The following is a 72,089-nucleotide window of genomic DNA, read 5'->3' on the forward strand; positions in this document are numbered from 1 at the left end:
TTTCTTTTTATAGAGTTTCTCTAAAAGACTGTTTTATGCTATCTTATGAGCCTTTTCCCCTTTTTATGGTGACCTTTCTGTATGGCCAAATGAGTCCAGGGTATATGTCTTTTGGCCTGTGTGCAACCTTGCCCATTAGCTAGTCCCCAAACCTTAGATGTGAACCTTCAGCCCTACGATTTCTGTGGTTCATTCATTTTTGTGTTTCTCTAATGATCTCTGCCCTGGCTCTGAATCCTGCCTTTATTGTAGACAGAACTGACAACAGGCAGCCTTGTCTTTCATTTCCTTAATGTACTTTGTACTGTGGTATGGCTTTTGTTAGTATTGATGCAAACATTACCATAAACCACCACCTAGGGACTAGAAACAATTGACTGTTTTCAAATCCAATACACTTAAGTTGATCAAACACAAAGTTTAAGTACAGTTAGCTATAACAGCACCAATTCTGTGTGGTCTCAGTCTCTCTAGACTACAAAATAAAGGTCAGTGCTTATGTCAAGACAGTCTGCAATGAAATTTATTCAAGAGATGAATATTGGACCAAGAACTCATTCCTTCACTTCCTCAATGTAGAACTGCCAATTCTATTTCCTGGTTTATTTTAAATGATTTTCTCTTTATCTACTTAAAAGCTCATTCTTAATAAGAAAAATGATCTGGCATATAGAAGAAGCAACTTAGGAATGAGTTCAGACTTTGATAAGATGTGCATTTCAAGTTGACAAATGTTACAATTTTTCACTTAGATTCTAAATCGCAAGCTCACCATCATTGAACTTATTATAATAACTAAATATGCCATTGCATGCAGAAGAATTACAAAGTTAACTATATTGTAAATGCAAAACTGTGCCTGACCCTTATTGTGTAAGGAGCAGGGGCAGGGTCATTTTCTTTTAGAGACTTGTGAGACTTTAGATTCAGGCTTTGTAAAAATGACTATTCAGAGTCAGTTTCTCATATGATGCTTCAAAGATGTCAGCCCAATCTTTGAAGATTCTTCCTAAAATAATCAACTGAGAAGTATGGAATATAAAAACAAAAACATTAAGGAAATTAAGTCGATTTGAGGCATTTACTATTTCACAATCTATCTGTTAATCAAATTCCTGAATATATTATTAAATAGTCTAATGCTTTAAAAATTCCATAAATAAAAGGTGAATCAGGGTCTTTTAAAGAAAATATATATATATATATATATATATATATATATATATATATATATATATAGTAATATTTCTTTGAAAATTAATTTTTTGGGGGTGAGGTATAATATTATAGCACAAGAAGTTTTCATAAGGATATAGAGCAAGTAAGTTTCTATTTTGAATACAATTCCCTTATCTAAGTCATGCAGCTGTATGATGCACAAGCTCTGTGTTTTTTTTCCTATTGATATGTATAGTTTAATATCTTCTATTTTATTGTTTTCTAAACCACAATGTTTTCTAGGAATAGGAAGATAGTTATGCAACTAATATTAAAGGTAAGCTTTGAGTCATAAAATGAGATTTTTATAGTGGATAATGATACCATGTCTGACATTAATATTGTTTGTAACAAAGGGTTTTATATGCTTCATATGCATCTACAATTTGTATTCTATATATTTCAGTAACAGTTTAATTGTTCTGTGCATTTGATTTTAGCAAAATCCAGAATTTGTTTCATTTTTTCCAGGGTATTTTTTTTTTTACATTAGAGAATATGTGACATGGAACTACTAATTCATAGAATAGTATTTACATTATAACTAAATTTGTTGAGGCTTACTAAGTCATTCTTCAGTAGACAGATTCACCAAGTTCAATTCACATCACACAGATACAAGAGAGCCAAAATGATTTAAGCCATGAGTTCACTATGTCATACCCTTCTTGACATCATTTTATTTTTTAACCATCTTCCAATGGACCATGTAAGATGTATAGCAGTTGATGGTTTAGGTGACTGAATTTATGTAGAGAATCTCTTGGTGAATTGCTAAATAATTGTATTCTAAAATAGATTTGGTATGTTAAGTGTGATTGTTAACCAACCGAAAATGTTTACTTAAGAGTCACATAATATATGCAAATTCTTGAAATGATTATTACTTGTGGTTAATAATCTGATAAGGCTAAGCTATAATTAAAGGCCTTAACAATATACAGCTGTATTAAATGCTTTATAGTTAAATAAAGCATCATCATTCTAAGATCTATTGTTTTCCCTGGTGATATAGTGGCAGTGATAACATTTTAGACTAATTTCACAAATGGATTAAAGTAAAAATATTTTAGTTCAATTATGCATTTATTCTGTTTAATATGTGTTTTTTAAGTGATTACTTGAGTATGATGATTCACTTACAAAATACTCAGAAAATTAAGAGTGCTATATACTTGGTCTTTAGAATTCTTTTTGTAGTATTTGGGGCTCATGAAAGAAGCACAATCTGCACTTTTGTTTTTTTCAGAAACATAACTTATTAAATGTCCAGACAAGTTTATGCTACAGAAAACATGACATTTTTTCTAATTTTGCTAAATCATGTGAGCCTACAGAATAGCAATAGTATAATAACTCCTGCAGATATCTTCCAAGAAAATTATGCAGTACATTTAAAATCATTTCTTTATATGGAAGAGATATTTCCTCAACACTAGCTTATATATTCAATAATTTGTATGAGGTTTTAAACTTACCTTTAAAGTCCTAATGATTAAACTGGAGGAAGAATGAAAGCACCATTTTTTTCCTGTTACTCGTGTCCTCTGTTTCCACAGGATTCTTACTCATTTTTAATAATTAGTCTCTTTAAAAATGAGATGAAGTTGGTTATGGGATATTCAAAACATTTTCAGGGAGCTATGCTGATTTTTATTTCAGCAGATGCACCATAGATTGCCTCATCAGAATTCAGAGCCACAATCACTGAAGAAAGTAGTGGAGACAAGTTAAAAGAAGTAAATGGAAGGGACAAGATGCACTTAGAGATGAAGTGGATGCATACACTTTTATTCAAACCACCTGGCATTGAGTAACTGCCATGGGTCAATTTCACATCTATGGAGAACTGGAGAACTGGGAGGAAGATGAGCAGAAACAGGGATGTCTTTCCTATTGAACAAACAAGATAGAAGTAAACAGATAGCATCATTTTGTACAGTGAGGACGTGGTTGCTTATTCCAAAAATAAAAGGTAAAGTCTGTCTTTAGAAATATGAAATATGACTAATATTTCAAATAAGCTCATTCTTCTTCAAGCTTGATTAAATTCTTTGGGAATTTTCAACTACTGTATTTCCTACTAAGAAACCAAACTCTACCTGTTGTAAGGACATATTTAAACAATAATTTTGACCTTAATAGCAATGAATCATTTATAAATAAAAAGTGAATGGCAAACTAGACAGATCCAGAAGACAATTTGTCACTCAGAGTTTCCAGTTGAGCCTGGTAGACTATTTTCCCTCTATTATTCCCTCTGTCCTACCTATCATGTAGTTATAATAAAATTGAATTTCATCTCCTTTCTCCGATGGGTATGTAGCATCAATTCTTATAGCAAATGATAATATTGGTGAAAATTTGTAGATTTTCAATTATAATTCTCCTAAATTAAAGCAGAAGTCTCCTTTTGTTGAAATCAAAGCTCAGACTGGGATAGAAAAAAAATTAACCTACAAATATTATATTTTCCTAGTATAACAAAAAAAAATAAAGAAAATATATATGTTTTCTATTTCAGTCTATAAATCAGTTATAATTTCAATTTTATGGATGGGACAATTCAGAATAGTTGCCCATGACACACAGTGGCACCAGGTACCCAACCTAGGACTTCTGTCCATGGCACAAATTTTTATGCATAAGCATATAAAATAAAGAGAATAGAGAAATAAATTTTAGAGACACATATGGTAAATTGTTTCTAAATTATTACATTGTGCTCTTATGGAGGGTTAAACACAATACTTTATACAAAGTTGGTAGTAATTTTAAAGGCAAGAACAATCATAGCTAATGTAAATGACTAAGTGATATTTCACACCATAATCAGAACATAATTCTAATCATATTTTTATGTATGAATTGTTTTTAATCTTATTTCCATGGTAATAACCTCTACCTTTTTTCATTTGAAATATTTATAGAGAAGAGGTTTTAAAACGTTTTACATTACACTCAGTGATAACATTTCTCGGCGTAGCCTTGGAAAGACATCTGCATTGGAGTATTCCAGAAAATATTTATATTGAATATATGACAGTATTAAAGTTCATCACAGCACTTTGACAGCTGCTCCAGATGCTACCCAATCTGGGGTTTTAAGATTTCAAATAAGAGCTTATGGGCAGTTGTCAAGGTAATTTCTCTTCCAAGAATTTATTTGGGCAATTTCATTACTCCAGTCACTACAGCTAAGGTCTCTTTCTTAGACTGAGCATAATTTCTTTCAAATTTAGTCAGTGTGTGACACAAACCAAGTAGTGCTTTCACTGACATCTTAAAATCTATGTGATATCAAAGATGTAGCTTGAGGAGAATTTCACAAGTCAGGATTAAAAGTAAATTGTCAGATATACTCACAGTTTTACTCACACCAATTTTTCTTGTTGGGTTCTATTTATTTTGTTAAACTTATTACTAGAGATGTAGTCTACCTTTTTATTTTTTCCTGGTGTGTTTTGTCCTACCAGTTTGCATAATGGCCTTCATAAAGTCTCTGTAGAAAACCCTTAGATGATGATATGTATTTGTATGCATAATTATTCTTGTGCATACGTGGCTGAATATTTCAGTGCTTTAAAAAATGTTCACTATTCCTTTTCCAATTAAACATTGCATATACGTGTCTTAATGCTTCTTGATATTTTCCCATTAGATTGCTCTATTGCATTAAAGCATTTTAGGATTTTATTTTACTTAAATTATTTATCCTCCTGTATTTATGGAGGGGGGGGAAGCTATTGATATCAACAGCTTTTCATTGAAGTTTAAAGCCATGCTTAGACATACTAATCATAAATTTTATCAACATTATCATCTTAGAAAATGAAGGATAGGCACCAGCAGGCTTCAGCTTAGAGACAGTACCTATAAAACTGAGAAACCACAATTTGACAAAGCCATCTCAATTACTGGGTCACTGTGTCTAAAGGGCCAAACTGAAGTGGAAAGCTGTGCAATTGCTCCAGTAATTAAGTCCCCAAGAGCTGAAAACACATTTTGCCTAGATAATCCAAGTAATTCTGACTCAAGTGTCCAAGTGCCTCACTTTAAGATTACCCAGTGTACTAGAAATCCAAACTTATGGAAGAGCTAAATCAGAGAAAGATTCTCCTGTCACAAAAGGATTTAGCCAAGTGACTCTTTCATTGTCAAGGAGGAAAGAGCTCTCCAGGAATGAGAAAAATTCTTTGCTTATTAACAACCTGAATTACATGTCCAAGTTGACCAACCTTGTAGAAACAAAGAGTTAATGGAACAACAGACCTAATTTCTGATGCTCTTGTTTGTCGGTCCAGGGCAATGCCTGGGAAGCCAAATGGACATGGCTCAGTTTATAGGTTCTTAATAGCTGTCTAATCTTGGGAAATTTGTGTAGTCTCTGTAAGCTTTTATTGAGAGGATAATATAAAATAACTGAAGTGAAACAATTAGTCTAGAACCAGAAAAACAGCTCTCAGCATCCACTGCTGATTGCTGGACTTTGGCTGATGTGTGCCTCCCAGATGAGGCCAGCCTAAATTAGAAGTGACTTTCCAATAGATCAGTGGTCAGTGAAGACACTATGCAAGTACTAGTTTTTGTCCATTTTCACTCATTAATTTGAAAATTATTTAGTAAGTATTTGCTCTGTGCTAGTGACTAAAATATGGGCCAAATTCTTGAGTATATAGTCTTTCAGGGAAGACAGATATTTTATTTTTAAAATATTAATGAGCATTAATTTTTGAAGAACATTTCTACTATCAGATAATTTCTTTCTGGAAAGTTCTTAGTAATTCTGAATGTGTATGTGTATACAAATTGTGGTATTTCTACCTGAATTTTTTGACAATAAAAATATACAAAAATGGCATAGTAAAAATGATTTAGGAGTAAAGACTGTTGTCTGTAACAGAAATTACCTAATCCAATGTGAAGTCTAGTTAACTACTGACTGAAATGCCACAATTGGTCATATTATTGGGGAGAATGACTCTCCTCTTACTTCACTCCTGGTGTGTTTACCCACTTCTGAACATAAAAATGGAAAAGGAACTGAGATTAAATCATAAGAAAAAAAAAAACATGTATCTCATCAGAGATGCTACTGACAAACAAATTAAAACCACAAAACAAAAAAAAATGGGTTTGGCTTTTCCTTTCTGTTGCTGTGACAAAAGGGGAAAAAAAGAAAGAAAAAGAAAAAGAAAAAGAACCATAATAATTCTGGCCTAGATTGTTCATGTTTCACACCAGATGGTGAGAAACCAGTCTTCCAGTGACTGTATTTCAGAAAACTACAAGGAATAAAGCAAACAGCTACCTCTCTAGAGGAATTAGGGGATATCTATATCTATATGTTGATAGATAAACAGATACAAGTAGACATATAATAGATGTACACAAACATACAAAAATAACATTTTTGTATCCTAGAGTTCTTATTTGTGACAGTTGTCACCTTTGACATGAATAAACACTAATCCTATAATAGATTCATTCTTGGGGCTGGGGTTGTGGCTCAGTGGTAGAGTGCTTGCCTGGCAAGTGTAAAGCTCTGGGTTTGATCCTCAGTACCACATATAAAGTAAATAAATAAAATAAAGGTATTGTGTCCATCTACAAAAAAAAAAATTAAAAAAAAATAGATTCATTCTTTTTTCTTTAAAACCAGAAATTGGGAGACATAATTAGTCTAATATGTCATCTAATAACTGAAATACTTATATAACAGGCATATGTCCAAATACATTGCATGTGTTAATTCATTCAATGTTGTCATTGATCCTTTGACAACATATTAGTAAGGAGAAAATCATATTAGTAAGGAGAAAATATCTCCAAACCCAAAATGACTCTGACTTGACTTACTATTTATTTCTAACTCATGTCATGATCTATTAAAGTACATATGGATTGTCTCCATGTAGCAACACAGGGACTCAGGCTTCTTCCACCTTAGAATATTGCTACCTTTAATTATGAGGCTTTAAGTCACTGGAGAATGGAAAAGAACATCAAAGGGAGATGAGCTAGAGATGGAAATGATATCTACCACTTTTACCCATAGTTTGTTGCCCAGAGCTGAGTCAAGTGGCTAAAAAAAATGAATTTGCATAGTAAAAATCATAAAAATGCAAATATGATAAGTATAGTTTCAAACTTTACATGTGACCTTCTGAGCAAGCACATATCCAGTTTCTCTGTTTCCCACTGAGGTAGACAAGGTCTCATCCAGCAACTGCTTCCAACTCAGTGTCTATTATCTTTAAGTAATATTCAACCCCTCTCTAGATGTGGCTCTCAGTCTAGCAACTCTAACTAAAGAAGCAAAACATTCTATCCATCACCTTGGTACCCAACACATACCTACCCAGTATTTGATGTAGCTGCAATGGCTACAACAATAAATGCCATCATGAAAAGAGAATGGAATGCTCTCAGTAGATGCTAGTCTAAGGTAATTTTGAAATTTTGCTGGAGAAGACATTGTGAAGGCTTCCAAACCTATTGGTGAGTAAAGTTCCTTGATTTGAAACTAGTTGTTCTCTTGGAACTGTTCTCTCTTGTTTTGTACATGGCTCCAGATTTTGCCCTCTAAGAGGCACTTCAAGCCTGTTGTGCTTCAGTGAAAAGACACGCTTATTCTGCTCTTTGCTGCAAACTTGAGAATTAAAGAATTTTAATTCTCATATTTCTCATAACTTCCAGGTCCTATAATTCAAGATTTTCTTTCATTTTTCCTATTAAACCAGAACGTTTTTACCCGACACCATTTTGGTTTTGGAAAAAGTGTTTCATAGCCAAATGCAGAAAATTACATAAGAAAATTTTGACTCATTCCAATCACTTCCTATAATGCTGTCTTCTAATTATGATAGGTAGCATTTTCTCAACATTTTTATCACTGCATATCATACAATACCATATTTCTAGCCTCCAATATCAATTTATCCTCTAAGTACTATACCACGGCTCGTATTTTCAGTGCTTGATAAGGCAGCTCCTGTAACAAAGCATTCATTACTAATTACAAAGTGTCAATTTCTGTTTTAGGCTGATAAATAAAGCTAGTAATTGGAATTAAAAAGGACCCAATTTTCCAATATAGAATAATCCATAAAATAGATTTCATGTTCTTATCACAGTTAATCATACCATGGTGATTTCTTGAACTGAATCTCTTTCTCTCTTAGAGTAGTTAGATCTTCAACATGTGGCCTTTAAAGAATTTGTGGAATGGTATGAGACAACAAAGATTTAGATATGCAAGATTTCTGTGGGCCAGATATGGGAAAAGACCACATTATTTATTATTTCTCCTAACAGTCTACTTGAGAAATCAGTCAAGGGCAATTAGCAAGTCTCTATTTCCAGAACTCATATCTCTAACATCTTGTCAATCTCTGATACATCTGCTTGAAAATGGAAGCTTTAATCTAAATAAAAAATCTAATTTGAGAAATGTATTTTTTCTAGCACAATTCATTTATTTATTTATTTATTTATTTTTTAAATAGATTATACTTATTTAAAAAATTTAACTGATAAGGATTCCAACATGGCGGCGGGTGCGGAGAGATCAAGTCTCTGACCTCTTCAGCTGCGCGGGCATAGGGAGTCGTAAACAGCCTAAATCTGTTTGCTCAGGATCACTAGGCAATGCTGAGCTGACGTGGATCTGGGGCGAACAGTCTGGGCCTCTCAGAACACACACTGAGCCTGGATCGGCTGAATTTAAGCTCCTGTTCGCCTGCTTCCCGCAGACAAACAGCTGTGACCCAGCACTAATCCATCCGGCTGAAACAACTGATCAGCCCTTCTGATCCTACAGAGGTAATGCCACCCGAGCCTTCATAGGTAGTGGCCACAGGTTTGAATCGGGGCTTGGGAGAGACAGTAAGGACCCACCCGTTGCATTGGTCACCTGGCAAAGGGAAACGAACTGTCGCCATTTGCAAGAGTTACCACCGTGGCAGAGAACTGACGTCATCAGACTGTGGCGGAGGAGATAACTTCATTGAAACCTGCGGCTACAGCATCAAAGAAATTTATAGGAGTAAACAGTAACTCAGCAGTCAAACAGAACAAGAAGTAACATGAGCAGCTTCAAAAAGCAAGGAAGAAAAGGAGTACAAACAATGCAGGACAGCCTAAATATTCAGGAGGACCTAGAGTCATCAGAAAAATGGTCATATAAAGAACTCAAGGAACACCTTAGACAGATGGAATGGAACCTTAAAGAGGATAAAAGACAGCAAATTCAAGCAGTGAAAGAACACATTGAGAATGAATTACATTAACAGATAAAAGAAGAAGTTAAGCATCTTTATCAGGAGATAGAGATTATAAAAAATAATCAAACAATAATTCTAGAAATCAAGGAAACGATAAACCAAATTAAAAACTCAATTGAGAGTATCACTAACAGAGTGGAGCAAGTAGAAGCCAGAACGTCAGATAATGAAGACAAAATATATCATCTTGAAAAGAGTCTAGCCAACTCAGAAAGGCTGGTAAAAAATCAAGAGAAAAACATCCAAGAGTTATGGGATAACATAAAAAAACCAAACTTACTAGTCATCGGGATAGAAGAAGGTACAGAGATTCAAACCAAGGGAATGAGTAACCTGCTGAATGAAATAATTACAGAAAACTTTCCAGAAATATAAAAGGAAACAGATATACAACTAGACTTAACTGACATATATAGAATATATCAACCATCATCAAATGGATATACTTTTTTCTCAGCAGCACATGGATCCTTCTCAAAAATAGACCATATATTATGCCATAGGGCAACCCTCAGTAAATATAAAGGGGTGGAGATAATACCATGCATTTTATCTGATCATAATGGAATGGAAATGAGGAAAAACACTCCATTCACAATATCCTCAAAAAATATAAAATACTTGGGAATCAACCTAACAAAAGAGGTGAAAGATTTATACAATGAAAACTACAGAACCCTAAAGAGAGAAGCAGAAGAAGATCTTAGGAGATGGAAAAATATACCCTGTTCATGGATAGGCAGAACTAACATTATCAAAATGGCGACATTACCAAAAGTTCTCTATAGGTTTAATGCAATGCCAATCAAAATCCCAAAGGCATTTCTTGTAGAAATAGATAAAGCAATCATGAAATTCATATGGAAAAATAAAAGACCCAGAATAGCAAAAGCAATTCTAAGCAGGAAGTGTGAATCAGGCGGTATAGCGATACCAGATTTCAAACTATATTACAGAGCAATAGTGACAAAAACAGCATGGTACTGGTACCAAAACAGGCGGGTGGACCAATGCTATAGAATAGAGGACACAGAGACTAATCCACAAAGTTACAACTATCTTATATTTGATAAAGGGGCTAAAAGCATGCAATGGAGGAAGGATAGCATCTTCAACAAATGGTGTTGGGAAAACTGGAAATCCATATGCAACAAAATGAAACTGAATCCCTTTCTCTCACCATGCACAAAAGTTAACTCAAAATGGATCAAGGAGCTTGATATCAAATCAGAGACTCTACGTCTGATAGAAGAAAAAGTTGGCTCCGATCTACATATTGTGGGGTCGGGCTCCAAATTCCTTAATAGGACACCCATAGCACAAGAGTTAATAACAAGAATCAACAAATGGGACTTACTTAAACTAAAAAGTTTTTTCTCAGCAAGAGAAACAATAAGAGAGGTAAATAGGGAGCCTACATCCTGGGAACAAATTTTTACTCCTCACACTTCAGATAGAGCCCTAATATCCAGAGTATACAAAGAACTCAAAAAATTAGACAATAAGATAACAAATAACCCAATCAACAAATGGGCCAAGGACCTGAACAGACACTTCTCAGAGGAGGACATACAATCAATTAACAAGTACATGAAAAAATGCTCACCATCTCTAGCAGTCAGAGAAATGCAAATCAAAACCACCCTAAGATACCATCTCACTCCAGTAAGATTGGCAGCCACTATGAAGTCAAACAACAACAAGTGCTGGCGAGGATATGGAGAAAAGGGTACTCTTGTACATTGCTGGTGGGACTGCAAATTGGTGCGGCCAATTTGGAAAGCAGTTTGGAGATTCCTGGGAAAGCTGGGAATGGAACCACCATTTGACACTGCTATTGCCCTTCTTGGACTATTCCCTGAAGACCTTAAAAGAGCATGCTACAGGGATACTGCCACATCGATGTTCATAGCAGCACAATTCACAATAGTGAGACTGTGGAACCAACCCAGATGCCCTTCAATAGATGAATGGATAAAAAAAAATGTGGCATCTATACACAATGGAGTACTATGCAGCAATAAAAAATGACAAAATCATAGAATTTGCAGGGAAATGGATGGCACTAGAGCAGATTATGCTTAGTGAAGCTAGTCAATCCCTAAAAAACAAATACCAAATGTCTTCTTTGATATAATGAGAGCAACTATGAACAGAGCAGGGAGGAAGAGCAGGAAGAAAAGATTAACATTAAACAGAGACATGAGATGGGAGGGAAAGGGAGAGAAAAGGGAAATTGCAAGGAAATGAATATATATATATATATATATATATATATATATATAAATGAATATATATATTATATTATATTATATTTTAAAAATGGTACATTTCTGCTTATTTGTAAAAATGTCCATTAAAATGAACTAAATAAAGTAGGGCTAAAAATTGTGATTCAGGAACAATCTACCACAGAGTTATGGCTAATAGAAGAGGACTTCATATGAAGTCTAAAAATATATGAATAAATTATGCATCTCAAATGCATGTTGCTAAACAGAGGTTCCTTTCAAAACATGATTTAGGCAAGAGTATATTATCTGTTTTATCAGTGTTCTAATACTTATGTACAATTACCACTATATCAGCTTCCTAGTAGTCATTTGACTTAAAAAAAAAGTCCTCAAATTCACATAAATGTTGGAAAGCTCCACATTGATGATTCTATTATAGTCTTGAATGTCCTCTATTATACTACAGACAAAGGATGTTTTTCAGTTCCCATGTCCCTTCATGTGTCAGCTGTATTTAACATTGTTAGCTATCTCACTGAAAAACTCTCTTTCCTTGGCATTTGACCTCCAATTCTCCAGTATCTCTTCCTACCAGGCTGGTTTTGTGCCTTCATTATAATCTCATCTCCTTCTGCTTTGCCTTTCTTTTATGTGTTCTTCATCTTTGGTTCTACAACTGTTCTTTTATCAAAATTGGCTCTTCCCTTAGAAAAGGTTACCTGTACTTAGGACTGCAATTATCCTCTCTGCCCTTGATCTCTCTTCAGAGTTCTCAGAGGTATAATCACCTATATAATAATAACATCATTTGTAAATTCCAAAACAGTCTCAAAAAAACATGTCCAAAATTAAACACATCATATTTCACATTAACATTGTTTTTTGCTCCAGTGGTTTTTATCTCAGTAAAAGGTTCTCCCATCTATGTGGCTGCATAAGTCAAAAACCTGGGAATCATTCTTAGTAACTCTGCCCTGTGATAAGAGATTTATTAGTAATGCCTTATAAGATCCCTCCCTCAAAGCATGAAATTAAAAATAGTTACAGTAAAAGTAAACAAATATGTGAGTAAAAACTTAAAGTATTGCTGGAGAAATGGTTACATACTAAGAGTCATTGAGAACCTTATCCAAGACCTTTCTTGATTATCACTCCATTGTATCATAACCTTTGTAAGAAAAAATGTTGGACTCAAATATGTGGCACTCTGAAAGTGAAATATTTCCCCAACTACACAGGGTTTCTATGGAGCAGTGGCTCAGTATGTACTGGGAGGAGCCTTTAAAAAGAGACATTGTTTCTCTCAATGCCAATGGATAGGTCTGCTTTGAATCATCACTTATTATCAAAAATGCATTTGGACATTAGCGTTCAGAATGCCATTCCAACTTCAGCCCTGTCCCCAAACAGGGTGGGTGTACCAGCTCTGGGAACAAATTAAAAGGTTTTAACTTGTTTGTGTTCTTTTCCAGAGAATAGGCTTCTGAAAAAGATACATTTTCCATTCTTTGCAAACTACAAGATAATGCATCTACAGTAACTGTCCTGGTACTTTTAGAATAAGCTGGGCAAGCCTTGTTGCTGCCTTAAGAGATTTTTAATTATATAGTTTATTTCAGTAATTGCTTTATTTTATAGTGCACTTACTTCCTGTAAGTGCACTTTGTGTATGTGGCAACTGTTGTTCCTTTAATTATAAGGTTAAGTATCACATAATTACAGGGTAAATACACAGTTATTTTTGTCTTGTGTCGAGGTAACTTAGTATTTGTACAAAGGAACCAAATGGTGCTTAGGAGTGTGTCTTTTGATTTCCATATAAATAGGTTTCAACACAAAATAAGATCATATATCGTATTATTTTTTTCTTTTAAATCATTTGCAAGTGCCAGACCAAAGTACACCTTTATGAAATAAGTTATATTAACAATGAGGCTTTCATTTTCTTATACTGTTGGGAAAACTTTCATAGTTTTTAAGAAAAACATTTGTTTTGGTTTGCTACTTAGTAATTTCAAGCTTTATCTTTTACTCTTGTTCTCAATTCTTAGCTTAAATCTAATACATTTATTTGAAAATATAAAAAAAAAGCCTTCACAATTTAGAGTATACTTAAGTACCAATTAGTTCACAAACTAAAGGAATAAAAATGAAAAATATTAATATTCATTTCAGTTTCTTTAACTGTTAAATTACTATTAAAGATTTGTTTTGTTAATTTTTGTACATGGAAATTCAACATTGCATCTACTTTTACAATGATTCTAGAATTTAAAAGATTTTTTAAGCAAAGTGTTTTATATGTCTTATCTACTCATTAATCATGCATAATAACCAAATAGATGTCATTCATTAATTATTCTATTCTACAGATATATTATGTCTGTAGAATAATTCTTACTTTTTTCTAAAAATGAAATACCCTTTGTCCAATATGCTCATTATCTAGTATGACAGATAAACAGATAAACCAAAAATTCCAAATTATGCTGAAAGTTCCCCAATATTACTACATTGAAGACCCTAATACAGCAAAAAGTGATTCATCTGTTAAAATGAGGGCAGATGAAGATGGGACCAAGGAAGGAAATGAATTATATGTTATAGATGAAAAAGTACCAGATGTTCAGGCAAGATGGATTTTCAAACATAATAGATATTTGCCTATGGTTTCAAAAATTGCAACAATGACTACTGGCTATTTAAGCTAGATAAAAATATACATATTAACAGTTTGATTTTTAACAGGTCAAATATCTGCAGGATTTTCTTAAAGACTCTGAGAGTTTAGAGTCTACCAATAATAAGATTGCTTAAAGGCAAAAAGAACTATAGGTTTTTCCCACTGATCAAAGTTTATAAACCTGGTAGAAGTACAATAAGTTATTTATACCTGGTAACTAGAGGACATGAACAAGTGTAAATACTGATGCCACAAGGTGGGTACCCAGAAGACTGACTTTAACACATTAGATTCCTTAGAATGTATGCGAATCTATGACTGTGAAATGAAGGGGAAGGAGCCATCTCAGTGGGGTTGAGAGATTCCTCATGTTGATGTCAGATGAAGAGTTGAATGATGTTATTAAAGAGTTAAAGCAAGTGTTCTATGGTTTAATGCATGCCTGATATCTAATGTGAATTGGGATAGAAAAATATCCTCCACCTATGATGTGTCAGCAGTTAAGTTTCCAAGATGATCATAAAAGACAACAATTAAAAACAAAATAGAATGTGCACAGTTCCCCTTGCAATGTTTCCTCCTTTTCCTTGGACTGACTCCTGCCTTTACATACGGACAGTGAATTTGAGCCTCAAATGCCAAATGATGATTATGAAATTTGCTTTTTTTTTGTCAACTCCTTTGTATTCCCTATGGGCCTTTCCTTTAAGTCATAGCAGGATCCTCCAATACAAATGAGTACTGGACTAAGCTCTTGAAACAGGTTTCTCAGAAACAAAGCTTCTGTGAAGTCACATCCCAATGTGTGGAAGAGATGAAGGGTTACTGGGAAACAAGTACCCTGGAAAATCTCTCCCGATGGTAAGTGTATCTTGAGATGAGACTGCACATGAAACCCAATACACAGAAGGTCACCTCAGCTACACACTAGAGGGACTTTGTGTTTGTATAACTTCAAGAATATGCTTTTAATTTTTCAGATAGCGCTATTTCAGTTAAAATTAAACATATATAGTCATCTCATGTCTTAATATTATGAATTTCATTTATTTCTTTACTTTTACTTTTTATTTATTTTTTTATATTGTGCTAAAAAGATTGATTTCAGTGCCTCACACATGCTAGGCAAATGCTCTGCTACTGGGCTATAGGCTTAGCCCTAAATCTCATTTATTTCTAAAATAATAATAATAATAATAATAATAATAATAATATTTTGATTAAATCACAAAGAATTCTTTTTATATAATCCACAAAATCACATTATAAAATGAACTGTGAAATGGTTCAGAATAAAAGGTAATTAACTCATAAGTAGAAACTCAGATATGTCTTCTTTTTTACTTATCAACATTTCAAAACTAAGGAACATGCCTCCTCATCTAACACAATACCAACTGAAGATGCACTTTATGCTCAGTTTATTGGGTAAAGGAAATATTATAAAAAGAAGAGAAAGGGATCAGAAAAGAATAGATACCTCAGTAATTTTTTACTTGACTTCCTGTGTAACAGGACTACATACTGAAAGGTATAGTATACGCTATACTGGACTATTTCAAGCTATTTTACAGTTTATTTTCTATGAAATCTAAGCAACTAAACAAGATTGAGGTTATGATTTTAATCTGACAAGTTTGACTAAAATTACTACCTACTCTTTAAACTTGTTTTCAATTATAAAATTTTATAATTCTTAAGATTTATAAGAAAGACTACAAGAATGCAAACATAATGAGATGCTATATAAGAAAGCAGCATTTTTCTTATGAGATACTTTTTAGTAGCATTTTATTAATTTAATTGATACTTAATTTGATTGATTAATTATTTTAAAGTCATATAGTATGGATGATATTTTGAAACCAATGCATGAATAAATATACATGCACACACATACACTACTGAAAAATATTGTCTAAAAATAATTAATCATGACTCACAAATCTTGGAAGGCTCTTTCCATTTGTCTAAATGACCCATCTGAATAGCACAATCACCACAGCCTACATTTCATCATTGACAAAAAATAATGTTTGGCTCTACATGGCCCTCAGGCAGAACTAAAATAATTTCCATTATGCTTTTCTAACTATTAGTTATATATTCCCACATTGCTGCTTTTCCAACTTGTGCTGGTTACTATGGTATTTAATTTTAAGAGCAATTGGCAACCACATGTTTTGCATGATTGAGGGAATCTAAACATCTGAAACAATGTTTCCTCAATATGTTCTGTGCATATGTATTCTGTGTCCTTCAATATGATGCTTAGTTTCTGACACAGAGGAATCTGAAGATCAGAGTTTTCTCTGGGCAACTGTCAGCACAGTCTGGATGTTTTTTCATATGTTTGCAGTGCTTACCAACTTTAAGTCCTCCTAATGTACAGAGTAGTCCCAAAAGATATACTTAAATCATGTTTATTTGCATGTTCACATTTTTTCCCATCAAATTTCATTACAATTAATCTTTGTATTACATAAACATGTAAATATTTTTTTTCTTGGTGGATAAAATTTATAGATACCTGAAATAGGGAAAAAAATTGTATGTTTTTTTTCCTCCTAAACCAAAGTAACTTACAACAATCCTAAAGTCTCTTTTCGCTTCTCCCAAATGTTTTATATCTAATTATATCTGGGAGGAGATCCATATTAGGAATTGGTGTGTCTTGCACACCTTTCTTTAATTTGCTAAACTCTCAGTTTGGCAGAGCATGTGTTCCCAGCCAAGGGCCATTTAGATAACTCTACCAGTTTAGAGAATGCAGCAAATGGGACTGAAGCAACCCAGAAGTGCATCAATCATCATTCTAACACATGTCATTTTGATAATAAATACCAAAAAAAAAAAAAAACTGGGAATACATAGCCCGGAAAGCCAGAGGGTGTTCTGTATTTCATTTGGACATTGTGGCTGATCCCTCCTTCTTATCTGAATTTGCTGATGTGCTTGGTAAACATGATCTTAGCCTCAGCCATTCTGTATGAAGATCACAACAGGCAACTATCCTCACTTTGTATTTATGTTCCCATGGGGACACACATATTCCTTAGAGAATTTGGAGACCTTTCTGCTTTGATAAGTCAACTGAATACATGTATTTCTCCACATTAAGGGCAGAAAATGTAGGGAAAAGAAAAGGAGATAGCTTTCTTCCAGACATAGTCCTTATCCTTGATATTCTCTTAAACAACAGGAGGAATTCTTCAAAGACACTAGGAATTCTGAGTAGTAGAAAAAGGTAAAGATTTCTCATAAGATAAACCTCAATACCTCCAGAATGAGTGAAGCTACACTTGCTGTGATGGAAATCCCTTGTTAAGTATTTGCTAAACTCTTATTAGACCTAGTTGGTGTAGCAAGTTGTTAAAGGTAAGATAAATAAAATAAAAGCTAATACCTCAGTCTAGTGGCTGAAAGTGAAACTAGCCAGCATCTATGACAATGGCTGCCTCATTATCTCCTTTTATTATATACTGGAATGATTCAGTCACCAGTTTGACAAGATTAAGGTACAAATAAATAAAGGATGAAGGTACAGAGATATGAAAGAGCAAACCCATTTCATTGATAAAATAACTGAGATGTAGAGACACTTAATAACTTGCATAGGCTATATTTAACTACCAAAAGCCAGAATGAGTAATAATGTCTATCTCTATGACTTACGCTTTTTGCAACTTTATTATAGTATGATGGTCTAGACAAGGGCGATGACAATTTATTTGCAGGACTTATTTCAGCTGGCATCTAGATCGGTGTCACTATGTCCACCAGGAGGCTTGTGATAATTATTTGTTTATTCCTCCAGCAGGCATGGTCCAGGCTTGTGCCACCAGGTCTTCTTGTGGCATCTGGAGTGTAGTGCTGGTAGCACATTTGCTTGTACTTATGGGTGCTGTGGTTTGAATGATTTTGTTCACTCCCAAACTCAAGTGTTAATAAATTAATCTCCATTGCAACAGTGTTGGAAAGTGGTGGCCCTGAAGAAGTTTAGCTCATGAGGGCAGGGCCCTCACAAATAAATCAATGCCATTATAAAGAGGGCTGTGCAGGAGTAGAGTTAGCCCTCATGAACAAATTAATATCTTTATAAAATGAGCCTGAAGGAGTGGGTTTGCTTCCTTTCCATACTTCTGCCACTTAAGGGCATGGTTTTTGTCCTTCCTTGAGCTACCATATTCTGCCATGTGAGAACAGCACAGAAAAAAGACCCACATCAGATTCTAACCCCTGAATCTTGGACTCCCTGTCCTCTGGAACTCAGAAAATAAATTCTGTTCTTTAAATTACCAAATCCACATAATTCTGTTATAACTATGCAAAAGGACTGAGATAGTTTAGATAGGAGTCCTCCTACATTTCTTACATCCTGAACATCCATACCCCTGCATAAGTTCCTTAGGGAAGGAGTAGGTCCAATAGGAAAGAAAGTAAGAATTCAAAGAAACAATGATTACTCAGGAATCCTCTGCTTCCTACTTATGGTATCTGTTTCTGGAAACAGTAATCATGTGACAGTTTAGGTGGGTAGATCATTAGCTTCCATCATCATAAAAATTCAACTGTGCCTCAGTGAATTGTTTTAGAAACATTCATTAAATGTATATAAGCAGATGTAACTGCAAAACAATAGTACACTTTGTATTTTGGAATAATTTTATATTTATATGAAAGTTGTAAATATAGTACAGAGTTTCCATATATCCTTCATCCAGATTCTTATACTTCACCATCTTCTATAACCACGGTACATTTATCCAAACTAAGAAACTAACTTGTGTTCAAGAATTCAAATGCTTACTTAGAGACACAAAAAATGCTTGAGTAGGGCTGGGGCTGTAGCTCAGTGGCAGAGCTCTTGCCTAGCATGTGTGAGACACTGGGTTTGATTCTCAGAACTGCATATAAATAAATGAGTATAACAAAGTTCCATCAACAACTAAAAATAAAATTAAAAGTGGAAATTAAAAAGTGCATGAATAAGAATAAATTATCAATGTTTGGAAGACAATATTATAATGATGCATTTCTTCTGGAATTAATACATAAACTTTATATACTCTTTATAAAATAACAGTAGGATTTGCTTTACAACTTGACACAATTTTAAGTTTTATTTTAGAAAAGTTGAGGCTGAGCAAGGTGGCATATACCTGTAGTCTCAGCTACTCCAAAGACCAACGCAGGAAACTTGCCAGGTCAACACAGACAAGCCTGGGTAACTTGGGCAACATAATCAGACTCTGTATCAAATTTTGAAAGTGGAATAATAAGAGAAATGTATCCTAGGCAATATTAAAATATACAGTTTATTTAAAATAATTTGATTTTGATTCAAAAATAGAAAGTCCATCCAAAGAGAAACTTCAGAAATAAATTTATATTGACAAAAAAATTTAAATGTTGCAATTCAAATCTGTCAAAAAAAGAATTATTTCTCACATAAACATTTTTTATAAAAATTACCAGAGTATCATTATGATTTTGAGAACCATATGTCAAAAGAAATTCTCAACTTATTAAAACTACTAAATAGGCTAAGAGGACTAAAAATAAAAGCTCAGAACAAAAATTGAACATAAAAATATGCAAAAGAAGCTAGAATATGGTCAAAAATATTTAAAAATAAATCAATTCTAAATGGCATGGAACTTTCCAGAATATACCATATTTAACTGGGCAATATTTATCTTAAAAATGACTACTCCCAGGGCTGTTTTAGAATGACAATTGTGTGAAGTCAATGGATAGAATTCATAAAACCATTCTGTGAATTGATTGGCAACATGTATGTAAGATATTACAAACTCTGTAGTTCCAATTTTAAAGAGCAATTCCAAGGAAAAGTTAAAACATTCAGATAAAGATAGGACAACGACTACCACAAATATAGTTATTATTGCATTGCTTAATAAATAAGATAAAAAATAACCTAGAAGCCTTCAGTAGAGAGCAACTGAGAAAACTGTTTTGCTTCACATAGATGTTGAAATACTAGAGATTATTAAAAATGATTTTGAACAAATATGTTTGTTAATTCAGGAAATGTTGATGCTATTCTGTTAAGTAAGAAAACAGACTATAAAGCACATGAAATATAATAAATGGAAAACATCTGGAAATATATAGATCAATATGTAATTTTAACAATAATGATTCATATTCTTAGTGTTGCTTGGTCTCATTGTCTATATATTCATTATACATTCCAGCTTAAATTAAATATAAGTCATAAAAGTATCTATACTAATAAGGTAAATTAAATAGGCAAATAAATACTAAGGGGGTTTTCTTTGTGCTAAAATTTGCCACCATTAGATACTGAAGTAATGGTATGAAAGGGTTCTAAAAATTTACAGGAAATGAGGATATATGTTCCATCATTAATAACATTGAGTTAAGTTAAAAATTCAGATAAGGGCCTAAGGTCACATGGAGATTTTAATGGAGTGTATTCTTGATTCAATAGAAATGTCATAGACAAAACATTTGCATCAATGAACTACACATGAATTAAAGATAAGTGAATCAGAAACCTTAATGTACTGATTTGGAGTCATAAAATCTGTATAATTGTTAAATGTTTCATTAATTTACCAAAAGGTTCCTACTTCACATCTTTTTCTATTACAAATTGGTGGTAGTACGACATGCATTCAGTCTGCACAAAATACAAAATGTTAAGATAATACTTAGAGATCTTTCGAAGGAAGTGAAAAATACATATCATTAGAAAGTATATTTAGCATGAGAAATATTTGTGACTATAGATAAATTTGGAACTAGTATTAAACTTCCAATATACCTGTTATAATAGTAATAATAGTATGTACAATATAACATGGCATAATTTAAATGCTTGAACATGTTATTTCATTTGTAATTCACATATATCTAAGAAATAGATAAATAAAACCCTTATAACTCTTTGTGTACAAATAAAGTGTAGAGAGATAAAGATAAAATATATAATCTTCTGGTTAGACAAGTGGTCAGTAATGGGTTTCAGTCTTCTCAAGGAGATAGTCAGTCATGTAAAAAATACACACACACACACACACACACACATATATATATATATATATATATATATATATATAGTTTTATATGAACATTAGTTAAAAGAATCAAGGAAATCTATCTTGGAGAAGAGATTATGCTGGATATTGATGGGTTCTAATTTCAGAATACAGTAAATCTTAGATATAATTTTGACAACTTTTAATGGAAAGAAAACGTTTTGTTTTTTTTAGTTTGCTTCTTGCTACTTTGAGAATTAATAATCTTGAGTTCATCTTTAAAATGAACATATTAATCCCACAGTGTGGATTTGATTCTGAACCCAAGAAAGGAACACAAAAGTTACAATATATAGATTAGAAAATGTTTTAAAACTATTAGTTAATTTATCAAATTCAGACTCCATGATTATATTGTAAAATAAAAGTTCTGAAAATAACTATAAGGTTCAGTGATAGAGTATTTGCCTAGCATGTGTATAGGCCCTGGGTTCCACTGTACTGTCAAAATTAGTAAATATATAATTACAGTCTTTGGGACAAATAGCTGCAATAAACTCTGAGCATTTTAGATATTCTGAAAATATAGTATAATTAATAATAATATGCTAATAATAAAATTAACATAATTTTTTGTCTTTGTTGTTCTATGATGTCACTGCCTATTTGATTGTTGAGGTGTATTTTGATAAACTAAATATTTTCTCAGGTTAAAGACAATATATAAGTTCTTAGGAGGTTGACCATCTTCTGGGTACCTGAATTTGAGAACAAATATTAGGTGTTCGGAGTTATTTTAAGACCATCATCAAACCCAAATATTTTATGCTGTTTTTCTTTTCTTTTTTTTTAGAAATATTTTTTCTTGATCTTGGGATTGTATAATTCTTGTGTTACCCTGAATATGTGAGCATTCTCAGTAAAAGCTGGGGTATAATTTTGAAATGGAAGCTGCAAATAGAGACGTCCTAAGAACCGGTGAGGATTCTCCAGATGCCCTGTATTTGGCTCTTTAGAGTTTACAAGCAATGCTTGCTCTACGAAATTTGACTTCAGGTATCACTAGACTTGCACATCCACAAGGCTAAACTCAAAATCCTTTGAATCACTTGAAGACCACTGGTCTATTGGTTAAAGTCACAGTCTGTCACTTGAAGACCACTGGTCTATTGGTTAAAGTCACAATCTCTGAAATGAAGCAATTTGGCTCCTAAATCTCCTGTAACATTTATTGGCTATGCAAATTTCAATTAATTATTTTATTTCTCAGTCTGTCTCGTTAATTTCATCTGCAAAGTAAAGATTTTTAAATAGTGTATACTTTGAAGTTCATATAGTTTGAAAACAACATGGATAAACATATTTTATGGTCCGAATGATCTCTGAAAACACGTATTGAGTAAATGTTAGCTATTGAGCTGGGGTTATAGCTCAGTGGTAAAGTGTTTGCCTAGCATGGGTGAGGTACTGGGTTTGATTCTCAGCACCACATATAAATAAATAAATTAAGTAAAGGTCCATCAACAACTTAAAATATTTTTTTAAAAATATTAGCTATTAATAATTGTCCATCTGGATACATTGGTATATTTGGGGCATGATACTCCCTTTAAAACTCTTAGGACATCCAGCTGGCATCTATGTTAGGATTCTCTTGGTAGACTTCAAATGTCCTCAGAGCATTTTAGATATTCTGAAAAATGTAGCTAATATTAACATAGATTTTTGTCTTTGTTGTCCTACGAAGTCACTTCCCCTTTGCCTGTTGAGTAATATTTTAATCAATTAGTTATTGTCTCAGGTTAAAAGACAAACATAAAATTTTTTCTTTTGATTGTGGATTGCTTTGAACAACTATTGGCAACTATTGTCTAGCAGAGATTGTACTGAGCAGCATTGTGATCCTCAGCTGGTTTAGATTTATGTACTTTTGAGGTTTATGTTGTCATCTTAGACTTCCAATATTGTGTGAAGAAAAGGCAAGATATTAGTTGTTAATCCATTATATATGAATAATAAAATTATGGAGAGAAAGGGAAAAAAACTAGAAGAAAGTTATGAGAAACAGAAAGGGCAGGTACCTCACTCAGGATGAAGGTTGAAGTTTTTAAATCTTGAGTGTATTAGTGGAAAAGGATAGAGTCTAGGAGGACTACAGGCTGGGGAGGATGGCAGGCTGGGATCCTTGGGCAGAGGAATGAAGGGAAAGACACACAGGTTACAGCTTCTGGTAACTACATAAACTATACTGCATGTCACATATTTCTTCTCAGTACTAGCACACTGTTATAATATCAGAGAAATATGACAAATAATTATAAAAGACACACAAAGACAGGTGAATCTTTGAAGTGTTTCTGCTTTAAGAATACATATGAACAATCCTAATTTATAATTTATGTATCAATTTATTGTTTGGAATTTAAAGTATTTTCCCCTAGAAAGACTGTTTTAAATTGAAGTTGTGTTCCCATATAACCACCAAATATCTATAACATAAAATAACATCTATTGGATACTGCTGAAAGTATAATTTTCGATCAGTGTATAAAAAGCTTTGGATAAGATTTGCCTTGATTCCTGATTAAAGAAAAGTAAAACACTTATTAAATCATGAATAGAAGATAATTCCTTAAAATGATATAGGAACTTAACAGTGAAATAAGCATTAAAAGAAATTTAACATCCTTACTTACAATCAAAATGAGTTGAGGAAGTGTGATATCAGTATTCTGGAATTTCTAGCCTTTGCAATCAGAATCAAAGGAAATTATAAGCATTAAATAAGAAGAGACAAATTATTTTTATTTGTATATAATATAATGAATATCAGGAATAACCAAGGAAATGAATAAAAATGTTTTTTTTAGAAATAATAAGTTATAAAATGTAGAGAGAGTAAAAGCAAGCATACAAAATCCATTTCACTATAGAACAGAAGTAATCATATGGACTATAATAAAATATATTACATTCACAATAGCAAAACAAATATAATTATTGACATCAAAGACAGTTTGAGGATCTATATGAAGAATACCAAAAAATTTGACTGAATGAGATTTAATAAACGTATATAAGCATTTCTTTTTTAAAATGTAAATTTTCTCAGCTAATTTCTGTAATTTTATGTAATTCTCATCACAATTGAATAATTTTTTAAGAAGCAGGGTGATGATTAAATAATTCCAAATCTTATTTCCAATGCAGAAGAACCTACATATAGATTGCAAGGCCAATTAAATGGTGATAGGGAGTCTTTTAAAAATAATGCTGGAATAAAAGAACATCCATATGGAAAAAATATACACCTCACATTATACACAAAATTTGACTGAAAATGAACTAAAACATAAATATGTACATTTTTTTGAAAAAGGAAAATCTTTGGGGCCTTACATTAAGGGAAAATATTTTTAGAATAACACCAAAAGCAAAAGCCATTAATGAAAAAGTAGATAAAATATATTTTATTACAAGTTCACACTCCGTAAAGGACATTATCAAGAGAATAAAAAGATAGGCCTCAGACTGGGAGAAAATACTTTTGAATCTGATGTTATACAACAAATTTGTACCTCGAATATATTTTTTAAAGTTCTCAAACTGACATAATAAGACATTTATAAATTACTTTGCAAAATGGCTAGAATATTGTATAGATTCTTCACAAAAGATAATATGTGGATTGAAAATGAGTCCAAGGAAAGAAGTCCATCACCATTAGTCATAAGGGAAATGCAAATTAAACATACAAAGGGCAGAGTGAAAAAATCCTTTGATATGTTGGATTGTTCTGTATACTGAATATAGCATTGGTTACCAGATTTTATGTCTAAATCTCATAGAACTGTGTACCAAAAAAGTAAATTCTTTTTATTTTAAGTTTTTGTGCTTCAATTATAACAAATATTTGGCTAAATGAATAAAAAATATAATTCTGCCCAATATGTCCTGGAAAAAACTCAACAAGTCATTTGAAAAAGCTAGACTCCAGAATCAAAATATCCTTAAAATTTGACATGTCATATAGATGAATTTTCAAGTGGGAAAAGATATATGAATGAACAAATGGATTACAATGTGGGGTAAAATACCCCATTTCAAAATAAAAATTATTTCCATCTGAATCCTGGTTTTATTCAATTAATTAATTAATTAATTTAGTACCAGGGTTTGAGCCTGTGGCACTTTATCACTGAGCCACATCCCAGTCCTTTTTATTTATTTATTTATTTATTTATTTATTTATTTATTTATTTTGAGACAGAATCTCACTAAGTTAACTAGGGCCTCACTAAATATCTGAGGCTAACCTTCAACTTGTGATCCTCCTCACTAGCCTTGTGAGTTGCTGGGATTACAGGCATGTGCCATCACTCCTGACTTAAATCCTGTTTTTAAAACAAACCACCTAAAAAGAAGGTCTAGAAAATATTTTCTTTTTTCTTTTTCTTTTCTTTTGAGTACTGGGGATTGAACCCAGGAGCATCTAACCACTAAGCTACATCCCCAGAAATTTTTACTTTTTGTTTTGAGATAGGGTTTTACGTTGCTTATGGCCTAAGTTGCTGAGGTTGGCTTTGAACTCATGGTCCTCCTGTCTCAGTCTCCAGAGTCACTGGGATTATTGGCATGTGCCACTGCACCTGGCTGGAAAATATTTTCATATTATTAATCAGAAGGAAAGAAATTTGTTAGCATAACACCAAAGGTATGACTCATAAAGTAAAGCTAGTAGGTTTGAATACATAAAAATTCTTAAAAATATAAACTGTAAAAGGCAAATGATGAACTAGGAAAAAATACATTATTATGTAAAGAGCATTTTTACTGCCAGCCTTAGTGTTTCAGGACTTGCTAATTTTAATACTGCTTCTGCCCAACTCCAAGGACAGGTAAATCTAGCAAATAGGAAATAATTCCCCACAAATCATTCAGGAGCTATCAGGAAAACAAAACAAATATTGTTTTGTTTTGTTTGTTTGTTTTGTTGTTGTTTTGTTTTTTTAGTGGATATTAACCCTTTATTTTTCCATATGAGTATATCAATGATTATTAATTGCAACTAAAGTCACAAATATATGCAATAAAAAATGAAATGTAATTCAAAAAGCTCAAGTGAAAAAAATCTTAGATAAAACAAAATATACACTGATCCATATAAGTGATAAGTCCAGAGTGATTATCTAATATGTATGTACCCAGCCACCAAATGCTATGTCCTAGACACTGCTTTTCTACATCTTGTTTCTAGCTGACACCCTCTTGTATTCTCTCCCATATGGTCCCAGATATTTCATGGAAACAGCAGCTTTAGGTTTACATTACAACATACTTATTGTAGTATATGGCTTTTTAAAAAACAAAATTGTCAATTTCTTCTCATGATTGGGGAATTCCTACATCAGACTTAAGTTGCAAATACTGAACCTGATCCCAGACTCTGTCTCACTGTTATCATGTGCCAATCATCATTCTATTATGAACCATGTCTAGTAGTCATGTGGCTTAACCCCAGTCACAGATTTTCATTTTAATTTATGTTTGGTCTCAGAGATCTTGTTCTTGTTTTAAACATTCCTTAAGTTTTTTCTCCAAGTATTTTACTTCTAATATTTATGTACTTGAAGCAAACTATGAGGAATCTCAGAGTACAAACTTCTAATTTGTCTTTAACTAGAAGCATAAGCTGAACCTGGGAGAAATGAGCCCCAGTATCCAGGGAGCCCCAGTATCCATATTCTTAATATTGTATAGAAAAGATATTAATTGGTATGAGAAGTATTTGAGATCCACATCTGATTTAGTGGCCAAATAAAGTATAAAAAATCAGTTAACTTTGAATTTTGGATAAACAATGGATGATATTTTAGTATATTTCAAATATTGCATGGGTGATCCTTTTAACAAACAAACAAAAGAATTCTTTTTTCTTTTAACTGGCATTAAATTTTGGCTGTATTTCCTGTATTTTTATTTACTAAATATAACAAATTTAAGTTATGCACAAGAAATCATTTCATAATTAAAATGGTGTATCCTTAGGATCATTGTTTCAGGAATCTGAAGGTTTTAATCCTAAAATGGTAGGCATTAAAAGTCTCTATCTCCTAGGATTGTGTGAAGATTAGATAAATTCTGAATGTAAACCATTGAACATAGTGTTTGACCCAGAGTGCAGTTTCAGAAATGAAAACTAATTATTGGTGCATCAAATACTAAATTTATTGAAACTGAAAATAAATCAAGTAAAGGGAAAACAGATCGATGCAAACTAATGACTTCCAGAAAAATGTATAAGATGACTGGACTTTAAAGGTGGCTGGCGAAGAAATAAGAGAAGCTACAAAAAAACTTCTTATTTGATCCAGTTGTGTAATAGGAAGTCATGGTAAATTTATAGACTAATCACTGGATACAGAAGAGCCAAAGAAGAGACATTTTGACAGGTTTTCTAGGATCATACCATAAAATAAGTTTGCAAGGGGAGGGGAAAGGCAGATAATAAAGCACACTGAAAGGCAGGCAGAAGAGTGTGGATTTAATGGCATACATCCGAGGAAGCCTTTTTCAATTTTTGACCAAGGAAGTAAAATGATCAAATTGGCCCCTTACAAAATTAGTCAGTCAAAAGTATGCAAGATGGATTGGAGGGGAGAGAAACTTATCAGAGAGCTCAGTTATGAGGCTATTGTAGTAATCTAGCTTCAAAGCAGGAAGGAACAAGGAAGTAAAATGATCAAATTGGCCCCTTACAAAATTAGTCAGTCAAAAGTATGCAAGATGGATTGGAGGGGAGAGAAACTTATCAGAGAGCTCAGTTATGAGGCTATTGTAGTAATCTAGCTTCAAAGCAGGAAGGACCTAGATTAATTGGTGGCATGAGGGTAGCAAAGGAGTGAGCAAGTCTGAAAGACATGTGAAAGAAATAAAACAGTTCCTATGACAAAATTCTGTTCTTCCAAGTCATGTAATTGGACAGTCTCCTCACAGCCCTCACAGAGTGTCAGTGATCCTGTGGCTATTCCATGATGTCGGCATCCCTGGCAGCACTTGTAAGGCACATGTGGCTCCCAGAGACCCCTCGTTAATCCTAACACACCACTTCTATCTCCCCAGGCTTTACTTCAGGACTCTCCAGCACCCTTGCAGGGACAGCACCTGCTGGCCTCTGAGCACAGTCTCTCTGCAGCAGCCTTCCATTTTCCCACTCCTCTAAATTCATTTTGCTCAGCTCAAGTCTCACCTTCTACATAAGGCCACTCTGAGCAGCAGGAATGTAGGAAAGGGAGAGATGGAGGCTGGAGAGTCAGCAGGGCCCACCTGTGTGGCTCCATGGAGACACTAGGCTCTCCACACAAGAAAAAAGGAGAGGAGAGGGAGGGAGGTGGGAGCGAGCCCAAAGTCCTGTGTTCTTATCTGTTAGAACAGTTCAGCAATGAAGGCAGGTTGGGAGGTCAGTTACTACACCAAGGTAAGAACACGGTGCTGGGTGAAGCAAAGCTTTACAACAGATTCTATCTACACTGCCTTCAGGCCATAACAGGCTACTATGGATGCTCTGGTTGATTCCAACTCGGACATGCCCCATTTCTTCTCTGATTTTCACTTCCACATGTTTTAATATGCAATATATCCATTGTTTTTAAATTTCCCTTGCTTAAATAAATAAACCAATCTCTTCATAGTCTTATATTTACTTGTTATCCCCAAAATGACAGACACAGGACCAGATATACAGCAGGTCATTTTTTAAGCTAAAAATTATTTAAGACACCTATTTTTAAAGATAACAACTTGTTGCAGTATAAATCAGCAAAAAGAAGCAAAGTTTTTTAATTAAGCAGACCATTAAAATAACTGCACTAAACATGAAGACACCCGAGTCACTTTTTCAGTGCATGCACACAGCCATCAGTACAACTCCAATACTTAGTCCACATCACATGTTAAAGCAAATGCGTCTGAAAACATGTAACACATTTCCTTCCCAGCCATTCCAGTTTATATTTTCTATTGCACAGACAATGCTCACTAGGGGGAAAAATAAATCCTACCATAATTTGTTATTTCATTCATTTAATTTTATACACTATTTTTACAGTTCTAACCTAAGACACGATAAAGTTACAGAGAATTATGAATTATGTGACAAATTAAACTGTACTTGATATGATTTTCAGTACTTGAGGCTATATAAAGCTGACACAAACACTAATATTAAGCTTAGTTTTGTACTTTTAACATTTTTTTTTCAATTAATATAATGTATCCTCTCTAAATATCCAGTTTCCTGGACAGAACTTCAAAAGACAAGCAAAACTAGTTTGCTGATTCTTCTTTTGCTCAATTACTAGTCCTGTCAGCAAAATTTGAGCAAAACTGAAAACTTTTATCTGCTTAAATAGGGGAAGGCCCCACAGAAAAGCTCTGTATATCACTCAATGAATTAACTCAATGAATCACTCAATGAATTAACATCCTACAGTGAAACACACAGAACATTGTCAACTACACACACTGCATATTAAGAGCTTCTTAAAACCACAACTTGTGAAACACAAGAAAATTTTCATATTCCAACTTCTACACCGTGAATAGGTCAGTAAGCCAGGCAATGGCTCCACACGCTATTTTTGTTGCCATTGCTATTACTGACCAAGAGTGTATAAGAGCTCATTGTCAGTCTAGAACACAGAAATACTTCAGCACAAAATAAAATCAATTTAAAACTTCAGTTACTCAGTCATCTTTATGCATAAATATTATAACAACAATGTGCAAAAATATATAAGGAAACTACTCCTGTGCAGCTTGGTTGGGTGAAATGTGTACAGATGTTTTCTATATTATAGGTTATATACATAAGTCAAATTTCCTATATAAAACTAAATTTGGGAGTTGGGGAGGAGACATTTGAATATTAATTTATTTTTAAAGATGCAGATAGGACTTTGTGCAATGTATTTTTGTAAATGTTTTTCAAAATATTTGTCTTTGGTAGTGTTTCTTTTGCTGCCACCAAATTGGTAAGATGCTATTGAGATGTTTAGAGAGTTTAAATTTTTAAAAGTGCACCTGATATCTCAGATGAATAATAAACAGTATATTTCTTTTCTCAAAAAAACTATATAAGGAATCTACTATTCTTTGTGAACTTTAATTATCAACTCTTTTAACCACCCCCAAAGACATTTCTACTATTTAGGCAACATAACAAAGACAAAAATTAAGCAAAATTCTGGCCCAAATGGTCTCCCCCCCAAAAGGGAAAGATCCATTCACAAAGGATACAAAAACTCAAAGTAGAAGTGTTACTGAATGAAATCCACAACTTTTAACACTAACCCTAAGATTAGATTTCCTTGAAGGAATAAATGCCTGCTCAAGCATTTGGCATTGAAGAAGATATGGAAAACAAGAACATGGTGACCAGGAAGGGGCAGGTTTTGTCCATGACCTGTTTTGTTCTGTAAACAATAATTATCTGAATAATTCTAAAAGCAGCACCTCCTTTAGGAGAAACACATCTTTATACAAATCAACAAAACCATGTCACTGAACCAACACTGATGTGTAAATGCAAGTTACAGCAGTTACACACCATTGTTTTTAGTAGTGCTTAAAAGAAGACTAAAATGCAAAACGTAGGGCTGTTGGTTTTCAATATAAAAACAAAACAAAAAAATAGTAAGGTGATCGCCATATCACATCTATAGTCCTCCAACTATAAAAACAACTCTTCATGAAAGTGAGTGGTCAATTTTAAAACACACACAACTAGATTCAAAATCAAGCAATACAGATTCAAGAAACATTTCAACTACTACTTTTTTTTAACAACAAAAAACTTATTTAAAAAATTTTAAAAATCTAGTTTTATCATTTTAGAACTACCAACCTAAGATATTCAAGGTTCTCTTAAATATCTTTGGAGGCTTAATGAGAGTAATTTGACACTCTGAACCCTGAAATTATTCCAAAAGCCACTAACCAGATGAGTGACATATTAACAATTACTTCAAACTAGGCAGTAATGAGTACATTTTATTTCTTCTGCTCTTTGCTATACACTGATGCAGAGAATAACAAATTAAAACTGTGACTGAACGCAACATCATTTACACCTAAGTAACAGCCACAGTTTGTGTTTTCCCTGACTACTGGTATTTTTGACTATGACAAAATGAAAGAAATTTAAAAAGTTATTTTGGGGAAAGAGGTTAAAAAGTACTTTTAGTAGCTTGGAAGCAGGACAGTGCTTTAGAAATTAACTACATTTGATCAACTGTCATACAAATGCTCAAGATTTGCACCATTACAATTAACTATTTTAAAATTTTTTTGAAATTTTTTCTGACATTTTTGTCTATTGAATTATCTTTGGAAATAGTTTCTAGAGTTATGAACTATAAAATAGTTGCGATACCTTGTTTTTTATCTTTCTTATATTTCTATATTGAAATTTGTATATATTCAGATATATATATATATATATATCTTTTCCAAATTTATTTGAGTGTCTGCTTAGGAAATAGCTTTTTCTGTGCTATTGGTTAAATGTGTAATGTTGAATTCTTTTCCAGATTGTGTCTGTATTATAGTTTCCTGTGTCTTATCTGTGACTCATGAGTTGTAATAGTTTGCACTGTAAAGTAACAATTTTCTGTGTCAGTGTTGTGAGAATAGAGTCATGTTAGTGAAATAGTGACATAGGCTGTAGAGCATCTGAAATGCATTTTCTGTGGTGGTTCCTCCATACTTGTCAATAATATGCTGTCTGCAAATATATGGGAGAGACCTAGGCTGAGGACCTGCATGAATGAAGATCTCATTCCTGTATAATTCAATAAGAGTTGCTTCATTTGTTTCTAGTCTTGCTTTAGGGTGTCCAGACCACTGAATTTTAGTCCTCTCTATCCATTACTAAATGGGTGTGTTAGATGAAAGCTTTTTATCTCTCTTCTTATTTTTAATTTTTTTCAGCACCAGGTTTTATTTCAATTTTTAGATATATATAACAGTAGAGTGTATTCTGTAGATACATGTACTATAACTTATTCTATTTAGAATCAGAGAGAACATTTGGCCTTTGGATTTTTGGTATTGGCTTATTTTGCTTAGTATAATAGTCTCAAGTTCCATCCATTTACCAGCAAATGCCATAAATTTCATTATTTATGGATGAGAAATACTCCATTGTGTATATGTATCACATTTTCTTTAGCCTTTCATCTGTTGAAGGGAACCTAGGTTGTTTCCATACTTTAACTATTGTGAATTGGGCTGATGTACACATTGATGTGACTGTGTCACTGTAATATGTTGATTTTAAGTCCTTTGGTTATATATGTAGGCCCAACTCTTCATCATGTCAGCCTAGGAACTGATTTCCTCAACAAGACTTCTAAATTGTAACAAATAAAATCAAGAATCCACTGGGTTGATAACTGGTTGATGGTGTTTCCATTCCAAATTTTCTGAGGAATCTCCGTACTATTTTCCAGAGTGCTTGCATCAATTTTTAGTCTCACTAGCAATGTATGAGTGTAAATTTTTTCTCACATCCTGTCCAGCATTTATTGTTACTTGTATTCTTGATAATTGCCATTTTGACTGGACAAATAATGGTACTATCACAATGTAGTTTTAATTTGTATTTTTCTAATTGTTAGAGATATTGAGCATTTTTAAAATATATTTGTTGACCAATTGTATTTCTTGTTCTGTGAACTACCAATTTCACACCCTTTGCATATTTATTGGCATCCTGTGCCCACTAGAAGAGAATATTAACTATATTGGGTTACTTGTGTATGTGTGTGTGTGTGTGTGTGTGTGTGTGTGTATGTTTTTTGATTTTGATTTTTTTTTCCATGGTGGCAAGTACTGGGGATTCAACTCAGAAGGGCATTCAACCACTGAGCCACATCTCTAGCTGTATGTTTTGCATTTTATTTTATTTTATTTTTATTGTAGATGGGCACAATGTATTTATTTACTTGTTTATTATTTATTTATTTAATTATTTTTATGTAGTGCTGAGGATCAAACACAGGTTGTCACACCTGCAAGGCAAATTCCCTGACACTGAGCCCCAGCCCCAGCTCTTTTTTGCATTTTATTTAGACACAGAGTTACTCAGTGCCTCACTATTGCTGAAATTGGCTTTAAACTCTTGATCCTACTGTTTCAGCCTCCTGATCTGTTTTTTTTTTTTTTTTTTTTTTTTTTTTAGTTCTTTATATATCCAGAAGAATAATGTTCTGAGGTGCAGGTGTAAGGATTTTCTCCCATTTTGTAGGCTCTCTGTTCATGTTCTTGATAATTTTCATTGCTGTGAGAAAGCTTTTTATTTGTTACCTTCCCATTTATTGATTCTTGATTTTATTTAGAAGTCTTGTTGAGGAAGTCACTTCCTAAGCCAACATGATGGAGAGTTGGGCCTATATTTTCTTCTAGTGGGTACAGGATGTCTGGACTAATGCCTAAGTCCTTGATGTTATTTGAGTTGAGTTTTGTGCATGGATAGAGATAGGGGTACAATTTGATTATGCCACATACATATTTCCAGTTTTCTCAGTACTGTTTGTTTCAGAGGCTGTCTTTTCTTTCAATATATGTTGTTGGTGCTTTTTTTTTGTCTTGTTTTAGATAACAGTATTTATGTGATTTTTGTCTCTGTGATATATTCTCTGTTACATTGGGCTTTTTGCCTGTTTTGGTGCCAATACCATGCCATTTTTGTAGCACTATAGTGTAATTTGAGATTGGATATTGTGATGCCTGCTGCCTCCTTCACTTTTTTCACTACGGATTGTTTTGAATATTCTGGGCCTTTTGTTTTTGCAAGTGAATTTTATGAATGCTTTTTCTATTTCTTTGTGAAATATCATCGACATTTTAATAGGAATTTCATTAAAACTATAGCATTTTGTTAGTATGGCAATTTTGGTAACATTTATTCTGCCAATCCATGAATATTGGAAATCTTCCATCTTCCAAGGTCTTCTTCAATTTTTTTCTTTAGTGTTTGGTAATTTTCATAATAGAGGTCTTTCATTTCTTAGATTGTTTCCCAATTATTTTATTTTTTTTTTATTTTTTGAGTCCATTATGATTTATCAGCTGATGTATAATTTGTGTACAGAACCATAATTGATTTATTGGTGTTAATTCTATATCCTGCTACTATGCTGAGTGCGTTTATGAGTTCTAGAAGTTTTGTGGTGTAGTTTTTGGGTCTTCTACATATAGAATCTTCTTGTCAGAAAAGAGGGATATTTTGAGCTCTTCTTTTTCTATTAGTATCTGTTTAATTTCTTTTTCCAAATTGTGCTGTTTAGAAATTCAATATTCATAAGTTGAATAGAAGTGGTGAAAGAGGGCACACATGTCTTGTTCTAGTTTTTAGAAAGAATGCTTCATTTTTTTCCCATTTGGAATGATGTTAGTCTTGGGTTTTGGGGTATAAAGCTTTTTAAATGTTCAGTTATGTTTCTATTATCCCTAGTTTTACTACAATTTTGAGCATGAATGGATGCTGTATTCTGCCAAATGCTCTTTCTTGAACTATTGAGATAATCATGTGATTTTTAAAGTGTATTAATGAATTAAGTTTTGATTTCCATAGGTTGAACCAACCCGTATCCCTGGGATGAACCCCACTTGATTATGGTGCACTATGTTACTAAATGTGTTTTTGCATGTAGTTTTTCTCAGTATTTTTTAAGAGTTTATGCATGTGTGTTCATCAGGGATATTTGCCTAAAGCTTTATTTCTTTGATATAACTTTGTCTGGTTTTGGTATCAGGGTGATTCTTCCTTCATAGAATGAGTTTGGAAGTGTTCCATCCTTTTTGATTTCATGGAATAATTTGAGAAGTATTGGTGTTAGTTCTTCTTTAGAGGTTTTGTAGGAATATCCAGAGAATTTATCTAGTCCTGGACTTTTCTTTATTGGTTGGTATAAATACTTATCCATGAAAAATAAGTGGCTTCAAAAATGCTAGAAATCTCTGGGCTCAGTGTTACAAACCTATAATCCCAGAAGCTTTGGAGACAGAGACAGAAGAATAATGAGTTCAAAGCCAGCCTCAGCAATGGCTAGGTGCTAAGCAACATAGTGAGATCCTTTCTCTAAATAAAATACAAAGCAGGAATGGGATGTGGCTCAGTGGTCAGGTATCCATGAGTTCAATCCCCAGTCCCCCCCCCAAAAAAAAATACAAATGAGAAAAAGAATTATGAATACATATAAAGGTTTATTAATTATTCAGGTCAAAATTAAACAGGAATTGAAAAAATATACTTGAAAAAATAGATCTCAATGCTTTTGTGGTGCCAGTGATTGAACCCATAACATCATAAAATTGAGGCATATTCTCTGAGAGTGGGCTACATTTAAAGCTGTTGTCTTTCATTTTTACTACTTTTTTCATCAGTATAGGACATGAGAGCATATAGATTGCATGCTGAAGAAGTGTGGAATCTATAAACATCTTACACTTATGAGGAGGATTGAGAAAATTGACATTATATTGTATAACACAGTACTAATTGGACCATACTGCTCTGCTGGGATCAAATAATCTCTTCTCAGTGGAATTTAACAGTCTCAAGAAATCATAATTTGGGATTGGTTTGTGGATCAGCAGTGCAGTGCTTACCTAGCACATGGGAGATGCAGGATAAATACCTCAGCACCACATAAAAACAAATAAAGGAATTTTGTCCAACTACAACTAAAGAAATATTTTTTTAAAAAGTCATGGTTTATAAAATTGTCATCAAAAGGTCTTTTACATCTACCTTGGCATTGGAAAAAAGATTAGAATGTGAATAGAATGCATGAATCTAAATAATTCTCTTCTTTTGAGTGGTGAATATAAACTCAGTCTATATAATTTTAACAGTAAAATTCTTTTAAAAATCATCACCATCATCATCATCATCAAGTAGTAATCATCATCACCATCATTTTCACCATCATCATCATCATTTATTTCACTGTTGGGGATTGAAGTCAGAGCTCATTCATTCTATGCAATACATTACCACTTAGCATTTTCCTCTGCCCTACCAGTAGATTCTCTCAGAGTAAATGCCACAAGATTCACATTGTTTTTGTTTGTTTGTTATATTGTTTTGTTTTGTTTTATAGTTTTTTTTTAATCCGTTTTAATTTCCATGTTATTATTGTGAATAGTAACATTGAGGCTTAATGTTTTGCCCTTTAGATTACATGCTTTGAAATAGATAAAAATGTGAGGGAATAAGCTGAAAAACTAGTAACTTTTCCTATGTTTCTTGAGAGTATGTCACCAGCTGTGGCCTTGATCAAGTTACTTAGTGCTCTCTTCCTCAGTTTCTTTATCTTGTTTTCCCTAAAAGACAAACAGGGCTGTCATAGTTGCAATACGAAGGCTTGTCAAAATTAGTAGCGCCGGGAGACTAGCTGGATCTGGAGACCTCCAGGGGAACTTCGGTCTCTGCCCAGACCTTCCAGCTGGAGAAGCGGGGCGTCTCAGTCTTCCCATCTTTCAGCTCAATCTTTGGATCCCTCATCCCCTTCCACTGGGTTCCCGACATCGGCGAGGGTCCCTTCCTTGCCCACCGGAGCTGTAATCTACTCAAGTCAACAGCTGTGCAGCAGAAGTGGAAACAACATCGCCTGCTCAGTCCCGAGCCCTCGTGGCGGGCCGCCTCCCTTGGTCGGGGTCCAGCTAGCGGACCTGGCGGCTGGGAGGCGGCCTGCGACCGGCCAATGACTGGGGTACCCCTGTTTTATAGTTTTAATGAAGTGGGGAGGAATTTCTTCTCCTATAAGGAGAGATAATGGTTGGCTCATTCTGAAAGCATGAGTGAGTTCATGGCGTATTTAAATATTTTATCTTATCAGCTATTACTACATAACAATTTGCTGCTACCTCTCTAGTGATTCTTTTTACATTTCCCCATGACAATGTGGTATGGATAAAAGTGTATAAACTCTGAAGGTTGTCATCTTTAAACACTTTTGTCCCTAGGGGAGGTAAAGTTTTGTTTGTACCACACATAAGGTAGAAAAAGTAGCTGGAAGTAAGAGATGAGCATATTTGCTGTCTCCTAAACTGGAGTGTCTTTGTAAGCTTTCTGTCCCTGATCTGTTTACTGCTTTCCTCTAATTTCTGCAGATTTTTTTTATATATATTTCTTGACCATCTGTATTTCTTCTGTGAAGTGCCTGTTGAATTTCTTTGCTCATTTATTAAATTGGTGGTGGTGGGTGATGGTGTCATTATTATTTTTAAGTTGTTGTTGTTGTTATTATTATCATCAGTTCTTTCTCTGTCCTGGAAGTTAATGCTTTTTCTGAGATGCAGGTGGCAAAGTCATTTTTCTTATTTTTCTGGCTCCCTTTTCATATCCTTGGTATTTTTTCTTTGTAGTGAAAAAGCTTCCTATTTTGCTGCAGTACCATTTATTGATAATTGATTTTACCTTATGCTGAGAGGCACAGCCTTCTAGCATCTAATGTTGGGAGTTTAAGGTCACAAAGAAACCCCTCCAAAGACAGTTGCAGATAATTATTTTTGCTATATTATGCAGCAAAATAGCTTTTATAGTGGCTTTATGCAAATTTACATATAACAGTCATGATAGGCCAGAGGTGATACACAACATATTATATTACCGGAGTCCTGACACCAAGAGTCCAGGAAGTGGCTTGTACCAACTGGGGAGTAACTTCTTTTCAAAAGAGCAGGGAAATGGTGCTTGCAGTGTTCAGACAACAGTTCCAAAACATAGTGTTGTATGTTAGGACTTTCCTGCTGCACAATGAGAAAGATAGGCATTCCTCCAAGTAGATTCAAGTTCAAGCCCAACAACAACCTCTTGTGCTTTAGATATGTTATTAAGAAGTCAGTTCCTGAGCTGATATGTTGTAGTTTTCGGCCTACATTTTCTTTCATCAGGTGCAGGGATTATGGTCTAATACCTAAGTCATTGATCCACTTTGAGTTGAGTTTTGTGCATGGTGAGAGGATAAGGGTTCAATGTAATTCTGCTACATATGGATTTACAATTTTCTCAGCACCATTTGTAGAAGAGGCTATCTTCTAACCAGCATATTATATTTGTGACTTTGTCTAGTATGAGGTAATTGTATTTATGTGGGTTTGTCTCTGTCTTCTGTTTCATTGGTTGTCTTACCTATTTTGTTACCAATACCATACTGTTTTGTCTTTATAGCTCTGTAGTACAATTTGAAGTCTGATATTGTGATGCCTCCTGCTTCATTTTTCTTGCTAGGTATTGTTTTGAGTATTCTGGATCTCTTGTTTATCTAAGTGAATTTCATGATTGATTTTTCTGTTTCTGTGAAGAACATCTTTGGGCTCTGGAAGGGAATTGCATTGAAATGTTATAGCACTTTCAGTAGTATTGTCATTTTGACAATATTAATTCTGCCTATCCAATAACATGGAATTTTTTCCATCTCCCATGGTCTTCCTCAATATATTTCTTTAGGGTTCTGTAATTTTTAATTGTAGAGGTCTCTTATTTATTTTGGCAGATTGTTTCTCAAGTGTTTGTATGCTATTGTGAATAAGATAATTTTCCTAATTTATCTTTTAGCTCATTCTTTATGGGAGTATAGAAACAAAATTTATTTATGAATGTTACTTTTGTATCCTGCAATTTGATAAATTCATTTGTGTTTTAGAAGTTTTCTAGTGATTTTTTTGGGGGGGTGGGTGGTCTTCTAATTACAGGATAATCTCTTCAAATGGAGCTAGTTTTAGCCCTTCTTTTCCTATTAGTATCCCTTTAATTACATTCCTTTGTCAAATTGCTCTGGCTAGAGATTAAAGAAACTGATTTGTTAAGCTCTGTATATATACAGTAGTGAATTTGGTCTCCTGGTGTTTTATTCTATTATGATCTGATAGATTGCAGGGTATTATCTCTACACTTTGTATTTTCTAAGTGTTGCTTTGTGTACTAATAGAAGTAGTGAAAGTGGGCATCCCTGTCTCATTCCAGTTTTTAGAAGAAATTCTCTAGTTTTTCTCCATTTAGAATTATGTTAGCCTTGGGTTTGTCATGTATAGCTTTTACAATGTTAAGGTATGATTCCTTCATTCCTGTTTTTTCTAGTGTTTAAAGCATGAATGGATGTGGTATTATGTCAAAAATAGTTTCTGCATCTATTTTGATAATCATGTGTTCTTATCTCTGTGTCTAATTGTGTGATGAATTACATTTAATGATTCCCATTTGTTGAATCAATGTTGCATTCCTGGGATGAAACCCACTTGGTCATGAAGCACTATTTTTTAAATATATGATTGTATGAGATTTAGCAGTATTTTATTGAGGATTTTTGCATTAATCCTTATCAAGGATATTAGTCTGAATTTTTCTTTTTTTGATGTATCTTTGTCTGGATTTGGTATCAGTGTGAGATAGACTTCATTTAGTATATTTGAAGAGTTCCCTCTTTTTCAATTTCATGAAATAATTTGAGGAGGATTGGTATTGGTTCTTCTTTAGAGGTTTGGTAGAAATTGGCTGAGCATCCATCTGCTCCTAGGCTTTTCTTTTTTGCTAGGTTCTTGATGACTTCTTTATTCTCATTATTTGTAATTGATCTGTTTAAATTTTCTATATACTCTGGTTCAATTTGGGTAGATGATGTCTCCAAAATTTACTGATGTCTTTAAGATTTTCAAGCTTATTGGGGTATACATTTTGAAAAATAGCACTGTTTCAGTAGTGTCTGTGTTGATATTTCCATTTTCACCATAGGATTTGGTACTTTGCATTTTTCTATCTCTCTTAGCTTGGCTAAAATTTATCATTTTTTAAAAATTTTAATTCATTTCTTTTTCAATTTTTACATCTTGGTTTTATGAATTTCATTTTTGATTTTTATTATTTTCTTTCTTTTGCTTATTTTAGTGTTTTCTCTAGGTCCCTAACATGAAATGTTAGATTATTTTATTCAGTAACTTTCTATTCTTTTACTGTATGTGCTCAATGCTATAAACATTTCTGAACATTTGTCCTTTAAGTCATCTAGTCTGTTGGTGATGCTTTGCATTGCATTTTTAATTTGGTTTATTGATTTCTGCATTTTGAGAATTTCTGACTGATTCTCCTTTAGAACTTCTATTTCCTTATTGATATTTTACTTTTTGTTTCTTCTCTGTGATTTTACTTTTTACATTATATTTTATCTAATAGGTCAGTTGACATCTAAACTTTCAAAATTTCTTCTCTGATGTTTTCTTCACTGTGTTTTTTGTGGAATTTGCTGTTGAGTCATTCTGCTTTGTTTGGGATGCTTTGTTCCCTTGCTTGCTGATATTTTTTGTGTGTATACTCATGTATCTAAAGGGATATATAGCAACAGAACTTCTATTCTGTGCATTTCTAGTGATCCTGTAGATGTCTGTGGCTCACAGATTGGGGGGGAGCCAAATAATTGCAACCAGCTATGCATAAAATATATAGAACTAAAATGCATTCTTAATTTTTATTTCAAACAAAGTTAATTGGCACAATAAACAGAAATGTATCAATTTATATCAGTAAAGACAGTAAGTAATCATGAATTATATCTTTCATAAAATAAAAGAATAGGTGTTTCCTATGGCTTCAGTTGTATTAATTGTTGCTTTAGCATTAGTGGTGGTGTGTGGAGTTTTATAAACCAAGAGTGCTGGAAAAAAGTAAAAATAGGGTTCACTATGAGGAAAAAGCAATGGTGATAGAAAAGGATTAGCAGTTTCAAGATGTGAATAAGGCAGATGCAGAGGTGATATAGGATGTATTGTTTATGAGGAAGAAGGAGAAAAAACTAAAAGAAATAAAGAGTAAAGAGAGAATATTGGAATTTGACTGTTTGTAAGAGAAATAAAAACAAATAAATAAACAAACAAAAGGTTTGAAACAGAATACAAAGTCAATCCAAAAAATGCTAATTGACAACTTTAATCCTAAACAACAGAGTAAGGAAAAGTAACTGTTTAAGAATGATGCAAATGAGAAAGCATAAACAAATATGTACATGTACAAGTGTGTAAATGTTCATCATGTAACCATTAATACATATAGAAAAACTAAAAAAAAAAAAAACAAAACAGGATTCATACAGAGATTATGTGCTTGCTGTTTGTTCCAAAGTGTCTTTCCATATCTCAGTTTCCACTCTCCATGGGATGGTATGGGGAGCTGTGAGAGGTGCTCTTAGCTCCATCCCCAGTGTAGGTTATACAAGATGTTCTCAGGGGAGGCAGTGAGGTCCAGTCTTTGCCTCAGGTATTTCATTGCATGGGGAGTTACTGAGCATAAATAAATCAAAGCACACCAAGGACTTTACCCCACCCTTCTTCCCAGGGCTGCATTCATGAGCCAGGTAATCCAGTCTTTTACCATTTATGTTTTTCCAGGGTACTGTTCTTTCTGACCTCCGAAGGTCTGCCCCAAGCACCAAGCTTAATCACTCCTGCTCATTAATATTTTGAAGCCACTGCCACTGGTCTTGGTTACTGGTGTGTCAAGGGAAGACAGGAAGACAAGCTGTTTTTGGCCTATCTGACTTGCATTAACCCCAGGAAAAATACTGTCCATGTCAGAAATTCTCCTGATTTTCTAGGCTCAGTTTAGGTATTGTGGTTGATGTCTTCCAGATTTATGTATCACACTGAGCCTCAAAACATGGATCTAAGTTCCCAGTTTAAGTTGGTGCCCCTGCAGTGCAGATATTTAAATATGTCTTCAGCTTCAGCTCCCTGTACATAGCAGGCAGACTGGGGGTGACTTTCATGCCACAGTTTAATGAGTAGAATAGCTTGAGTCTGCCCAGGGCAGGCTTGACCCTCTGGTCCCAGATTCTGCATTCCAAGACTGTCTGTAGCATTTTTTTCTTATTATTATTATAATTATTTAGTTTTAGGTGGACACAGTATCTTTATTTTATTTTTACATGGTGCTGAGGATTGAACCCATGCCTCATGTGTGCTGGACAAACACTCTACCACTGAGCCACAACTCTAGCATGTTGTCTGCAGCACTTTTCAGTCTTTTCTGTCCTCATGTACTAATTTCTCCCACTCACATCAAAACCTAAGCTCCAGTTCTGTTTCTCATCTTTGTCTGATACATCCCAAATTCCCCAGTTTTCAAGGTTCTCTGTCCAATATTGAGTATCAGTGCATGATTTTATCATGCACCTCAGAGAGAAACAGTTTTCTCACTTTCTGAGTCCCATGTGGTAGAGTTGTGAGAAAAGCCACTTCTTGTTAATCCACCATGTCTCCCCTTGTTTAACACTTATATCTTTATGCTACTTTATGTGACAATGATAAGGTTTTCTTTCCTTTTTGTAGCTTTTAGTAAGGATTATGCTTATGGGACCAATGATTTACTTTTAAGTATCAAACTTTTATAATTCCCATGTTTATTTCTTGCATTTGATATGTACAAAGTGGGAGACATAGGAGTTAATGCATTCATTACTTACCTTTCAGAAATACAATTAATATTATTTCTAAAAATTTCTCCAAGTAGGGGCCTGGAGGAATATTTTATAACAAAACTTCAGAGTCATAAACTTTTAATATTTTATATTTCTGTTTTTGATTAAATATATATTTTACTGTTTTTAATAGTGAAAGAAATTTCTAAAGATGACTCATTAAGGAGGTATATATTTATAGATTTTAAGTAAAAAATGTCTATTAACCAAGTGGAGAGTGAAAGTAAAAGGATTTGTTTAGTATTCTAGTCTGGGAAAGACACCACATGCAGTTAACACTTGTTTCCTAAAGTTGTCTTATAAGCACTTTGAAAGTACCTGTGTTATTATATCCTGTTAATTTCTGATAAAGCAACTGTCATTCACACAGTTTGAGTATTGGTCCCATATTTGCCTAATTAGTAAGTTTTAAGCCTGTGTTTAGACTGTAGTCTTACCTGGATGACAACTGCATTGTGTTGTTCTACTGTACAGGTTGATACTGTGATGTATCATCAATTGTGTATCATCAATTTAGAAAGTCAAAGGCAGTTTGTGTTAATTCTGAATTATATTTTACCTGAGAAGCTGGGTTATAATCCAAGATTTTGTCCGGACATTGACAGTTCCACTGGTAACCATATTTTTTTTTCTTAATACATCAAAGATTTTTAAAAACATCTCACAGAACTATGGCCACATGGTTTCTAATGAACAAGATCAGGCAAGTGCTGCATAGAAATGATTTTATGGAAGTGAAGATAACATTATTTAGACAATGTTGTATTAATTAATCCTTAGAGGACATTCTAATTTCTCTACTTCCTGATTTTCCATTTAGTTTCTCTTCAATTACTACCCTTATCCATTTTATGAAAAATTTTACTTTTATAGTTTTTTTCCTTTTTCTATGACTATAATCTTTTATTTAATTTCTATTTGTATTTTCTGTTTGTTCTTTAATGCTTATATTTTATTTTGTCAAGTGAATTTTATATTTTGCTGTTGATAGAATCAAAAGTTCTGAAATTTCAGAATTTTAAGGAATTTTAGCAACCATCTAGTCTTTCATCATGTGTTTGACATGCTGGCCAAATGATAGTTTTGAGTATGAAACTGAATCTTAAATATATTAAAGGGACTTTTCTGAGTACAAACAATGATGACAATGAGATTTGAACTCCAGTTCCTTAATTCTGAGCTCAGTAAAGTTTCTGGTTATCATTTTATGGTGAATTTTTTCATAATAGATTGAAGATTGACTATAGGAACCCAACTAAAGAGAACAACACTAGAATTATTTAAGTGAACACAGTGATAAAGGATCAAAATTTAACTAGTGAAGAAAAGGGCTATTCTAAAGACTAACAATAGTGTGTTGGGTAGGAATAAGGGTATTAAAACACTTGAAAATACAGACACCCTCCCCAACATACACACACACACACACACACACACACACACACACACACACACACATTGTTTTAGGCAAGATGAAGAACTGGAAATCATCTTTGGTGGCCACTAACAGACACAAGAAGACAAAGTTGCAGCAGCCCTTATATATTGAAGGAAATTTTGTAGGAGAAAATATCAGACTTAAATTTGTCCACTTTTACCATCTCACAGTCTCTTCCCATTCTACCAATAATATTGGGAAAAATCTATAGTATTTAACTTTAGCAACTGTATACTGTGAGCTAATCCGCCTCAGATCTACAACTTTATGAGTCTGTCCAAAATATGTAAACATTTTCATATATTAATCTCACAGAATACAAAGCAGAGAAAGAATTCCCTTCTATTTTAGAACTGGATTTATGCTAAAGAGGTATAAAAAGCCAAAAAAAAAACCTAAAAATTGTACTTAGAATGTATTCATTTGGTCCTATATGTATTCATTCCTTAATACTTACAAGTTCTTAATCCACAAAATAAGCTAGGTTTATCAAATAGTTATATTTACCAACTAATGATTTTTCTGGAAATTAATATAAGATTTCTGTGGTATTTAATGAATTCATAAGAGTTTTATATTTATTTTCTGGTTTTCTTTAAATGAGGAAATGATGTTTGAAAATTAAAATAATGCTCCAAATAAATATTGGAATAATATTACGTAGTTTTCTGGGGATAGGAATTTTTTACTCTGATGTGGGGGAATTTTTAAAAACTCTGATGTGCTCACATTATACAAGCTGTTCTGATTCTGGATTTGAACTAGTTTTACTGTTCTATTCAGTCAATGACTACATATTGTCCTGCTTACTGAGTTCTGTTTCAAAATGAGCTAACTCAGTGAATTAATTTCAGTATTTGAATATGTCCTCCTTTAATCATATTCTAATATTTTGGCATGTGTTTGCCATTTAGGGCCATGACTTTAGATTAGAATGATAGCTTATCCAACAGACATTTTCTTTGTCTCACTTAGTCATTAAGTCAAGGCTTAGGCTGGATGATGAGGACTGGGTCTCGAGTCTGAGGAGGTCACCTTGCATTTTCTTTCAGAGGAGTCACTTCATCCCTTCCTGTGTGGACTCTGGACAGTGCAGAAACAAGTTGTGGGGTCTGCATCCTTCCCTCCCTATCCCTTTTCATGGGGACTGTGGGTGGGGTCTTTGCACCTGACTGAGGAGACCTGAAATGGTCAATCAGAAGCTGACATGAGAATGAATGCCAATCATGACACTTGTGGCCAGCTGAAGAAGTCACCCTTGAAACTCACATCAGCCCTGACCAACCCGAGGCCAACACCATGCCCCTGAACTCTGCTCAGCCAACCTGCTGTCTGCAGCTGAAATTTGTATGGCCTCCTACCTCTGGTTTCCCTTATTGGTATTGTTCTCACCTTTCCTGCCCACAACTGCCCCCTGGCCCTCACCCATTTGTGGACAGGTGAACCTGACCTGGAGCACCCCCTCAGAAAACTTTCTTTTGGTGCCTCCTTTTTGTTCCGTGGTTCCTAATCTTGCATATCCTTTCTGTTTTACACAAGTCTCATTTGAAATGCAAGAAGATCGATCAATCTGCATTTAGTAAACATATACACATTTTAAAGAAATGCAAACAATTATATGGAAATATTGCTTACTACAATAAAGTCTTAATTTCAGGGGATGAAGCGCTCATTATGGGATGGTATGGTTAAGTGAAGTCTTACTTTTCTTCAAAGGACCTTTCCATTTCTATCCTTAGTTTCTCTAGCAAGAGCTGAGAGATCTCAGTGTGTTTAAGGCCATGTCTGCTCATCTCCTTGATTTGTAGGTATCAGCAGCGTCGGATAAGGAGACACTTAGCATCATAATCCAGAGGTTGGAATTTCTGGCAGACTCTTGAATCATTAGATCTCAACCTTAGGTGAGGACATGTTACCATAGCAGACAGAGTTATAGGAATCCCTTTTTATCATGCCATAAGCCTAAATAAAAGACCATGAGATTTTAGTCACAATAGCTCAGCAAGAAAAAGCTCATGTGTACCTTGGGGGCATCACTTGATTTTTTGGTCTCTACCTTTCAAATAAATGACAGGTATTTATTTACTGAATGGCTCCTATGGTTTATTGGGTTCTTGGATATATGAGACTGTTCAGGATAGAACCCTTGCCCTTGACAAGCATGTATTTCATTTATGAAAAGTAGTTCATATCTATGCAAGTAAATTATAAAAGATTTCATTGAAAGCTGGGTTGCATGAAGATGATGTCACAGGAAATTACTTACATTTCTTTGGGGAGTTAAAAGCTGAATGGTGGAAAAGGGGGAGACCTTGAGGCAGAGGGAAAAATAGGCAGTCAGGGGCCAAGAGGAAGAGAGTCTGGCATGTTATGGAAAATATCTCTTCAATTTCAGTTCCTTGTTGGGAACCCCAGCATCCTTTCTAGTTCTTCCTGGCTCCTCTGTGTTTTATTATAGATAACTTTCCTCCAAACTGAATGCACTACCTACAACCAAGAATTCATCCAAAGGAGGCTGAGGATGAGCAATGCCATAGAAACATCTGTTGTGTTCTTTCCATGTCCACCACTGACCATTTCTCTCCAACACCAACTGAGGTCTGAGTTATTCTCCCACTCAACGTTACAGACTAAAGCCTTGTGGGTAGTGTCATTATATTTAGTGATGCCGAATCTAAGTCCTTGTTATAACCTTAAGTAAATCACTTTGCTTCTCAGACTCCCAGCCTCATCAATGGAAGTGTGACTGCTAGTCTATGATAGTTAAGAGTTGTTTATTGTTAAACTCTTCTAATACAAAGATGATAGACAATGTAGTGTGGAATAAGAACTGGGGATAATGATTTTTTTAAACATTTGAAAACAATGTTCCCGCCTTACTCTTGTGAGGGTAACAAAGCATATATAGAAATTACAACACATCCATGGGAAGGTAAAAGTACCACAGAAGAGAAATTTCTGAAGCAGAATCTGGGTAGAAATATACTTTATTCTCTGACTGTAATACTAGGAATGGGAAGATTATCTACATCTGTTAGACTTCGAAGAACAGGGTATTTGGAACTTAAATTTAAAATATAAGAATATATATCTACATCTGTTTGGAATTAGTAATGTAAAATCCCATGGCATAGGCAGGAGAAAATGGTGGGATATGTTTAAGAATATTTCCCTATCCATTTTGACCAGATGTTAGAAATAAAAGGAAATAGGGGGAATGAAACTGAAAATATAATTTGTAAGACTAAATTTTATTTTGTAGGAATGAGGGATCACTGAAACTTTATATTAAGATGTGACATATTAAGGTGTCTTTTAGGAATATATTCATGTTTCTGTTCATAGGAAAATTTATAAGCCAGGAAGAAATTTTGATCAACAAAGTTTTGAGATCTGGCTCAAACATCTGACAATAAAACATGTTAATGCACATGGACAGTATACTGATATGTGGACAATAAGACTATAATTCCTAAAAATAGATAAATCATTGTCTATTATGATAATATATCATATCTATTATGGTACAATTAGATACTAAAGAGGGTCTTTCTTTACAACTTAAAATAATTAAATTTAAGATATACACTACAAATTGTAGATAATAATGCATAACTATTCAAGTCCAACTGCTATCCAGAATATTACTCCAGAGTTACCAGCTCTGTTTTGTAATTCATGAGCCCAAAGTGCAGATTTACTTCCCTAAAGTCGTCATCAATTTTTCTGGCTCAAGGTTCTAGCTATTTACTACTTCATATAAGGATTGTGCAATTTCATATCACATTCTATACATTTCATATTTTCATAAATATTATTCTGAATATTAATTATAGTAAATTAAAGTTACACATAGCAACATTTATTAATCATAAGAAATTTTATACTGAGCCTTAGTCACCCATTTTACGTAAAGATATACAACATGCTTTTTATATCCTGGGTTTACCACCTCCTAAGTATATAACCTTGGTTAATTTATTTAACCACTTTATTTTCCTCATTTTTAAAATGGAATTTTATTACCTATCTAACAAAACTAAATGGGTTAATGGTAAAATTCTTCTAACAGCCTTAGCACTAAGTAGTTGTTTTACAACTAGCTATATATCAGGCTCTTTTTCTTCAAGGGTCAATTATATTTTGTAAATAAATCTCAAGATTTCAGACATTGATTTAGGGATTAAGGATGCCAAGGCACACATTATAGTAAAAATAATCCTTTTTTTCAACAGAAGTCTGTAGGAACCAAACAGAAGGGAAAGTTAGCAATTAACAAATCAATTTTGACTATGTCCACAGTTAACTTAGATCATACAAACTAAAGAGGGTTTATGTTGGGGCTTGACTGGCTGTCCAATTTAACAAATTAACCAGATAATTGACATCTCTTATCTTGACAGTGTATTGTAAGCGTACAGTCAGATTCTACTCTCAAATGCCATGCAGCATTTACAATCTAAAGTGAATTTGAAACAATATGTGCAGTAGCTTTCCCTTTCATTAACCCAGTGACATTCCTATCATTAACCTCATTTAAAAAAGAAATTCCATAGAGATTTGGTAGAATTAAAGGAAAATGCAGTCTATGTACTTTTCCCCTCCATAATTAGTAACGTAGAGACAGCATGTTGTAATTTGAATGAAAGTCAGCATACATTCAATGTCTTCCTAGCTCCATTAACGAACTAAATGTGCAAATTTACCCATATCATTCTAATGCATTTCATTTCTCTCATTGGCAAAATGGAAGGTTGTTGAGTGATCAGAAACTCACCCAACAAGGAAAGTTTCACAAACAAGCACTGTTTTAGTATCTTTTGTTTATAGCAAAATATCTAACACATAATAAGAAATGATCAATATTCACAAAATCCAATCTAATGCTTCATCTGTAAAAATATGATTTGTATCCATCTATTAAAGTGTTGGTATTTTAAAAAGGCTCCTTAAATACTCAATGTACTTTCTAGGAGGAAACCAAGAAATAATAAAAAATAAATAATGGTCAAGGTTGCTAATTTATTCTATCTCTGGGAAATTAGACATGACAGACAAAGAACAAAATGGTAAAACAGAATAACGGAGGAAATAAAACTGACTCTCATTGAGGTAGCTTCAAAGAAATAGATATGCCTGCACTGAAATAGACCAATGTGCATCTGAATCTTATCTTTCAATTTTGTATGTATGCATACAGATCAGGTACAGCCTAGCTAACTTCCCATTTCTCACCATGCAATTACCTGAAAAACACATGTAATTGAATATATTAAGAATTCTGCAGATGCAACTTATATACCAGCATGAAAACTGCATTTTACCCAATTGTGAAATATTAATTAATTTAGCAATAATAGTTACATATGTTAATAACTTTAAAAGTGCTCACATTCTTTTTACACATTTTCTTTGCAAAATATGTGTACCAAAAATAATACTACAAAAGAACCAAATGCAAGTCATACATGAGAATATACAAGAAATAATTCAATTTTTTAAATTGACAATTAATAATGGTCTCAGATTATTCTATACAGAAGGCATTTATTCTTCTACTTGATATAATTTAGCATAGTTCATCATTGAGGCAACTATTCTCCTTGTATAATTTCTAGGCCTCACAGTAATTTCATTAGTTAAACAAGTAAACCCATTTTAGACATGAGGATATAAATCTAACAGGTTTATGAACTGTACTTTTTATAGCCAGGAGGTCATTTAGACCTACACTTTCAAGGAAGAACAGAGTTCAACAACAGTGAGTGCCTGTACTAAAACTAGTAGGCTACAACTAATTGATTCCTATCCCAGTGGCAGGTTTTTTATATTATATGAATCTAATTTTCTTTAGGAAATATAAAAGAAATAATTCAAATACTTCATGCAGTCACAGTCTAAAATTATTAAAGGTGAAATATATAGTTCACAACTTCCTAGTAAATAATAATGGTAAATACCCTGAAGAATAAGGCCATGATTGTTTGTAATAAATGATTTAAATTATCAAATTGTTATTCTTTTGATGTTACAGTACTTATAAGATTGAACAATCCATTTTTAGGATATTGATTTTGAGAAGGAAATGGGTATAAATCACTTGAATTTTCAATTACTATTACTTTAATTAGCAAATTGAACAATCTCCTGTCTCCATTAAGATAAAAGGTGAGAAACAGTGTATAATCTAGCCATGAGTCTATTGAGAAAAATGATTGTTAATTTTCTTTCAGGATTAAAATCCTGTTTGCATAACATTTTTAAAGAAAAATAGCAATACATACATAGTTAAAGAGGAGAGTTGACCAGTTTGGGATTGATCAAGGAGTTTGATGGTAACCAGTGCTATAATCATTAACAGATTTAATTAGCTCTTTGTTGATTTGATTACATATTATTTAAATTTTATTTGCCACCTATTCAATTGGTAGCAGGAGTGCAGTAAAATCTGAATTTATCTGTTCAGTTATATTCTGGATTTCTACTACCCCAAAGCTATAAAACCATCAAGATGAAATGTTTAGAGTCCAGCTAAAACTATATTTTGTGACATGAGGCCTCAAAAATACTACTGGATCTTTTGGTATTCTTTCAGTATAAATTTCCAGGACATTCAACTGTAAATGTTATACAATGACTAACATAAAAATACTAGAATTACAAAAGTTATAGTTTACTATTTTTTATTTAGATTAGCAAAAATGAAATATCATATCTCTAGCCTGGAACACATCACAGTAGACAAAGATTAACTTGTACTCAGATAAGTAAGGTTCAAAATCAGGCCTATTAAGAGCAATTAAATAACTTTAGATGTTACTAATCAAATAGATCATAAAACAGACATAAAATTTGGTGTAGTTTAAAAGAAGTTAAATGGCAGCAATCTTTTATATTAAAGAAACATATATTCAGTAGTGAATACAAATGAGGACAAAATGACACATTGCAATAATAGGCAAGATCATTTAGAGCTACACCTAGCAGAAACAAAATAATTCTACAAAATCCAAGAAAATTGGGAATTTTTTAGTTATGCATTTCATTCTGTCAAGAGTAATACTGTAATTCAAGACTTTAAAAAGCATTCATTGGGCATAAACTTTCTTAGTTTGTGGAGTACAATATTATTATTCCTGTGGTCATTTTCAGCTATTACATAATAGTTTTATGTTCATAGTCTCAAAATCCTAATAAATTATTATTTCAGCTTCAAAAGTTTATTTCGTCAATTTTTACTGACATTTTAGCCTTTTTTTTTTGACTCTCTGCTATACTCTTCTCCAAACTCCAGGTTATGATTGCAAGTCTGATTATTTACTTTCAAATTATTTTTGGTGGTGCTCAAATCTATCCCTATTCATTGTTCTACCTCATTAAACTGGCTCACTTTCTCACTAGATATACAGAATTCTGAACATCTTTAATGTTCATGCCCTGTCTGCTTTACTATAAGAACATTTGTATACATATATAAAGCATCTCACACTTAAAGAATCACACTCGTGAAAACTATGATAAAAAGAACAGTCTACTATTTATTGTATTCAATGCATAATTTGCATATTATGTTATACAACACTATATAATGAAAAGTGAATAACACACAATACCAGCCATTTGGCATATAATGAATCCTTTCTACTTGTTTAATTAAATGAACATAAACTACCTCTATTTATTAAAAATATTTTAAAGTACCTATAGTATAATATATGCACAATTCTTACATTTTCAGAATTAAATAATAGGGATTGGATAAGTGGAATAAATTTACAGATTCCACTTTATTTGAACAGCATATTAATGAGAATATAAAAATTCTAAGGGAATGGTAATACTTGGTTTCAACTTTCTAAAATAGTACCAACATTAAAATATAATAATGGCAGAAAAATTAGAAACTGAAAGAGTATACTGCCATTTTAAATTTTTTAGTAGAAAAAGTTTGGCTGAAATATAGCTTTAAAATATGAAACATAACTTTAGTAAAATTTAAGGAGAATTATCATATGTATAAAATTTATATGATAACATAAGTATCTACATAAATATAAAAATCAGCTTCATAATTGGGAGGACTTGCGGTATTCATAGACTCATGAAGAGCATTATTCATCTTTGCCCTCTAAAATTATTCCCATTGTACACATGAAAAAAACATGGGTATCTGGATATTAAATGGCAATTCAGCAGCCCACAGAAAACTACCCAGAGACAGAACTGTATGAAATTTCTTCAAAGACCATCAATGTATTGTTAGCTCCTGACGCAGGGATGTCAGTCTGGGGAAATATTATTTTCTCTCCATTTTGAAGAGAGTGCATTCAGAATACATTTCAGGGGCAATCTAAAGACTTTTTTTCTTTCATTTTAAGAAACTCTTCAGAAACAGAGCTCACAAGACAGATTTCTTAGAAGGGTAAACTCCTGGAGATTTCAAAATAAAACAAACAAAAAACATCAGTGGCCCTGAGTGACTCAGGAAAGAAATAAATCTAAAAGGCTTATTAGAAACTGAAAAGCAAAAAAAGTAACTATTTCTAAAAATAAATTTGTTCATTAGTTGCTATCTCCACAACATGTCATTAAGCAAACAACAAATTATGTATGAATATTTCTAGGATTGGCCAAATTTTATTCCATATTATTTTATATTAAATCCCAAAAATCCAGATAATAGAATTTATGATTCACTGCCAAAAATATTACATAAAAAAAAATTTAAGGAGTGGATGTTTAGTAAGTGTGTCATTTAACAATTTTATTACCATATGATTTTAAAGAAATTTATTCATTTTCCTGCAGCCATAGTGTAGAGAAATTTCTTATTTATTTTTCCTCTGGTAATTAACAAAGATAAGCCCTAGAATCTACTTTAAATAACCTACCCTTACAATTATACAAGAAACATAAAATAAATGATGAGTAAAGAAAAAAGTCAATTTTAAAAAATAATTTAAACCTTTTTATTTATTTTTTTTTTTGAAATCAATCTCTAGCTGCATTTTTGGATCCTTTTATCACCTTTTAAGCCAAAAATATATAAAAGACAGAAGACTGAACTTCAAATTTATACATGAGATATGTTTATTAAATATAAAAATTCAAAATCTTTAGAAATTTAAGAAATACAAAATAAAAACCCATCATGGGAAAAATTAAGTAATATTGATGAACATTTAAAACAAATTAATAATCATTAACTCAAAAGGAGTTTAAATTAGTATCTATTTGTGGAAACTATTTTGCTATTGAATATACATGATACTCCCCATCACAGAGACTTACTGAAATTAGAGCATATGTGATCATGATAACATGTAAGTAAATATGCAATGGTACTCATCCAAACCCTTGAAGCCCAAGGGCATGGCTCAATACAATGTACATCTTGGAAGAGATAAAAAATAATCTGTAGAAAAAATGATCACTGGGGCCAGTCACATTTCATAATATATCCAGTTTAAAAAGGAGCATAAAACACTATGTATAAATTTTACTTACATGCTTTATGCAAGTGGTATTTCACATGTGTACATTTTTAGAAACAAAATATGTAAAACTTATGAGAAAATGAAAGTCACAAAAAGCACATAAAAGACTGAATTATACATCCCATGTAAATAATAAAATTCATCATTACAAAGGTTATGATTTTCCCCCAAATTAACCGACAATATATCTCACCAAAACTGCTATGTACAAATATGAATATATCACAGTGAAGTCTACTTTTATGTGTATTCCATAAAGCAATAATTTAAAAAAAACTATAAATAAATATATGATAGAAGAAACTTGGAGAATAGGGAAAGGGGAACTACTGGACACTGAAGGGGAGCAAATTATATTTCATGTTTTATGGTTATGTCAAAATAAACCTGACTATTAAATACAACAATAATGTAATAATAAAAAAAATCATCAAACTTTACTTTAAATGAAGTAGAAAACCAAAGCATAAATTTTTAAAATTCATCTACAAAGTTATATGTAACTTTAGCCAAAAACTTTTTCAATTATAAGAGCAAAAAAGAACTTATCATGGCCTACTATTCATATATATTGTGAAAATATAATATTACAATAATAAAGAATCACAATATAAATAAGATTCCCATATGAATACATATGTATGTAAAAACACTATGCTTTATTGCAATAGCAAATTCTAGATAAATCAAACCATAACAAAAATAATCTCAGCAACTTAGCTAGGACCTTTCTCAAAATAAATTTAAACCTGTTAGGGCTGTTTACTGGTGAAGAGTCCTTGCTTCCCCAATGCTGAAGTATAACACCAGAGAAGTGTGCCAAGGCAAGTTTAGACCGGAAAATAGAAGCTTTATTAAAGGACAGTAGAAAAGACTTCTCCCCAGAAGAAGAAGGGGACCAAAGAGGTAGAATCCATGAAAGGAATTTTTTTTAATATTTTTTAGTTGTTGATGGGCCTTTATTTTATTTATTTGTATGTGGTGCTGAGAATTGAACCCAGTGCCTCATGCATGCTAGGCAAGCGCATTACCACTGAGCCACAACCCCAGTCCCATGAAAGGAATTTTTTTTTAAACTAAGGTCTTTTTAGCTTTCTTATAGCTAAGGTCTTCCTTTAGCTATCCTGCATTCCTGTCACATTGGTGTCCTTTGTTATGTTTTTTTTTTTTTTTTTGCAGTGTTGGAATATAGGTGGGAAGGCCCAAAGTGTGGAGGACAGGTGGGCTGAAGGAGTAATCTGGGCAAGAAGGGCTTTTGGATTAGCATCTCCATATTTGCTGTGAGCTGCTTCATTAAAATTTCCTTGGGATGGGCTCAGGGCCTTGGGGATATTTTCAATTCCCCTTATCCTGGACTCCATCCTCAATATGGTGTTTATTCTTGATTTTACTGGATATTAGACCCAATTTACCTAACTATACTAACTACCTATCTGTAAATCTGGCTCCACTACCAAGGATATGGCTAAGTAGTACAGTATCCCTGAGTTCACCTAACCTTTACAAAATAATAATAATGAAGAAAGTAAAAATAAAAGAATGTCAAAATGAAAATTAGCTAGCTAAAAAGGAATTTAGGTACCCAAAAGTGACAGCTCCTTTCCTGCAGGAAAATGGACCTTGGAGATTTGATTTTGAAAATTATTCCGCTTGTCAATCTCCAGCATCTGGTAAGACAATGGGCTGCAGGAACACACCTGCCACATAGTATTTTATGCAGATTCTGAGGATGCCCTTTGAGCATAAAGAAGGCAGCAAAGAGTCTCTGCCACTGACATGTTCCCCACCTGGTTGGCCAGTAGGACTGAGGACATAGTGGCCAAGTGGAGGAGTTAAGCTTACAGACTCCAGAGACTGCCCAGAATCCCAATGTGCTAGGGCCTGTTTTCAACACAGCCAGTCTTGTGGTTCCAATAGTCTTCCTCGCTCAGCCTGCCTTTTCCATGGATAAATTTGAGATCCCCTCCACCCAGATATCAATAGTCCAGAGTAAGGTCATGTAAGGGCGTTATATATGCAGGTTTTTGAAAGTCATTTACATAACAATGAGCCTATTAAAACTGGGATGTATTTTGTCTTAGGTTAAAAAAGAAAATCTACAGGCTGCACTGTTATACTGAATTGTTTAAAATTTATTAATCTCAATAATTTGGAAAAAGAAATTCTATGAAAAGGAGAATAAAGAGAAGAACATAATACATAAAATTGACAAATTTGAAGACACACAAAGTGTACTTATCAAAGAGTGTCATATATCAGTGCTTTCAAAAGACAAATTAATTTGAAATAAATGTAGTTAATGTGAGATTTAGTAATCATTTATTAATTATATATAATGGTAGTATACATGTATATGTACAAAATGCATCTCATATAATTATGAGAATACATTGCAAAAAATAAACACTACAGTATTTTTTAAAATTTTGCTGACAATACTATAAATACCTACATCTAGGTTTATGTATTACCAAATATTCAGGATACATTTTATACTTCATAAAGTTTACAACTCACTAACATACATATTTTTTCAATTTTTTAAAGGAGTAGCATTTATTTTCAGTTAGAACATAATGCCACACGAATGCCAGGCAAGTGCACTACCACTTGAGCCACATTCCCAGCCCCTATCATGGTTCTTAAAACCTCAAAATAAAAATGCCATATAATCCACTAATAATAATTATTTTGAAGCAGGGTATCATTGTGAATGTCTGTACTCTCAGTGGCTTGGGAGGATGAAACAGGAGGAACTTAAATGCAAGACCAGCCTCAGAAACTTGGCAATGGCTTAAGTGACTCAGTGATATCCTGTCTTATTAAAAAAAATAAGGATGTAACACAGTGGAAAAGTGCCTAAATAAGTAAAAATAAATAACAATAACAATTCTTGGTTTAAAAAATTGCCCTATAGGGCTGGGGATGTTGCTCAGGCTGTAGCGCACTCGCCTGGTTTGCGTGCGGCCTGGGGTTCAATCCTCAGCACCACATACAAACAAAGATGTTGTGTCTGCTGAGAACTGAAAAATAAATATTTTAAAAAAGAATTCTCTCTCTCTGTCTCTCTCTCCCTCTCCTCTTTATTTAAAAAAATATGCCCTATAACCCAGTACTTATAATTCTGGATAAATATCTAAAGAAATTGGTTTTAAACAAGTACAACAGTACTATGACCTGTAACCTTCTAATTATCTGTGTTCTAATTAAGCCCTTGCAATTGAACTTTCTTTTTAATTAAATTAAAGTCCAGTTCCACTTTTATTTCCTGCCACACCAGGACAAAGGAGTTTGCTTGAATATTAGGAATGCTTCTAAATGTCACTTTAATAAAGTTGTTTTACATATTTAAAAACTCAGTTGAAAGCAAACTTGGTGGCACAGGCCATAACCCCTGTGGCACAGAAGAATTATACATGGGTATCATGAGTTCAAAGCTACCATCAGAAAAAGCAAGGCACTAAGCAACTAAGTGAGACCCTCTCTCTAAATAAATACAAAAAAAGGACTGGGGATGTATCTCAGTGCCCCTGAGTTAAATACCTGGTGCAAAAAAAAAAGAAGAAGAAAAAAGAAAAAAAATTCAATTGAGAACAAATACATTAAAGAAACAAACAAAAAACACCTTAATTTTGGACAAATTAACTACACTATTGTGAGGATGGCCTAAAAAAACTCCATTTTAAAAACTTCAGTTTGAGAGCTGGGGATGTGGCTCAAGCGGTAGCAGGCTCGTCTGGCATGTGTGCGGCCCGGTTTGGATCCTCAGCACCACATACAACCGAAGATGTTGTGTCCTCCAAGAACTAAGAAAAAATAAATAAATGTTAAAATTCTCTCTCTCTGTCCCCCTCTCTCTCTCACTCTCTCTTAAAAAAATTAAAAAAAAAAAACTTCAGTTTGAAACATGCAATCTCACCAGGCCTAAAGAAGCCCTGCAGTATTGCCCTCAGACATAAACAAATCACTTCCCCTCACTTTGATAAACAGAGTGAGGCCTCTGGCAGGTTTTCCTCACCTAATAAGAGGGAAGGATGAGAAGACCAAGGTGCAGACCACCAGACCAGATGTTTCTGGCCCTAGAGTAAATGATGTCATGGAAAAATCTGGTGGTAACTAACAAGGATTGAAAAAAGGGTAAAAAAGCTGCAAAATTTAGTATAAATACTAGAGCAAATAAACAGATGTTCAGCCAGCTCAATAAAAATGCACTTGAGCTGGGGAGGCTGATGAGAAGTTGGAATGACATCTCATCACTTTTCATTATTTGTATTATCCTCACCACTCTTAAACTCTACAGCCATACCTTAGTGAGAGGGGAAAAGGTAAAGATTATGTGATGTTCTTCTCATGTGATGAAAACTTAATTTCAGTGGGGAGAAACCCAATGGTGAAAATAAAACTAAGAGGCAACATCTCCCACACACCCAAAATATATACTTTTATGAATAAAAAATTTAACAAATTACTTTAAAATTTCATTTAACTTTTGTGCTGTCTGGTCTTATGAGAAAGTAAATTTTATTTTAAACTTCTAAGTAATGTCCTAAGGCATTAATATTTTCCCAGAGGGAAAAAAAATATAATGCATTATTATAATTTAAAAATTTCTAGTATTCATAATAAAAATTAAGAAGGACAGCTTAAATAAATTTAATAACTTAAACCACTATATCCAAAATATTATTATTTTTGAAAATATAAATTGACTAATAAATAGATGTATTTTACAAGCTTCATCCTAAAATTCACTCTTGACCTCTCAGGGATATCTATGTTCACCACAGCTATATTCCATGTTTGATATCTATAAATTAAAATGGACAACTCTGTTCTGTGTCATAGGTTGTGGAATAAATATACCAAACAACATTCTCTCAGGGCCAAAGAACAGAAGAGACTCTGCACTTTGAGAGAGAAGCCATCTACAACTCAGAAGTGTACAAAAGTGGAAACTGTTTCTCACAGGATTCTGGGCATAGATCCATTTTCATTTTAGATATCATACTTTAACCAAAAGAGATTGGTATCACTGGAGAGAAGACTCTAGGTCATCAGATCATCAGTAACCCAGAAACTAGAGTCTAAACATTTTAAAAAATTTATTTTGCAGTTTTGTCTTTAGCCTAATGCAGGGTTGTGATTTCAATTTTCTTCTTTAGTATAGGGTACTCTGAGAATATCATCAAACATTAAAGGCATAGAAGTCTACATGTATTTCCATATAATTCAATAAAGCCTGTCAAGAGATTAAAGTTTAAATTTAAATTAATAAAAATTTAACCATTACCTATAAGGCACAATATGTTTTTTCACATAACTTCTGTTCCACATGTGATTGAATCCTGGCATTCAGCCCATGTTTAGTGAATTAGATATCTTTCACTGAATAAGAAGAAACCATATAAAATTATTGTCTCAAGTTTGGGCTTATCATCAATTAAGCCTGGGTTCATATGGAATCTTTTTACTGCATTAGGTGATAGTTGGTAAGGTTACTGAACTTCAGAGGGAGATATGGTTGCCAAAAAAAGCACCCTTCTTCTCAGAATCAAATAAATTAAGGTAGGCTCATTCTCATGGAGGTGACAGTTTTATGAAAGTAAAAAAAAAAAGTATTCAAAGTGTTTCCTGACTAATACACTTTCATAGTCACAGATTGACATAAGTCACACACAAAAAATAAGAGCTCAGATCCAAAATTTGGGAAATATACTCTGTACTTTGGCTACAAGAGGAGTAAAAACACATTGTCAACTTTATGTGTACAGATAGGGCTAAAGAATTGCTAATATGTTCACACTCTGTATCATTCTGCTTTTTGTAAGGGATGAGGTTTACATAGCTGTTCAGTGTGAAAGAATATTTGAAAGGTCTCCTGAATATTAAGCAACTTTACTGGAATTCAGGAACAATTCTCTGTGACCCCAAAGCCACAACTCACATCCTCTAGACTACATGAATTATCAATCTTTCATTATTTTCTTAGAAGTTAGATAGTGGCACAAAAAAAAGCAGAATATTTTTTTGTACCAAGGACTGGACTCAGAACACTTTATCACAAATCACATCTCCAGCTCATTTGTTTTTAAAGACAACCAAAGTTCTCACTAAGATGCTTAAGGCCCCACTGAGTTGCTGAGTCTAGCCTTGAACTTAAAATCCTTCTTCCTCAGCCTCTTGAGTCACTGAAATTGCAGACATGCATTACAATATTGGCTCTTGTTTCCTGGTTTATGAATAGGCAAAATTGAAATGATAAGCAGAGAAACAGCTGTTATAATCACCGCTTTATTAATTCTGGCTTAATTCCTAAGGTTTAAATATTGAAACTCATATTTCAATGTATACTGAAGGTAACATTATCTATTTTAGTCAACAGTCTGTTGATCTCAATTTTATCCAGACAATTTTTTACTGCCTAACTTTGATTTAATTTGAAAATGTTACTCAATATGTTTGAACTTCTGGTTTTCTTCTGGCATTATTAGGATACTAGGTTCAAACCATACAGCCTATGGAAAATTACGGTGTGGTTATAGCTAAAGAGAAGACTATATGATCAATAAAATTTTAAACTCATGAGGATGAGGTATTTTCTTTATTTTTATGTAACCTTGGTGAATAAGATACAGAGTACACAGCCAAACCTTAAATCTTACAAAGCAGGCTCTAACTCTAGTTAATAAAGAAAAATATCAAATACAAAAAGTTGTGTTGCAAAATCACATAGCAGTTGGTTTGTTATCAGCAGCACAGGAATGGGTTTCTGCGATATAATAATATCAGTATGACTTCAATACATATAATATCTTTAGATGTAGCCACACAGCAGTTGATCAATGATAAGTTGCAAGAATGATGAGCTTGTTTAGATACCATCTGGGAATGGCTTTTAGTAATCCTAGACAGGGGGATTGTGTTCTAATCATATCACAATACAGCATATTTTTTGAGGCCTGTGGATGCAGAGCTCTTACCTCCTTGCCAATAGATCATTGCAGAAGATTTCAGGTGTGTAAATTTTTTGATGATGAAACCTATAAGGGTGGATCATTGGAAAGGCCAAACACGGCTATAGCTACTCTGTTGTTGATGCTTCCAACAGTTTACTGTTATTATTATTATGATGATGATGATTAATATCATTATCATTTATTTAAGTAATGAATATCTTAAGTGTATACATTCATTGTCATAAACATTTTCTTCTGAGCATGTGTTCACTATGTAAAATATTGATCATGCACCTTTGTTTTCTGACCTATTTATGAAAAGGCCTATGGAATGATGCAGGATTCTGAGGGCTGAATGCTCTGGGCTACCTGGGAGCTGTTGTTACCTCTGCATAAGCATGACTACACTGCCAACTCTTCCTCACATCTCTCAATTGTTAGAGACCAAAATTTTGCATCCTGGGTCTCAATACCCACACAGCAACTTGCATAGTCTTTAGGATATTTGCAGGTGAGTGATATCTCAGTCTTGATAGATTAATGAAGATTTTTAGGGGAGTAGTGGCAACTAAGGACACAAAGAAGCATACAACACTTTGTTGCCTCAGTCCAATTACAGTGAACTCCTGTGGAGAGCTGTGACATAATGGGATGAGTTCCTTGTAAACAGAAATAAGGATGCTGACTGCACTGTGTGCAAACATAAACCTTGGAAGTTGAACTATCAATGAATTGCTGAAGCCCAGGCCTCAGCCCCTGGCCAAAGAAAAAAGTGGCAGCAGTGGCATAGATGATATGGAGAAGTAGTCAAATGAGTCATGGGCAGCTGCTCTGATCATGGGATGAATGGTTTCTGTAGATCTGACAGCAAAAACTGATGCAAGTGTATGAGAGACTACCAGAATGAGAAATTGCAAGATAATCAGAAGTATAGGAATCCAAGGTATATCCAGTAGAGTAAGATCTCTGTATTTTGAAAATACCCAACAACCTTCTCCATTGTGATGATTGAGTCTGGGGAGAAGAAGGATAAAGGCCTTCAAGTCCAGTCAATGGATGATGCATAAAATGAAACAACAGCAGCCAATGGCTCCAGTGAACTACTGACATGGCCAGCCCAGGTATCCAAGTTTACCCCATTTTACCTATTAAGCAGAACTGGTGGAATTAAAAAATAATTTACCCAGGTGGCAAGAGAGCAATATTATTATTTTTTGTCTGTAAGAATTAGAGATAAACAGCATTCTGTGTTGCACCTTAAGAATGGAGAGGTTAGCATTGCTCCTTACAGTAGAAGTTGTAAAATGCTCAATGCCATGAGGCATTTAAGGACAAAAAAAGACCAAGTATGTTAGTACCTGGCCAGGCTTCCAGAGGGCTGTATTTTTAGCAAGTAACCAAGGTCATAAACACTCATATTCAATCTATGTACTCAAGGTCAAAAACATTTGTGAGCATGCTCTTACATCAGTAAAATGTTGTTGATATGCCTTCTTTGTCTGACCTGCATAAAAAAAAAAAAAAAAGAAAAACGTTCTATTTAATAATTTGGGGGGCTGAGGGATAGAAACTAGAGTTTGGTTATGGGCTATTGCTGCCTTCAAAAGTAGCATGCCTACCATCCCAAAAGTTCCTCACATCTTTATTCAACTGCTTGAGCCCCAAACCTTGGTTTTTTGATATAAGCCCCTGCACAACAGCCACAGATGTGAAATCATTTTTAATTTTCGACTATCACTAACCCTCTGCTTTATGCAAGGAGTATTGTGTTGTTTTGTAGACATACTCCCAGATAAAATTCATAAAGTGGAGATTTAGTATATTATTTATTTTAAATTACACATATGGCCTTAAAGTGGTCTCACCCTCACATTTTTAATGTAGTGTTTCATATTCTCCATTTACAAAACTTTTGTGATACAGATACAGTCCTTTTGTTGCACTTTCCATAACATCCTGCATTTTCATCATGACTGAAATGAAATATGGCTGTTTTCAAATTTCTCCTGATAAGAAATTTAAAAAAATATTGCTTGTTCTTGATTTTTCAATTCAATTTTCAGCAATTTCCCAAGTTTATTTTAAATCCTTGCTATAAGCTTTAGACGTTTTTCTCAAACGTATTATCCCCATTGAATAAAAAGTTCATCAGATGTAAAAATTTTGGTTTTCTTTTTTTTATTCTTTCTTTTCTTTTTTTAAGGGGAGAAAAATGAATACTTAACCCAGGGTAGTTCTCCTAAACCCCTATTTAGGCTGAGTATGAAATTGTGATTCTTCTGCTTAAGTCTCCCAAAATTATTAAGATTGCTGATATGAGGCACATATGTGTGTAACCCCCCTCCCCTTTTTTAATAAATGCCACTACTTAAAAATGTCACTACTTAAAAATAATGATGAATCATGGCTTCTGAAGGAGTTAAGATTTGCCTTTGTGTCAGGCATATTTTGATCTTGATATGTACTTAAAAATTGTGGGCACACAACAAAGCATCTTTGTAAGATCCTGTTTCAAAATAAAAAAAAGAAAAGAAAAAAAATTGAGGATATAGCTCAGGAATATTAATTCTCTCAGTTTAACCACCAGCACTACACTCATATAAACACACACACTCACACACACACACACACACACACACACAATACTTGTGGGATTTAGAAAATATTTTTTGACACTGAACAGCTGTATTAACCTCATCTATTACAAAAGGCAGAATTAGTGACATAATATCATGGGTCCTTTAGCCTTATCTGTGTACAGAAATTTGGTAATGCAATTTTACTCCTACTCTAGCCAAATGCAGAATGCATTCTACAAACTTTGTGTCAGAGCTCTTCTTTTATTATGGCTTTTATAAATTTGTGGCTATGAAAGAGTACTAGTCAGGTACCTAGTCAGGAAATATTTTTTTAATGTTTTTGCTTTTGCTTTTAGAACACTGTCTCCTCAATGAGAACAAGCTCACCTTAATTTATTAGATTCTGAGATATCATTTGAAGAAGATTCAGGGTTTTTTTTTTTTTTCTTTTTTTGGCAGCCAGATCACCCTCTGAAGTTCAGTAATCTTAACAGCTAAACATGCAGCAAAAATATTGCAGATGAATGCAGTTCAATCCAAATGTGAACTAGTAAGTTTTAGAGTGACTTCTTATACTGTTATAGACAACAATATACCCACTGGAGGGAAAATGTCAGGTTTTAATCATATGTGGTACAGTGAATATCTGGAAAACAGCAGATATCTTATAAGCAGTATTTTAATTTCTTTTATTTAAGTTTATATTCCCAGCCCTGATCTTTACTCTTTTAACAATGAAAATGGGGCTGGGGATGTGGCTCAAGCGGTAGCGGGCTCGCCAAGCATGCGTGCGGCCCGGGTTCGATCCTCAGCACCACATACAAAACTAAGATGTTGTGTCCGCCAAATACTAAAAAAAAAAAAAAAAAAAAAAAAAAAAAAAAAAAAAAAAAAAATTAAAAAAAAAAAACAATAAAAATGGACCAGCTTGCCTTTTGGACTTGATTCTGCACCCACTCGGCTTTGGTTTGAGTCAGTGCCTGAAGACTTGTCCAATCAGTCTCTTAGGTGCCATTCTTTTAATCATTTTGTAGGCTTTCTGTCATGCATCAGGAGCCTAAATTTCTGTGCTAAGAAGAAGCTGAAAACATGGGGCTGGGGATGTGGCTCAAGCGGTATCGCGCTCCCCTGCCATGCGTGCGGCCCGGGTTCGATCCTCAGCACCACATACAAACAAAGATGTTGTGTCCACCGATAACTAAAAAAATAAATATTAAAGAAAAAAAAGAAGAAGCTGAAAACAAATCACAGGGAGAACTCTGAAAACCCTTAAAGCAAGAAAATGATAAGTGTGCCTTGTTATCTTGAGACTGGATAAGTAGGTTGTTTGAAGTGGCAATGGCGGAAAATGAAAATTGTGGCTAGGGACTTGTTGTGAGGGGGCAACAATTGTGATATATGCAGTACAGGAGAGAAATAAAGAATTTCCATTCACTTCTGCCCCTTTCAATGCTTTATTCATTCAATTACTCAACATAATTTCACTCTATAGGTTCTTAATCAAGAAAACAACAATTCTTAATGCTAGGTACTGCAATAGATATAATCCATTCAGAGCTAACAATTATAAATTAATTTTAAGCACTGCAAAGCACACGTAATAATGACAGGGTAATTACAGACATTCCCTCTGCATGCTAATTTCAAAAGTCTCAAGCCTTAGGCTTTATGTCCAGCATATGCAAACTCACTCAGACCAGGGTGATGAGGACAAAAACCAAGGCAGGGCTTTCCTGGTGTGGAGCAGATGACTGGTTGAGGAGAGGATGATAGGGAGAAGTTGCGGCTCTCACCAGGGTCCAGACAAGGGCATAGAGTTGGAGAGTGGTGAGTATTATGCAGAGGATCAGGAAATGAAGACAGCTAATGGGATGTCAGGTCCTCATCAGGCTATCCATCTCAAGTCCTTCTTTGTTTTGGCTGGCTGAATCCCTGTTCATTAGCTGTATTATTTACATACAATTTTGGGCTTTTTGACCCCCCTTGCAATCTTCTTCAGCTACTACCAGGTTTCTCATTATCATTTACCCTGGGGTCAGAAACTCCACCCTGATATTTTTTTCCTTTCTCTCTTATCAGGCTAGGAAAGCTTGCAAGGGGCTTCACTCTATTTATCAGGTTGAGGGGAAATAACTTGTTTGAGGCCATACTGGAGTGCTCTGTGTGTGTGTGTGCCTGGTGAGACTGCAGGTTTGAAACTAGAATTTTTAAAATAGAGTTGTGTAGGCTCAGGCCTAAGGCCATCTTCACAGGACTCCTCAGAGGGTCTCTGTGGCAGATCAACCTCCATCCCCCCTCCCCTTACTAGTCTAGTGAAGCTTAGATCAGCAGTTAAAAACCTGGGTATTTTGTTCCATATTTGTATGGTGTTTTCAGCTTGTCTCTAAAGCCCTTTGTGGGCATCCATGTGCCATGAGTCCAGCATGTTCCCACATTGTGTGGTGAAGACTGGAATAATTATCTAAAGACAACCCCAACTTCATTTGTTGTTTCCATGGACAAGAGAGATTGTACTTTAGAGCTTGTTATGGAGGTTTTTTTTGTGTGTGTGTTTTGTTTTCTTTTTGGTACCAGGAATTCAACCCAGGGGTTTTCAGCCACTGAATCACATCCCCAGCCCTTTTTAAATATTTTTATAAGGAGACAGGGTCCCTTTGAGTTTCTTAGGGCCTCATTAAGTTGCTGATGCTGGATTTTAACTCAATGCTCCTCATGACTCCTGAGCTTTTTAATGTAGGGGAAGCAGTATCACAAATTCAGAACAACAATATAAATTCCAGAACTTCAGCTTAGATCTTCCTAGGTCTGAGAATAAACCTCTAGTTTTCTAGCTCTCTTCACATATTCAAATCTAGGGTTCTTTTTTTTATATAGTGAATTAGTATAAAATAGAAAGGATAGTAAAATTACAGTGTAATCAGGATAATGAACCTCATTCTAACACAGCTGGAGGCTAACTGGAAGATATGTTAATGAGCACAATTAAGGCCTATTTCAAATGTAAAAAAACCTTAATGACCACTTTTGGAAACACCTTCAACAAAGTACTTTGTCCCATGGTGAAGTTGCAAGAGGAAAGATGGGTCACAGAAAAGATGAAAATGAACCCATATGATAGTCAGGATGCCTTTTCTAAAACCTATTTTAAATAAATTTTTTCGATGTCTGCTGAAAAACATCTGTAAACTTTTAAGATGGCACACAAAAATGAGTTTATCTGGTATCATTTCCCATCCCACATGGTGGGAGTTTTATTTCGACTTGCTTAAATAAATAGATTTTATTCTTCAAAATTTGTGAGACACGCACCCAGATGCAATTGGCAAAGTGAGAAATTTTGTTTCATTCCAAAACTCCACTTTCAACATTATAAATGACTATTTTCCCATATTTCGTTTCATTTTTCTTAAAGAACTAGAGAGCATTTTTAAAAGATTTGATTTATCATCTGTGTAGGAATGGCAGAAAAGCTCCATAAACTCAAGAAGCAGGACTGTAGAGAACTGTCACAGAAGAGAAGGGGGAAGGGGGAAAAAGAGAGAGGGGAGGGGGAAGAGACGGTGAGGGGGATGGGGAGAGGGAGAGGGTGTTGGTATTTATGAGCTCAACTGGGGATGAGGAGGAGCTGGGGGTAGTGGGCTCTTACTTCTTTATTGGCTGAGAGTTCACGCCACTTTGGGGATTTGGAGGTGTGCCATTGTGCCATTAAAAGTTCACGCCAAATAGGGCCTTATGTAAAATTGTGGATGTGTAACCGATGTGATTCTACAATCTGCATTTGGGGTAAAAATTGGGAGTTCATAACCCACTTCAATCTAATGTATGAAATATGATATGTCAAGAGCTTTGTAATGTTGTGAACAACCAATAAAAAAAAAAAGTTCACGCCATTCAGTGTGTCATGTACCTGAGCTCCTGGAATAGAAATGCTCCAGGCACTGTTAGACCAGGACGCAAGAAAAGACCACTGACTCCAATTAAAATTAAATTAAAGCAAGCTTATTATTTTGACCGGCCGAGCTGCCTTTCCCTCCCAAAATGGCGGGAACAAAACAGCAGCCCCACCTTTCCTACAGCCCAGCTTTATAGCCCAGAAAGTTACACAAAGGGGGGTTACAGATAACAGAACTCTGACAAGCATCACACTAATGGTAGTTTACATTTTTTTTTTTTTTTTTTGCTGGCCCCAACATCAGAATTTATGAGGAACATTAGAGCCTCAGAGAGGGTCATTGTCTGGCCAGGGAAGGCCAATATTTATGAGGTGTCACTAAGTTTCAGAGAGGGCTGCTATCTGGTCAGAGAGCCAGGCATGGGTGAGTTCAAGGCATGGGCAGGCATCCCAAGCAGGTACAGAATTTGCAGTAATTTATAGTAAAGCCGAAATTAGCTTTTCATGGCTTTGTGGCAAGATGGCAATTTTCATAAAAGATCAGGTTGGGTCTATCATTCCCCCCTTTTCTTATGTGTCCCTTTCAAATCTTTGATAGGGTAGGGGAAGAGCACTGAGGGAATTTTAGTCCCTCAGGTAACAGTCTCTAAATTTTTAGAACTCACCCAAAACCGGTCTCCCTGATTTTACCTGACTTAATTAATTCCTTATTGATATACCTAGCCTAGTTATCTCATTCGATTAGAAGCCAGCTTGTCACAAGTTATGAAGGATTCATTTCTGTTTTCTGTAAAAATATCAGGATGTCTGTATGGCCTGGCCATTAGTTGATGTTGTAAAGCTGATTGGAATGCCTGCCTGTGCCCTGAACTCACCCAGGTCCGGTTTTCCCTGACCATATAACAACCCTTTCCTAAACCTTAGTGATGCCTCATAAATTCTGGCCCTCCCTGGCCAGATAACGACCCTCTCTGAGTCTCTAAGATCTCCATAAATTCTGATGCCAGGCCAGCAAAAATGTAAACTACCATTAGTGTGATGCTTGTCAGAGTTCTGTTATCTGTAACCCCCCTTTGTGTAACTTTTTGGGCTATAAAACTGGGCCACAAAGAAGCCTCGGGGCTGTCTTGTTCCCGCCGTTTTGGGAGGGAGAGGCAGCCCTGCTGGTCACTATAATTTTCTCAAGACACAACTACTGCACTGATCGTTTTACAATTCATGTATGGAAAGTTAATACTAAAAAGTAGAGAATTGGATCATCTGTTTTCAAATTGAATCATCTGACTTTTATCTTCAAATATACAATGGATTTTTCTATTTGGATACAGTGGATACCATGGTCATAGACCAATATTAATATTTTTATTTTTGTTAAGTGTGGTCTGATTCAATTTTAGGCATGATGTATTGGCATTTTATTAGTGGTACTTGCTTAGCATTGCAACATGGATTCAATGTCCTTCTGGTGAGGAGAGTGAATTGACCTACCTAGGATTATAATTTCTCCTCTTGTTTTCTGTTTTCTTAGTACATAGAATTTAGAGTCCCCAGATGCAGTTTAAATTTTATTTGGAATTTTGTTAAACATCCTGTTGGTAAAGTGTCCTCTTAAATAATTAGGATTTCTAAAAGTGGAGGATGCAGAGGCATGACATAAGAAAATATGATTGCCAAGTGCATTAATAGGAGTGATGGTGAGTTAAGACTCTTAAACTTCGACACTCTGGTTCCTGGATCTATATAGTGTGTCTCTTGGTAGCACAACCTGATATAATGATGTGAAATTTAAGAAGTATTAGCAACACCATCACCTGTTCCAGAATTCTACCAGGCCAGCAGCTTTTTGTTTCTATTTTATGATGATAATACAGTGGATACCATGGTCATAGACCAATAATAGTATCTTTGATTTTGTTAAGTGAAATCTGATTCAATTTTAGGCATGACGTATTGACACTTTATTAGTGGTACTTGCTTAGCATTTATTGTCTGTAAAAGCAAAATTAAAAAAAAAATGTTTGGGTTTTTCTGGTTAAAATTATTTCTGGGTTGAAAGACGTCCACTTGTTTATTTATTATGAGAAAATGATGAAAAGAATGATGCTGTAACAAGAACCTAGAGATAGATCTCTCCTCCTAGCTGGCTAGATATTTGGAAGAAGCATTTGATAGACAAAATTTGGTGACTGGAAACCACTATGGTACTCAGTCCTCATTCATCCTGTGCAGCATCAGAGGCTGGATAAAAGCAACTAGCCAAGTCCAGCTGTCAACTTGGTTGTCTTGTACAATGCCCATGATATATGTGCTTTGGTATGTGGTAGCATGAAATCCCATGACATTTACACTGCATTGTCTCTCTCAGATATCCATCCTTATTACTGTACCCCCAAAATTTTATAGTCTTCAAAGTTCCTCCTAAACCCTTGACCAAGTCTTGATTTCTTCTTATTATTTTATGTACCTTCTTATGTACCTTCTTACCTGAGGTAACTTCTTTTTCCACGTGAAATTAAGGATGAAGTGTGCTGCCAAGTATTATGCTCTTTAGAAAGACTTTTTTCATTTTTTATTTTTCAAGGATAATTCTGAAAGATACTGTACCATGGTGTTATTTTATTTCACTTTACTTCTAAATGAAGATAACTCATATTTATTTCTAGTAATATTTTGATAGAGGTTGGTCAATTTCCTATTCTATTTGTTTCACAAAAGGGACCTTTTCCCAAAGAAGGAAATGAATAGGTGTTGTATCACACCTTTGCTCTGAAATTGATTGGGGTTTTCTGAGAAAGAGTGTAACTTCAGTGACTATATTCTTGGTTAGTTATTTGCTTAGTTATTGGTCACACTCTACAAGTGTGACCTCAGGTGAAATTCCAAGGAAGATAGAGAGTAAAATAAATAGAAGTTATCAATTGATTATACTTTTGTAACTGAATAAAGTTTTTGAAGTACTATATGACTTGCATATCTCTCTGCCTTCCATTTAAAATCTTTATTTTTATGTATCACCAATAAGCTTCTAAAAATAAAATTTACATCTATTATTTTTCTAATCCTGTTCATGATTTCTCTATTTTCATGATTATATGAATTTTTTATAACTGACACTAACTTGATAATCTGTGTCATTTCCTGGTTTACAAACACTTATTGATTTTTGTGTCTTTTTAGTTATAATTGGCCCCCAGTGACTAAGGGAAGTCTGCTCCTTAGTCAGACTTCCAGTCTGCTCCTCCCAGCACTGCTTCAGCCTCTCAGCTTCCCAGACTCTCATGCAGTTGGCTGTAAATTTTTCCAGAAGCTGTTTTACTGTCTACTTTTCAGGACAAAAAATAAAAATCAAAACTTAAAAAAAGATACTTTAGGGCTGGGGATATGGCTTAAGTAGTAGCATGCTTGCCTAGTATTCACAAAGCACAGGGTTTGATTCTCAGCACCATGTAAAAATAAAAAAATAAAGATATTGTGTCCACCTAAAACTAAAAATGAGTATTTTTTTTTAAAAAGATACTTTAAAGAGTAAAATGTAGAGGGAGAAAGTAGCAACATTTTTTTTTGATAATTAAGCTTTTTAATTTATTTATTTATTATTTTTTTATTATTAGTTGTTCAAAATATTACAAAGCTCTTGAAATATCATATTTCATACATTTGATTCAAGCAGATTAATAGGCTTTTTAAAAATTTTTTAATATTTGTCTGATTTTAATGTGGGTCACTCACTAACACTTCATCAAAATAACAGCTTCTTTGCTGAGTTCAAGTGACCAAGGAATAGCCACACCCTTGGAACAAAACTAAACACACACACACACACAAAAAAAAAAAACAGAATTATCTTTAACCTAACTTTTTATATGATGTCTCAGATTTCCTTAACTTTGCATATTACCTTCTTTGTTCAGTTGAAGTGTAACTGCTTTTTGTAGTTGGAAAGATTGTGACTATTGAACTTGAAACATTTTATTCTGGGCATCTTGGTGGTTTCCTGTGAGGTTACATGGGTGAAAGGGTAAAGGGAAAGTGGGGGATTCTTTCCTATCATAACATGAAGTTTCCCCCACAGTCTGTTGTCAGGTGCCAGACTTCAATTATTTCTTACAGTGGTATACTTTGATTATTTTTACTTCCCCTTTATGCATAAGTTTTAACAGCATTTTATCAAACTGCACTTATTAAGATCCATTTTTAAAATAAAGTTATAGTTTGCCTAACCAGTCTGCACTTATTGCTTGTGGTTTCACTCACCTGCTATGCCTGTTTTTGGTCTGAAAAACAGATATATTATTTTCCATATTTTATCCATTTTTCTACATGTATATACTGAAAAGAAAATTAGGTCTGGAAATATTCCATTTTGATTGAATGCAATAATCAAAAAAATAAAATTTAAATATTCTAAATATATCTCCAGATTTTCTCAAGTAGCTACGCTTAAAACAAAGAAAATATCCTGAAATGAAAAACCATGGTCAGCTTCATGAAAGCAAGAATAAAACCCAAATATTTATCTTTAATGATGGATTATAGATGATAAATACAGAATGACCACAAGATTTAAAGGAAAAATAGTATTCAACCTGGTATTCTAAAATGAAGCAGATTGTCCATCAATGATAAATAAAAATCTAAAAAGCTATTTTCCATGCCTCATTTCAAAGAGAGTTACTCAATATAGAAGAAAATTTTTTGAAAAAGGGAGCAGAGTTTGTGGACATAAACAGTGGCTCTAACTGCAGA

This window comes from Urocitellus parryii, unplaced genomic scaffold (genome assembly GCF_045843805.1).
Source record: "Urocitellus parryii isolate mUroPar1 unplaced genomic scaffold, mUroPar1.hap1 Scaffold_40, whole genome shotgun sequence".
NCBI classification, from domain to species: domain Eukaryota; kingdom Metazoa; phylum Chordata; class Mammalia; order Rodentia; family Sciuridae; genus Urocitellus; species Urocitellus parryii.